Source organism: Pongo pygmaeus, chromosome 9 (genome assembly GCF_028885625.2).
Source record: "Pongo pygmaeus isolate AG05252 chromosome 9, NHGRI_mPonPyg2-v2.0_pri, whole genome shotgun sequence".
Classification (NCBI taxonomy): Eukaryota; Metazoa; Chordata; class Mammalia; order Primates; family Hominidae; genus Pongo; species Pongo pygmaeus.
In genome coordinates, this window is record NC_072382.2 from 61,616,809 (window position 1) to 61,688,897 (window position 72,089).

General features: G+C 38.8%; 2 protein-coding genes, 1 non-coding gene and 1 pseudogene across 6 annotated transcripts in view; 2 read left to right on the top strand and 2 right to left on the bottom strand.

The window, feature by feature from the left end:
* The window catches only part of PSMA1 (proteasome 20S subunit alpha 1), a 15,681-nt gene extending 13,635 nt beyond the window's left edge, over positions 1 to 2,046 (top strand). For both annotated transcript variants that reach the window (XM_054441645.1, XM_063671135.1), the window contains one exon: positions 1,674 to 2,046. In XM_054441645.1, the coding sequence (XP_054297620.1) occupies positions 1,674 to 1,730 (57 nt within the window). In that variant the 3' untranslated portion in view covers positions 1,731 to 2,046. The remainder of the gene's footprint in view (positions 1 to 1,673) is intronic.
* Positions 2,047 to 6,989: 4,943 nt separating this feature from the next.
* Positions 6,990 to 49,366, top strand: COPB1 (COPI coat complex subunit beta 1). Of its 3 annotated transcripts, none has more exons than XM_054438880.2 (22): positions 6,990 to 7,187; positions 7,881 to 8,023; positions 12,461 to 12,690; positions 13,092 to 13,261; positions 16,222 to 16,336; positions 18,319 to 18,411; positions 20,403 to 20,540; positions 23,751 to 23,870; positions 25,794 to 25,901; positions 25,986 to 26,132; positions 27,178 to 27,323; positions 29,889 to 29,985; positions 30,967 to 31,127; positions 32,293 to 32,413; positions 37,330 to 37,557; positions 38,036 to 38,215; positions 40,446 to 40,590; positions 41,841 to 41,960; positions 45,540 to 45,685; positions 46,585 to 46,674; positions 48,192 to 48,347; positions 48,995 to 49,366. In XM_054438880.2, exons 2-22 carry the CDS (start codon positions 7,933 to 7,935, stop codon positions 49,052 to 49,054), a joined length of 2,862 nt encoding a protein of 953 aa, XP_054294855.1. In that variant the 5' UTR covers positions 6,990 to 7,187; positions 7,881 to 7,932; the 3' UTR covers positions 49,055 to 49,366. The 3 variants fall into 3 exon arrangements, with proteins under 3 accessions (XP_054294855.1, XP_063527207.1, XP_063527206.1); XM_063671136.1 differs by lacking the exon at positions 6,990 to 7,187 and adding an exon at positions 7,233 to 7,551; XM_063671137.1 differs by lacking the exon at positions 23,751 to 23,870 and having other exon boundaries at positions 7,035 to 7,187.
* On the bottom strand, positions 27,928 to 27,989 carry LOC129009112 (U7 small nuclear RNA). The gene has a single exon (XR_008492652.1). It is a non-coding gene; the product is annotated as a U7 small nuclear RNA (small nuclear RNA).
* A 15,754-nt stretch (positions 49,367 to 65,120) lies between the features above and the next one.
* The window catches only part of LOC129008637 (large ribosomal subunit protein uL13-like), a 14,921-nt pseudogene continuing 7,952 nt past the window's right edge, over positions 65,121 to 72,089 (bottom strand).

Consider the following 72,089-nt stretch of genomic DNA (forward strand, 5'->3'; position numbering starts at 1 on the left):
TAGGTGTCTTAGAGGAGCATCTAGAAGGCAGAGACCTCTGCTAGGATGACTGAGCCTGTGTCCATGTAGTTTCAGGGCCGCTTCTTCAGCAGGGTCTCTCTAGCATATTGGCAACTCACGGCTTGCAAAAGTCAAAAGTGAAAGCCACCAGGCATTCTTAAGGCTGAGATGCAGGACTGGCACAACATCACTTCTACACATTCTGTTGATTAAAGTGAGTCACTGGCCTGGCCCAGATTCTGTTTGAGCAGAGACGGGGAGAAATGCTCATTGGGCGCCAGCTTTGGACGCTAAGATGGCTCTTCATAAAGAGAAAAGCATCAAGAAGTGAATCTCAGGTTAAATATGGGTCTTTTTGCTAGATGTTTAGAATATACATTTGCTATTTATAGATGCTTATTTGATAGCAGTGTAATTGAAAGTAAAAAAGAATCTAGTATGGAAATTTCTACAGCATGAGTTTTTTGAACTTGGAAAGGATATTGTTGGTACTATTTGGGGGATCAAGATTTGCAATATTTAAACTGTTTTTGGTAAAAACTAGCACTGTTGGGAAGGATGCTGTGGAATACCACAAACTAGTTTGGCAAAGGGGAAAAGAATGTCTAAAAAGTGCTGATTGTATTTTAAGCATAGTAGTGATAATACAAGGAAAGCTTTTACTCCTGAGCAATGCAAAGTATGATAAAATGGTGGAATTGTTCAGTGATATTTAGGTTTTCAGAAATGTGAAATTATATATACAGTTATCCTCGAACAGTGTGGGGTTTAGTAGTGCCAAACCCCAGCACGGTTGAAAATCCACATATAACTTTTGACTCCTAAAAATCTTCTGATAGCCTGCTGTTGACTGGAAGCCTTACCGATAACATAAACTGGCAATTAACACATAAATAGGCTAGTTTCTTTTTTGTTGTTTTCTGAGACAAGGTCTTGCCCTCTTGTCCAGGCTGGAGTGCAGTGGTGCCCTCATAGCTCACTGCAAGGTCGAACTCTTGGGCTCAAGCAATTCTCCTACCTTCCCCCACCCCACCAAGTAGCTGAAACTACAGGTGTGTGCCACCATGCCTAGCATATTTTTTTTCTTTTTAGTAGAGATGGGATCTCACTGTGTTGCCCAGGCCGGTTTCAAACTTCTGGGCTTAAGCAATCCTCCTCCTCAGCCTCCAGCGTATTGGGATTACAGGTGTGAACCGCTGCACCCGACCAAATAGACTAGTTTCTACATATATTTTATGCATTCGGCATACCTAACTTTTTCTTACTCTTTTCTTTAATATTTCTAGGCTACACAGTTGGTCTGCTAGTTTATATTTATTGGAAAAAACAAACAAAAGCTTCACCCTAAACAATGTTAGAGTAAAAGCAAACAAAAAGAAAAAGAAAAAAAAGTCTGCATATAAGTGGACCCTCACTGTTTAAACCTTTGTTGTTCAAGAGCCAACTGTATTTTTTTTAAATAAAAAATCTTTATTCACCTCAAATCATGAGCACTCAAGGAGAAAAAAAATTACTGCTCAGAAATATTAACAGGACAGTGAACTACAATTGAGTATTCAGAATATCTCTTTACCCCTTTTTCTCAATTTTTTATAATGTAATATTTGTGGTTAGATGTGTATATTGATCAACTGTTCATTTTACATATTTTCTTTTTTTCTTTCCCTGTTAAGCCTGCTCAACCTGCTGATGAACCTGCAGAAAAGGCTGATGAACCAATGGAACATTAAGTGATAAGCCAGTCTATATATGTATTATCAAATATGTAAGAATACAGGCACCACATACTGATGACAATAATCTATACTTTGAACCAAAAGTTGCAGAGTGGTGGAATGCTATGTTTTAGGAATCAGTCCAGATGTGAGTTTTTTCCAAGCAACCTCACTGAAACCTATATAATGGAATACATTTTTCTTTGAAAGGGTCTGTATAATCATTTTCTAGAAAGTATGGGTATCTATACTAATGTTTTTATATGAAGAACATAGGTGTCTTTGTGGTTTTAAAGACAACTGTGAAATAAAATTGTTTCACCGCCTGGTATATTGGGTTTTTGTTTTTTTAAGTAGCTACAACTCTATATAGTAGTCTGGGATTACAACTGGTCATTTGCCTAATTAAATTGCCTTATTTTTAGTGATGGAGAAAAATAATACCTCTTATCTGTCATAGCCTTATAACAATTCTCCAGTGTATGGACTAGCTGCATGAGAATCCATGGAGATTTGGTTTAGAATACAAATTTCAGGGTTCAACTGTGGTGATTTTCATTAAAACTTAAGAAACCACCACTTCCTGATATAAGCATCAGTTATCATATGAATGGTTTTCTTTCCAGCCAGCAAATGGCAGTAGTTGTAGCTCTGGTCTTTGAAGGGAACTTCTATAAAAACAACACATGGAAAATTGTAATCCCAAACCTTTTATCCTCTCCAGCCCCACTCCAGCATGATGTTTAGACTGCCTTCTGTTATTCCCATGAGTGGTATACTCAGGCATTGCAGAACCATTTTTATCTTAGACCATGTAAAATGAAATTAGAGGAAATCTGATTTTTTAAAAAAAACCATAATCCTGGCTGGGCGCGGTGGCTCATGCCTGTAATCCCAGTACTTTGGGAGGCTGAGGTGGGCGGGTCACTTGAGGTCAGGAGTTCCAGACCAGCCTGACCAACATGGAAAAACCTCATCTCTACTAAAAATACAAAACAATTAGCTGGGTGTGGTGGCACATGCATGTAATCCTAGCTACTAAGGAGGCTGGGGCAGGAGAATCGCTTGAACCCAGGAGGCAGAGGTTGCAGTGAGCCAAGATCGTGCCATTGCACTCTAGCCTGGGCAACAAGAGTGAAACTCCATCTCAAAAAAATTTTTAATTTAATTTAATTTTTAAAAACCATAATCCGGCCAGGCACGGTGGCTCACGCTTATAATCCCAGCACTTTGGGAGGCCGAGGCGGGCGGATCACGAGATCAGGAGATCGAGACCACAGTGAAACCCCGTCTCTACTGAAAATACAAAAAATTAGCCGGGCATGGTGGAGGGCACCTGTAATCCCAGCTACTCAGAGAGGCTGAGGTAGAATGGCGTGAACGCGGGAGGCGGAGCTTGCAGTGAGCCAAGATCGCGCCACTGCACTCCAGCCTGGGGCGAGACTCTGTCTCAAAAAAAAAAAAAAAACAAGACAAAAACCATAATCCAAAATTTGGCTGCTGCTATCTAGAGGAGTTATTTTATTTTCTGAAATAATACATCTTTCTGAAGAAAAATTCATTTATAGATAGTAACCCATTTTAGACATAATTCTAATTAGCTGCTATTGGCTTTGGGCAAGTTACTTAGCTCTTTTTTAAGGAAACCCTTTGGAGAATTATAGTGAGGATTAAAAGGGAGAATTTATGTGATAACACCTTTTAAACTCTAAAATTCATAGTTTATTTTTTCCCCCCAACTTTCCCAAATCTTCAAAAGCCTTAGTAGGTTTAAATCTCCCTGATTCCTTAGAGAATGGTAGAAGTAGCTCTGGGAGCCTTATTAAGGGAAAGATGTCTAAGTACTGGAATGTGAGAGATGTCAGTTTCTCCAGCAGTAGCCTCAGGAATCTACCATGTAAGCTTGGGAGTTAGACGCAAGTACCATGTGGCTATTTGACCTACAGTGGAGTTGCATCAAGCACATGTAACTTTCCACACACATACACACACACACACACACAAAATAGTGAACTCAGGAACTCCCACCTGCCTCTACACATGATGGGTATTTAGTCTGGGGAGGGAGCATAAGTGGGAAATATAATAATCTGCCCTTTGCTTAGGCAGATCTCTCTTCCACATGCATTCCATTGGGTGAGCCTCTGTCTTTGCTGAATCATTCTGCAGTTTAAAGATATTGTGGCTCATACCTGTAATCCCAGCACTTTGGGAGGCTGAGGTGGGTGGATCACCTGAGGTCAGGAGTTCGAGACCAGCCTGGGCGACATGGCAAAACCCTGTCTCTACTAAAAATACAAAAATTAGCTGGGCATGGTAGCACGCGCCTGTAGTCCCAGCTACTTGGGAGGCTGAGGCAGGAGAATCGCTTGAACCTGGGAGGCAGAGGTTGCAGTGAGCCGAGATCATGCCACTGCACTCCAGCCTGGCCAGGTGACAGAGCGAGACTCTGTCTCAAAAAATAAAAGCAAAGATATTGTATGTTTATCATTGTGGAACATGCACCTGTTCCACAAATGCAAACCACTAGTTGGCTTGTATTCAGCTAAAAAAATAAATATTCTGTATTATAATTTGGGAGCAATTTAAGTAATTTTTTCAATGTGATTTTTAGTCTTATGTACTGACTTTAGAACTTAAAGTCCTCCCCACTCCCAGTAATACTCAGCCCCACTGTATATACAGTTCATTGTGATGCCCTTTCATGTTTAGTCTGTTGTACTCACATATCCCATTTAGTCTGTTGAATAATTACAAACAGTAAAATCCTAATGATGTTTTAGACAGCCTGTCACTTTGATACAAAGATACTCAATTCACTTGGAATTTATTGAGCATGTATGTGTGCAGCTCTGAAGAACTGGCATGGAATAAAAGGCAGTGGCTGGGTGTGTTGGCTCACGCCTGTAATCTCAACACTTTGAGAGGCCGAGGTGGGAGGATTGCTTGAGTTCAGGAGTTCAAGAGCAGCCTGGGCAATATAGTGAGACCCCATCTCTACAAAAATTTTTAAAACTTAGCCTGGTGTGGTGGCACACACCTGTGGTCCCAGCTACTCAGGAGGCTGAGGTGGGAGAATCACTTGAGCCCAGAGTCGGAGGCTGCAATGAGCTATGATCATGCCGCTGTACTCCGGCCTGGGTGACAGAGTGAGACTCTTGTCTCAAAAAAATAAAAATAATAAAGTAGATGACAGGATTCAGGTCCTAGTTCTAACTCAGTGTTTGGCCATTACATGATTTGGGGCAAGTCCCTATTCTCTAGGCCTTGACTTTTTAGATACCACAATTTCTATGGTCCTTGATAAAATGACAAGGTCTTTGCTCTGCATTTATAATTTAAAAGGCATTCAAAATTATATAATTGCATCTTAGAGTAAAACAGCCCAAAACAAAGTATATTTTACAACAGATCGGGAAGAGTTAATGAGGCTAATATTAAGGTCCTTATACCCATTCAAAAAGCTTTGTACTTAAGAATATGGGAAAATATATGCACTGCCAACGACAATTGTAGGTTCAGATCTAACTAAAGTAATATGTAAAACATTACATTTTCTTGCCTTTTCATATTTAGTACTTAATGACTTGGGGTCATGAGAAACCTCAAAGTTATTCTGTAACACAATGAACCTCTGGGGCAAATGAAGTCTGTACGGTTTAAGTCCTACACCATGATGGCCCTAAACTGAGCTTTCTTACTGTAAGTCTAGTTTTTATACCTTTTTTGGCCTCATTTCTTGCTGACAGATTGTCACTTTTTGGTAAGTTAAGTAGGCTTGGAAACCAGATAACTGCATTTGTAAAACTTCCGTGTTAAAAACGAATACACAGAAAAGGAACAAACAGTTGTACACACACCTGGGATTGATCTCAAGGGAATTATGCTGAGTAAAAAAATCCAATCTCAAAAGATTACATTGTATAATTCCATTTATATAACATTGAGATGATAAAAATCATAGAGAATTATTAGTGGTTGCCACAGGTTAGTGTGGGAGGTGGCTATGGCTATCAAAGGACAGCATGAGAATCCTTGTGATAGAACTGTTCTATCTTGACTGTGTTGGTGATTACACACATATAAGCATGATAAAATTGTCTACAAGTAAATATAAAAACGAGTACATGTAAAACTAGCGAAGTCTGGACAAGATTGGGTGAATTATGTCTGTCAATTTCCTGAAATTGATATTGTACTATAACTGCAAGATGTTACCATTGGGAGAAACTGGGTAAAGAGTATATGGGATCTCTGTATTCGTGTCACTCTACCATTAAGATTAAATATTTTTTAAAAAAATGAATGCACAGAATCAGAGGGGCACTCTTAAAGTGCTGTCAACACATGGCCTTTGTAATACATTTTGGGTACTCAAAGAATTTGTAGATTGCTTGATGGTTCTAAAAAGAGAAAGCTCAAAAGAGCTAGATCCTACATAAATGAGGTACTATTGGTGTTCCATCTTCCTGAGATGAACCTGTTAATTAAGGCAGTTGCCGTCAGATCTCTTTTTATTTGCAATATTTTGCTTAAGTTTTAAGATATTTTGTTATTAATAATTGGCCATAAAACCTTTTTGTGGACAGAGGGAGGTGTAGGGGCGGGGCGTGCTATGGAATTTCAAATGGGCAAAACCGAAAGTACTATGGCTGATTGTAGCTGTTAACAATTAGGTCTTTGGAGATACGTAAAATGCTTTAAAACAGTGACTGTCTCCCTTTATGCATAAAATTCTTTTCTAATCTATTGGATGCCCAGAAAGGATCACGGAAAGAGGCCATTATTAAATAAAAAGCAGAAATTATACCAATGTGACTTTAGATTTACAAGTAACTCCAGCCCTACCTGCAGAGGCAGATTCAAACTACTAGCGATGTTAAGAACGGAAATGGATTTTAATCTAGTGATCATTAATAAAATAACTGAATTACCTTCCCAATAGTATTAGTTACTTTCCCAGTTTATTAGGGTGTGGGCAAGAAAAAGGATTCCTGGGTTTCCACTTTCCAGTCCAGAGCTATTTTTCACGGGAACAGAGCCCTGTAAAAGTTTCCCTCTCTCCAAGCACTTCCTCCCCTTGACTGTTCCTGAAGAAGGAACGATTTCCAGTTAGCGTTTAAATGAGCATAGTGCTTAACTCAGAGCTTGGCTTGCAGGGAAAACCAGAAAATACGTGGTTTCATTGCTCTGCGGCCTAATCAAACCCTGGACGAGAGAAGAGGAAGAAAATAGGATATACTTGCAGCGCGCAAGCGCTGCACAAAGAAAGCATGTCCTCTCTGAGTCGCCGTAGGTGCTAGGTGGCTGTGGCTTCGGTCGTTACCCCACCCCCTTCCACGTCAGCCAAGTACTCTGGAGCCGCCGCTGCTGCTGCGGGTCGGAGCCGGAGTAGACGGATCCGCGGCTGCACCAAACCACTGCCCCTCGGAGCCTGGTAGTGGGCCACAAGCCCCCAGTCCCAGAGGCGTGGTGAGTCGGGCAGAGTCGGAAGAACTGGCTCTCTAGCTGGAAGATGCGGAAGGGGAGCGACTAGGCCCTTGCGTCTGGGCCTGGCAGAGGGGACCGGGTGGGGGTGGGGGCGGACGGCTAGGAAGCTCCGGGTCGGACGCTCCATCCCGTCCTTTGTATTGGCCAGGGGTCTTTTCCCTCCCGAGACCGCTAGGCTTACCCTTTCAGGCCCAGGGCTGCTTTGCTGGAGGAAGGGGAGGAGGAAGCGGGTAGGGCGAGGTGGGGGTGCAGCGCGCTGGTTAAGGGACCTGCGGACATAGAGTCGGAACCCACCAAGGACCGCGATAAAGCGCTTTAGGGTTTTGGCAGAGTATTCAGGCACAAGGTCTCTTAATTGAGCATGCCGATTGTGTGTTGTGTACAAACCATACGTTTCATAACATTGTGGGGTGTGGCTGGGGGGACTGTCACTGTTCTGTGGGCCTTCATTCGGCTATACAGCATTCTCAAACACTGGACCGGGATGCGATGAGGGAGTGATAGATAATATACCTTATGCCGGAGCTGACAGTGTGGTTTTTACTAGAATTTATTTTTATGGGAATACGATATAGATTGACCTGCACTTTCTAATACTTTAAAAGGTCACTATAGGTACTGGTTTGTGGGGTATTTTTAAAATTTGTAATTATATATCTGTGTTTATTTTTCTAGATTTTCTGGCATCCTTAAATCTTGTGTCGAGGATTGATTATAACCAGAAACCATGACGGCAGCTGAGAATGTGTGCTACACGTTAATTAACGTGCCAATGGATTCAGAACCACCATCTGAAATTAGCTTAAAAAATGACCTAGGTAACCTTTGATATTATTTTGAGAATGAAATGAAAAAAGAAAAAACGAAAATAAAAAACTCATATTTCGTATTACTTTATAATTAGAAATGCTTAATTTTTGTCTAAAGTTTTTCTAGGATCTCTTCAATAGACCTTTTATTAAAAATGCGAACTTCTTTAAATATTGGTTGTTTGAAATAGAACATCTCAGTTTATCTTAGTAAACCCAAAGAAATTGTAATAGTTAAGATATTCCTCAAAATGTCATAATTTTTGTGGACTTCAATATATTATACTTAATGTAGCTGATTATTTTTTCTAGGTAACAGGTTGAGGATGTGTATTGGAATATATTAATTCCATCGTGCACTTAACTTCATGTTACTTAGCTTGTAAAACCAAAAGAACTTTGTTCTTTGGATTACTCACCCAAACAATTAGGTCAACACTGGAATTAACATATTTTCCAGAAAAGTTTACCTTTTCATTTTTTAAGCATTTTTGCAAACAAGAAAACAACTATATTTCTGAATTTTTTTTAATGTTTACTTTTTGTGGGTATACGGTAGATGTATATATTTATGGGGTACATGAAATGCTTTGATAGAGGCATGCAATACATAATTATCACATCATGGAAAAATGGAGCATCCATCCCTTCAAGCATTTGTCTTCTGTGTGACAAACAATCCAGTTACACTTTTAGTTATTTTTAAATGTCCAATTAAATTATTATTGACTGTAGTTAACCTGTGTGCTATCAAATATCAGGTCTAACTCATTTTTTCTTTTTTTTGTACCTATTAACCATGTCCACTTCCCTCCCACTACCCTTCCCACCTCTGATAACCATCCTTTTACTCAATCGCCATGAGTTTGTTTTGATTTTTAGCTTCCATGAGTTTGTTTTGATTTTTAGCTTATACTTATTTGTATAAGTGAGAACACGTGAAGTTTGTCTTTCTGTGCCTGACTTATTTCACATAACATAATGACCTCCAGTTCCATCCATATTGTTGCAAATGACAGGATCTCATTCTTTTTTTATGGCTGAATAGTACTCTATTGTGTATATGTACCACATTTTCTTTATACATTTATCTGTTGGTGGACACTTAGGTTGCTTTCAAGTTTTGACTGTTGTAAACAGTGCTGCAGCAAACATAGGAGTCCAGATATCTCTTTGATGTACTCATTTCCTTTCTTTTGGATATATACCCAGTAGCCGGATTGCTGAATTGTATGGTACCTCTGTTTTTAGTTTTTTGAGGACCCTCCAAACTGTTCTCCATAGTGGTTGTACTAGTTTACATTCCCACCAACAGTGTACGAGGGTTCCCTTTTCTCCACATCCTCTCCAGCATTTGTTTTTGCTTGTCTTTTGGATAAAAGCCATTTTAACTGTGGTGAGATGATATCTCATTGTAGTTTTGATATGCATTTCTCTGATGATCAGTGATGTTGAGCACCTTTTCATATGCCTGTTTGCCAATTGTATGTCTTTGTGAAATGTCTGTTCAAATCTTTTGCCCATTTTTAAGTCAGATTATGAGATTTTTTTTTTCCTGTAGAGTTGTTTGAGCTCCTTACATATCTGATTATTAATCCCTTGTCAGATAGGTAGTTTGCACATATTTTCCCCCATTCTGTGGGTTGTTTCATCACGTATGTCGATTGTTTCCTTTGCTGTGCGGAAGCTTTTTAACTTGATGTGATCCCATTTGTCCGTTTTTACTTTGGTTGCCTGTGCCTGTGGGGTATTATTCAAGAAATTTTTGGCCAGACTAGTGTCTTGGAGATTTTTCCCAATATTTTCTTGTAGTAGTTTCATAGTTTAAAGTCTTAGATTTAAGCCTTTAATCCATTTTGATTTTATTTTTGTATAAGTTGAGAGATGGGGGACAAATTTCATTCTTCTGCATATAGTTTTCCAAGCACCATTTATTGAAGGGACTGTCTTTTCTGCAATGTATGTTCTTGGTGCCTTTGTCAAAATGAGTTCACTGTAGGTGTATGGATTTGTTTCTGGGTTCTGTTATTTTCCATGAGTCTGTATGTCTGTTTTTATGCCAGTACCATGCTGTTTTGGTTACTGTAGCTATGTAGGATAATTTGATGTCAAGTAATGTGATTCCTTCAGTTTTGTTCTTTTTGCTCAGGAAGCTTTGGTTATTCTGGGTCTTTTGTGGTTCCATATAAATTTTAGGATTGTTTTTTCTGTTTCTGTGAAGAATGTCATTGGTATTTTAATAGGAATTGCATTGAATCCAGATTGCTTTGGGTGGTATGGACATTTTAACAATACTGATTCTTCTAATCCATGATCATGGACTATCTTTCCATTTGTTGATATTCTGTTCAATTTCTTTCATCAGTATTTATAGTTTTCATTGTAGAAATCTTTCATTTCTTTGGTTAAATTAATTCCTAGGTATCTAATTTTATTTGTGGGTATTGTAAATGGGATTAGATTACTTCTTAAATTTCTTTTTCAGATTGTTCACTGTTGGCATATAGAAATGCTACTGATTTTTGTATGTTGATTTTGTGTCCTGGAACTTTACTAAATTTATCTTATTTCTGAATTTTAAAAATGTATACCGTGTCCCCTTTTTGTGAATGATTCTGTCAAGAAAAAAAAATTTATAATTAATATGCTTTCCAAAGTAATGATTCTTGTTTAATTGAACTGCTAAAAATAAATACAACTTAAACTGATAAATATTGTTTAAACAGAGCAGAGTGAAAATTATGCTTCAAATATAGAAAGTATCTTTTAGAAGATAGTTTGCAGTTTGAAAAGAAACTTAATATTTTACTTGGCTATTCCCACTTCTTAATCAGTGGTAATGGAATACCTCCTGATTTTAGGTTACTTAATACTAGGTTTCTATTGAGGTCTATTTTTAGAGAAGGGAAAAGAAACCCAGTTTTATGACATTTAAAATGATACCATTATATACATAAGCCACATATATTTCCCTTTTTTCATATTCATGTAGGATAGTTGAATGCAAAATAGTGAATACATTCATTAGTGTTTTTTTCCTCATAATTTAAAAATTTTCATTATTAGATCCTCAGGATACTTAAAGTTATAGCTAGGAAGTAAAGAACAAAATCTGCCTTTAGTTGGAACAATGCCCTAGTGTTAATTGAAGCTGCCTTAGCTACCATCCTCCAACCAATAAATAAATACATACTCTCCAGTTTAATGTATATTTTTGCCATTAAGAAGAGTTGAGACTGGGCATGGTGGCTCATGCCTGTAATCCCAGCACTTTGGGAAGCTGAGGCAGGTGGATCACTTGACGTCAGGAATTCGAGACCAGCGTGGCCAACATGGTGAAACCCCATCTCTAGTAAAAATACAAAAATTTTAAGTGGCTATTAAATGAAGAGTTCTGTGGGCCAGATGGCCACCACATCTGACCCTCAGAACTCTGTTTAATAGCCGCTTAGCTCTAATCATTAGAAATGTATTTCTCATATTTAGGCCCAAATCTGGTTCCCGGTAACTACTACCCATTAGTTGTAGTTCTTTTCCGCATAATGGCCCTAAGATTATTGAAGACTTGTGATTACTCTTTGTTCTCCCCTTCCCAAGATAATTCATTTATTTTGATGATCTAAACAGTTGCAGTACAGTGTGCTACTACATACTTCTCTGCCTTTGAGTTTTGGATCCAGATGATTTTTAGTACTATAAATTCTTCAGTATGCAATGATAATGGTGTGAAATTATAGATAGTTTTGCATAAAATACTTTATATTGCAGAGTTTTTAGGCTAAATAACAGTAAACTAGCATTTTATCTTAAATGTGTCATCCTTAATTCTAAATAATGACTACTAATCTAGAACATTTGCATTACCTCCCAGTTTTCCAGATGATATCTTAAGAAAGATTCTAAAGTTTTACAGCCTGCCTGCAGAGCTATGATGAGATTTTAGAAATAATCCACTACTTTAGTTTTCAGCCTTTTTGAGTATGACATTTCTCTTTCTAATGTTAAAAAAGTTACATATTTATCCTCCCATAATAGTAGTTTTAACTTTGTTAAAATGCACACAAATAGCTAAAAGCTGTTTTGAATTCAAAAGCAATTAATAGTATGTATTTACATTTTGAAAAATAGCTATATGTGTTTTGAAACACGTTTACTTGGTATGACTGTAGATTCATGCAGTCTGCATTAACTCAATTGGTTAGGAACCAGAAATCTAATCCAGTGCCTTCATATTATATATAAAGAGTCTGATTTCCAGAGATAAATGACTTGAGCAAAGACAGCTTATTTGGTGGAGAACCCTTGTCACTTGGGTTTGTACTTTTATTACCATTGCTGATACTGAAGTAAGAAGGTACATTTTATTTTGTTAATTGCTTTTAAATTTATGTGATGAATTTTCTTTTGAAATAATTGTGCTTTTTTTTTTTTAAATTTTCAATTCAGAAAAAGGAGACGTAAAGTCAAAGACTGAAGCTTTGAAGAAAGTGATCATTATGATTCTGAATGGTGAAAAGCTTCCTGGACTTCTGATGACCATCATTCGTTTTGTGCTACCTCTTCAGGATCACACTATCAAGAAATTACTTCTGGTATTTTGGGAAATTGTTCCTAAAACAACTCCAGATGGGAGACTTTTACATGAGATGATCCTTGTATGTGATGCATACAGAAAGGTAAACCAAATCGTAATTATTTCTGAATATTGCTTTGAATTTAAATGTAAAATTGGTAGGATGGGCTGTGTTTTAATTGTTAAAATTGAGTCTTTGATAAGGTGTAAGTTGTAGAGATTTGGAATTGTAAAGAGTTATTTTTAAAAGTTTTATTGTCACTCTTTTCAGACATTTTCTATGCATTTTATGTGTATATATTAATTAAAAGACAGTGACACACATATAAGACGTTGATGAGATAGGTAAAAATTGCTTCAGTCAACAGGAATATGATGGAAATTGTTGGTAGTCTAGGTCTTTTTTCTCAAACGTATTTTTTTTTCATTGGAAAGTTTTGCATTAAAATTTTCTTTTTGTAAAAAGCTGAAACTCAGCATTTCATATTTTAATTTTTATGTCAGGATCTTCAACATCCTAATGAATTTATTCGAGGATCTACTCTTCGTTTTCTTTGCAAATTGAAAGAAGCAGAATTGCTAGAACCTTTAATGCCAGCTATTCGTGCATGTTTGGAGCATCGACACAGCTATGTTAGAAGAAATGCTGTTTTGGCCATCTATACCATCTATAGGTAAATAAAGATACTGCTTTGGCTTCATTCCGTGAGTACTGTTTAGTCTTTTAGACTAGTGGTTCCAGAGTGGTTGCTTGCACACTGAATATAGCTTGGAGATATGTTTTGTGTGGCCAGCACTGTATTTTTTATTATGAACATTGAAAAGTCAAAAGATCTGGCAGCGCTGGCCCTAGCTTCCACATGACAACATTCTGCTGAACTTGTATAACAGTAACCCCCTTTAAATAAGTTATATACTTTACAGTTTATGACAGTGCCTGTCATTCTCAACCGTATTACTCCAAGCCACTTCATATGTTCACTTGCTTGGCCTCTATAGGCTTTTAACTTTGGACCTTGTTTTAGAATTCGTTTTGTGGAATGTCAGCCTTTTTACCATCAGAAGCTTTTTAAATGAGAAGGGCTACGGTTATAACTGATTCCAATTATTAGAAAGCTGAAGATTTTGAATTTTTATTTGTTTTTGTTTTGTTTTGAGATGGAGTTCCACTCTCGTTGCCCAGGCTGGAACACAGTGGCGCGATCTCGGCTCACAACAACCTCCGCCTCCTGGGTTCAAGCGATTCTGCTGCCTCAGCCTCCCAAGTAGCTGGGATTACAGGCACCCACCACCACGCCCAGCCAGTTTTTGTATTTTTAGTAGAGATGGGGTTTCACCATGTTGGCCAGGCTGGTCTCGAACTCCTGACCTCAAGTGTTCCACTCGCCTTGGCCTCCCAAAGTGCTGGGATTGTAGGCGCGGGCTACCACGCCCGGCTGAGATTTTGGATTTTTAAATCAATTTAAGGAACCAGTTAGATGAAGCTAGAATACTCAGTTTTTACAGTCACAGGTATCAATTTATTAAGGACTACAATGTAATTTTTATAAGCATCTTTGTACTTTAGTAGATCTGTTGGTTAAGATATAACTTCATAGTTATCTTAGTATTAGATTTTATCCATTAAGGAAAGTGGTATTCTGGTTAATAATGTAGGTGAGCCAGGCGTGGTGGCTCATGCCTGTAATCCCAGCACTTTGGGAGGCCGAGGCGGGCCAATCATCTGAGGTCGGGAGTTGGAGACCAGCCTGACCAACATGGAGAAACTGTCTCTACTAAAAATACAAAATTAGCTGAGTGTGGTGGCACATGCCTGTAGTCCTAGCTACTCGGGAGACTGAAGCGGAAGAATTGCTCAAACCTGGGAGGCGGAGGTTGCGATGAGCCGAGATCACGCTATTGCACTCTAGCCTGGGCAACAAAAGTAAAACTCCATCTCAAAAAAAAAAAAAAAATAATAATAATAATAATAATGTAGGATGAGTTCCTTTAATGTTACCAATACAGACTACACAAATTTCAGAATTTAAACTATAGTGCACATAGAAAAATTAGGCCATTTATAGGACAACTGGAAATTTGAACACTGTCTATGTCTTGATATTAGGAAATTATTAATTTTGTGAGGTATGATGATGAATAATTAGTTTTACAAGTAAAGAGTCCTTGATTTTAGAGAAACCTACCAATACATTTACAGTAGAAAGGATACATTGCCTGTGATTTGCTTCAAAATAATATGGCAAGAGGGAAATTTGGCAAGGATATAGATGAAACAAAACTAGCTATGAATTAATAATTGTTGAAGCAAGGTGATGGATTTTATTAAGCTAGTGTTCACTCCTTTCTGTACTAATATTTCTAAATTTCCAAAAGAAGAGGCAAGTCAGTAAGTAAATAGTACACAACTAATAAAATTCAAGGGACTATTTTTTTCATCTTAATGTAATTCTTAATATATTGATATGCTTAAAATGTATGCAGAACAGTTATTAGAGACATTAATTAACAGATGGTGTGTTGAATAAATCAGCTTTTTCTCTATTGAACTAGAAAATGTATAATTTGATAATTTAATAGATGAAGGTATAACTTTGTGTTTCCTTCTACCAGTTCCTTTTTTTTTTTTTTTTTTTTGAGACAGAGTTTCGCTCTTGTTGCCCAGGCTCGAGTGCAATGGCACGATCTCAGCTTACTGCAACCTCCACCTCCCAGGTTCAAGCGATTCTCCTGCCTCAGCCTCCCAAGTAGCTGGGATTACAGGCATACGCCACCACGCCTGGCTAATTTTGTAGTTTTAGTAGAGACGGAGTTTCTCCATGTTGGTCAGGCTGGTCTCAAACTCCCAACCTCAGGTGATCTGCCCACCTGGGCCTCCCAAAGTGCTGGGATTACAGGCATGAGCCACTGCACCCGCCTCCTTCTCCCAGTTCTAATTGATTTGAAGTTTCAAAAAGCAGGCCGGGCGTGGTGGCTCATGTCTGTAATCCCAGCACTTTGGGAAGCCGAGGTGGGTGGATCACTTGAGGTCAGGAGTATGAAACAAGCCTGGCCAACATGGCAAAATGCCGCCTCTACTAAAAAAAATAACAAAAATTAGCCCGGCATGGTGGCACGTGCCTGTAGTCCCAGATACTCAGGAGGCTGAGGCAGGAGAATCACTTGACCTAGGAGGCGGAGGTTGCAGTGAGCCGAGATTACTCCACTGCACTCTAGCCTTGGCTGGGCACGGTGGCTCACACCTGTAATCCCAGCACTTTGGGAGGCCAAGGTGGGCAAATCATGAGGTCAGGAGTTCAAGACCAGCCTGGCCAACATGGTGAAACCCCATCTCTACAAAAATACAAAAAATTAGCTGGGCGTAGTGTTGGGCACCTATAATTGCAGCTACTCGGGAGGCTGAGGCAGGAGAATCGCTTGAACCCTGGAGGTGGAGGCAGCAGTGAGCTGAGATCGCACCACTGCACTCCAGGCCAGGCAACAGAGTGAGACTCTGTCTCCAAAAAAAAAAAAGGCAAAAGAATCATTTATGTTGTAAAGTTTGATTAAATTTAATTTTGGTATTGTCCAGAGAGTTACTAAAATAGTAAAGTAGGCTTTTATTAAATATGGATGTTACCTGTTTTATTTAAAGAAATTTTGAACATCTTATACCTGATGCTCCTGAACTGATACATGATTTTCTGGTGAATGAGAAGGATGCAAGTTGCAAAAGGAATGCATTTATGATGCTAATTCATGCAGATCAGGTGAAGTACTTTTTAAAAAATGCTTTTATTACTGTATTTAAGTGAGAATTAAAAGTATTACATAGACTTAATCATGTTTTTAGTCAGTAATTTTGTTTATAGTTCATGTGGTTTGTGTATTTTGAAATTTTTAGGCTTGTAGAAAAATATATTTTTTTCTTAACCCTTCTCTAAAATATTGCATATGTATACATTCTCTTTTTCAATTAAACATTGAAGAGGCATTTTAGAGCAGCCACCTTACAGTTTTTAAAAATTAAAATTATTATGGCTGTTCTTTCCTATGTTGGTATAGATCCAAAACTGTTTAGTAGAGAAAAATAGTAGCTTTGCATAGGTACATCCTTAGCCATGCCTGTGGAAATAGGGTGGCCTTCAGTGTAGATGTGTATCCTTTTAGGTTCTTCAGCTTTCATACATGGGTGCCAACTCTACATCCTGCTCTGCTGGTGGTTAAAGTACATGGATCTACTTTTGGTTAGCAATTACTCTGTACACCTTGATGCCATCTAATCTTGAAATTTTCTAGCCAGTATTTGTCACCAAAATATGGGAAATAATATGCATGAAGTCTGAAAAATATGGAGGCCTTCCAGTCCTCTGAAATCTAGATACTGTTAGTTTTTCCCCCAGATCTTCCTTTAATGGATTGTCCCCCAGTTATTTAAAATTGTGGTAACATACACATAACAAAAAAACTTACCATCTTAACCATTTTTAAGTGTTCAGTGATTTTAAATACATTTATAATGTAGAACCATCACTATCTTCCACCCTCATAACTTTTTTTGTCTTGCAAAACTGAAACTCTGTACCCATTAAAAAATAGCTCCTTATTACCGCTTCCTCCCAGTCCCTGGCAACCACCATTCTACTTGCTGTCTCTGTGATTTTGACTAAGTATTCTGGATAAGTAGAATCATACAGTATTTGTCCTTTTGTGACTGGCTTATTTTACTTAGCCTAGTGTCTTCAAGGTTAATTTATGTTGCGGCATGTGTTGGAATTTCTTTCCTTTTTAAGGCTAAATAATATCCCATTGTGAATATATGCTACATTGTGTTTACCTGTTCACCCATTGGTGAACACTTGGGTTGCTTCAATCTTTTAGCTATTAGGAATAATGCTATTGTGAATGTAGATGTACACGTATCTGTTTGAGACTTTGCTTTCTGTTATTTTGGGTATATACCCAGAAGTGGATTTACTGAATATGCAGCAATTCTGTTTTTAATTATTTTAGGAACTACTATACTGTTTTCCACAGCAGCTCTACCATTTTACATTCCCACTAGTAGTGCACAAGGGTTCCAATTTCTCCACATCCTTGCCAACACTTGTTACTATTATTTTTTTGATAGTAGCAATGTTAATGGGCATGTGAAGTGGTATTCGATATTGTCATTTTGTCTTCCTAAACAAGATTATGAGAAAGCTGTGTATATGAGCAGTGTTTTGTCCTCTTGTGTAATTGGTTTTACTGACCAATGCTTTTGGCATTATGCTGTTAACCTACATTGAGGGACATAATCAGAAATAGTCCAATAAAATTTATTGATACTTTTACTGGAGAGATGTTTTCAGCATTGTAGTTCTCTATATTACAGTGTCCAATATATGAGGACACATAGGAGATTTTTCTTTTAGGTCTCAGTAATAGGAATAACTATACACCTAAGCAGCTGGTTTTGATTGTATGGATACCCTGAATCCCATAACACATAGTGTTTTCCCTCTTTGGTTTAGCTGCTAGAAAATCAGACCCCAGGTTTGTGGCTCATTTCCAGAAAACATATTTAACTTTATGTCTTATATTTTATGTGTTAATTTTATTCTTGATTTTTTTTCCCAATTAATTTCTCTTTGACCTGATCTTCTCGTTTGTTTTATATTGAGTTGTAATGTGTGTATTTTTTTAAGATGCATTAAGTCCTTCTATTGAATGAGGTGGAGAATGATAAATATATTCTTATTTTTTTTAGGATCGAGCTTTGGATTACTTAAGTACTTGTATTGATCAAGTTCAAACATTTGGAGACATTCTGCAGTTGGTTATTGTTGAACTGATTTATAAGGTAAGAATGATAATCTATGATGAGTAAAATAAACTCAGCAGTTTAAGACAGGGTTAAATAGTTTCTTTCTGGGATAATAATTGCTAGGGTAGTATATTTTAATAGTATAAATATTTTATAGCATAGCCTATTAAAGCCTTTTTTTCTTTTACTTTTGGTTTATTGTATTTTCCAAGTAGAATACTTGCTTATATCCTTTCTAAACCTCCGTAAAGATTTTGATAAAAATTCATGACTTGAGCCAGTGTAGCTGCACATAAATCATTGTGAACTTCCCAGTCACTGAATAGATTATGAATTAGGCTTTCAAATAAAATGCAAGATTTTCTTGAGCATATATCAGACTACTAAAATCAAACAAAAAAGCCTTAAATACTTTTTATGTTCCCTGTTTGTAAAAGAGAATAGAAAAACTTTAAATGCATTAATATGACATTGTAGGCCATTGACAGGAAATCTAAAACCAGCTACGAATTTTGGATTTTTAAATGAAGTACTATATTGGCAACACTTTACTATGATATATCCTTTGAAAGAGTTGATTACATCTTAATGTTCTGATAAAAGGTACAAGAAGATACAACTTTGCTATTGATACCATTAGAGGCCAACAAAACATAGGTCCAGATGGCTTTATTAAATACGATAGTATGGTCAAAACACCGGTAGACATTACTAACTGATTATAGCTGTCTTGCTTCTGTAAGAAAGGGGCTCCTCTTAACACAAGGTACCAGTAGTTTGGAATGGAAATTTAAGATGAAACCAAGACACTGTACGGGTTTTTTTTGTTTTTTGTTTTTTTGTGTTTTTTTTGGCAGAGTCTCACTCTATTGCCCAGGCTGGAGTGCAGTGGTGCGATTGCGGCTCACTGCTGCCTCTATCTCCTGGGCTCAAGCGGTTCTCCTGCCTCAGCCTCCTGAGTAGCTGGGATTACAGGTGCACGCCACTGTACCCAGCTAATTTTTGTATTTTTAGTAAAGATGGGGTTTCACCATGTTGGCCAGGCTGGTCCCAAACTCCTGACCTCGTGATCTACCCACCTTGGCCGCCCAAAGTGCTGAGATTACAGGTGTGAGCCACCATGTCCAGCCTATAGTTCTTTTTAATTCATGTGTATAGTTTAGGATGCCACTGAGGTTCTCAAAATTAGTGGTTCCCTGCTATCTAATGACTTGTTTAGTAGGGTCCATGTTATAGTAAAAGGAAATAACTTTTAAGTGATGTCCCTGTAATAGAGATTTGACTATATATATTTTAGGAAAATCTACTACAAATACTGACTTCAAAAGAGAAAAAATAAGGGATATTTGCTATACAAGTAAAGGTATCAGGATACATTTAGAATGGGATAGAAATTTTTAGTTTTCTCTCCAATGTTGAATATAGTCTCAAATAATAAGCAGTAGTACTTGGGAAAAATGTGTTATCTTTCTTGCTTGAAAAACTGGTATTTTCCTTTTATTAGCTATTGAGATTTATATCATCCGTCATGTTTCCCTTTGGCATCCAGAATAAACATTTAGGACCAAATCTAATATCCTGTGACAGTACCCATATTAGTGTACTGGGTTAACGTGTCCTTATTTTTGTTACTTTACATTTTCTTTTTCTCTTTCACTTGTGTATAGCATACACATATTTTAAGTCATCAGGAAACCTTTTACGAAACAGTAAAAATATAAATTATGATGGGATGAATAAATAAGTGCACAGCTGTAAAAATTATTTTGTTCACACCATCCTATCTAGTAAAGCCATTTCTTATCTATGTTTTTGTTGGCCTGTAACTTACTTCTTTCTGAAATTACCGATGGTGTGTCATAGTATCTCATCCCATTTTGGCTGATATTTTCATATGTCCTCATAAGACTGTTCTTAGCTTTCATATTGAGAAAATTAGCATCCCATAAGCTGACATTCATGAAAAAACTCCGTTTGAAAACAAGCGTTCCTGAAATCGGTTGAAATGTTAATGTTTTCTTCTCCAGGTCTGTCATGCTAATCCATCAGAAAGAGCTCGTTTTATTCGCTGCATCTATAACTTATTACAGTCATCCAGCCCTGCCGTAAAATATGAAGCTGCTGGGACGTTAGTGACACTCTCTAGTGCACCAACTGCAATCAAGGTACTGTGTATTTCTTTTGGGGCCAGATTAGATGATAGATTTTCTGTCTTAGCACTCATGATTTAGTGACATTTCAATTCACTGTGTGGTTACATGGCACAGAGAGAATAACTACAAATTTATAAAATTATTTGATGCTTTACATTTTTCAACCTTCCTTCTTTTCTTCCTTCCTGCTTTCATACACACATATATAGATACAGACAGAGAATGACAGTACAGTTAACCTCTGACAACACAGGTTCGAACTGCGCAGGTCCACTTATACATGGACTTTCTTTCTACCTCTGCTACTCCTGAGACAGCAAGACTAATCCCTCTTCCTCTTCCTCCTCCTCCTCCTCAGCCTACGCAGTGTAAAGAGGTTGGGGATGAAGACCTTTATGATCTACTTCCTCTTAATGAGTAGTAAATATTTTCCTTACACTTTTCTTAACATTTTCTTTTTTCTAGCTTACTTTATTATAAGAATACATTATATAATACATTTAACATACAAAATATGGGTTTTTGTTTTGTTTTGTTTTGTTTTGTTTTGAGTCAAGGTATTGCTTTGTCACCCAGGTTGGAGTGAGGCAATCTTGGCTCACTGCATCCTCCACCTCCTGGGTTCAAGCAATTCTCCCTCCTCAGCTTCCCGAGTAGCTGGGATTACAGGTGCCCACCGCTATGCCCAGCTAATTTTTTGTATTTTTAGTAGAGATGGAGTTTCACCATGTTGGCCAGGCTGGTCTCGAACTCCTAACCTCAAGTGATCCGCTAACCTCGGCTTCCCAAAATGCTGGGATTACAGGCGTGAGCCACCGCGCCTGGCCACAAAACATGTTTTAATCAACTGTGTCATTGGTAAGGCTTCTGGCCAACAGTAGGTTATTAGTAGTAAAGTTTTGGGGGAGTCAAAAGTTACATGTGTGGCTGGGCACGGAGGCTAACACCTAAAATCCCAGCATTTTGGGAGGCCAAGCTGGGAGGATTGCTTAAAACCAGGAGTTTGAGACCAGCCTGGGCAACAAAGAGAGACCCTATCTGTGCAGAACCTTTTTTTTTTAATTAGCTGGTGCTAGGTGTGGTGGTGCATGCCTGGAGTCCCAGTACTTTGGGAGGCCAAGGTGGGATGATCGTTTGAGGCCAGGAGTTCGAGGTTGCAGTGAGCTATCGTGCCACTGTACTCCAGCCTAGGCAACAGAGCAAGACAAAAAATAATATGAATTAGCTGGGCATGGTGGTGTGTGCTTATAGTCCCAGCTATTCTGAAGGCTGAGGCATGAGGATAGCTTGAGCCCAGGAGTTCAAGACTGCAGTGAGCTATCATTACTCCAGCCTAGGTGAAAGAGTGAGACCCTGTCTCTAAGAAAATAAAAATTAAAAGAAAAATGTTACATGTAGATTTTAAGTTTTAGTGAGTGTTTTCAATAATAGAGTATTTACCTTTCTCCCTTTCTCTAATTTATTCTATCAAGACTATATCAGCAACCCCTAATCTATTCAGAGAATGAGCTGTTCTAAAAGCCACATTGTTTAAATTGGAGAATTTACTGCTTTACCCAAAACTTGAACTTTTTTTAATTTTTAATTTTGAAATAATTTTAAACTTACAGAAAAATTGCAAACATAGTACAAAGTTCTTTTTTGTTGTTGTTTTTGTTTTGTTTTTGTTTTTTGAGACGGAGTCTCACTCCGTCGCCCAGGCTGGAGTATAGTGGCGGAATCTTGGCTCACTGCAACCTCCGCCTCCCAGGTTCAAGTGATTCTCCTGCCTCAGCCTCCTGAGTAGCTGGGACTACAGGTGCATGCCACCACACCCAGCTAATTTTTGTATTTTCGGTAGAGACAGGGTTTCACCATGTTGGCCAGAATGGTCTCGATCTCCTGACCTTGTGATCCACCCGCCTCGACCTCCCAAAGTGCTGGGATTATAGGCGTCAGCCCAACCAGGACGACATTCTTGTATATTCTTCACCCAGCCTTTCTCATATGTTCACATCCTCTATAATCATTGTATAATTGTCAAAACTACAAAATTAACATTAGAACAATATTATTAACCAAACTATAGGCTTTATTCATATTTCATCAGTTTTCCCACTGATGTCCTTTTTTTGTTCAGGATCTAATCTAGGATCCCATATTGTATGCAGTGGTCATATCATAGTCTCCTCCGATCTGTGCTAGTTCTTAGTCACTTATTATTTTTCATGACCTTGACGCATTTGAAGAATACTGGCTGGTTTGTTTGTAAAATATCCCTCAACTTGGGTTTGTCTGATGTTTTCTCAGATTGAGGTTGTACATTTTTGGAAAGAATACCACAGAAGTGATGTGTCCTTCTTAATGTATCTTACCAAGGAGTACATGATGTCTGTATGTCTTATTACTGATGATGTTAACCTTGATCAGTGAAGGTGCTGTCTGCTAGATCTTCCAGTTTTATGATTTCTTCTAGTGTAATCAGTAAATGTTGTCGGGGGAGATACTTTGAAACTATGCAAATATACTGTTGTTCCTCAGATTCACACCTATTTATTTTAGCATCCATCAGTGGATTTTCTTCAACAATTATTGCTATGGTATTCTAATGGTGGTTTTCTATTTCTCTCATTCAGTATTTATTTATTGGAATTCTTACGCAAGGAAAAGCTGTTCTTTCTCTTCCCTCCCTCCCTTCTTTTCCTTCCTTCTTTCCTTGTATCAGTATGGACATTTTATTCTATCATTCTAAAATACTTTACACATTTTTTGTCTTATTAATAATTATTATAAATACTAAAATATTTTAACAACTCTGGGTGATCTTTATATTCTTGTTGTTTCTGTACTGCAATGCAGATGAGTTAGACTTTGCCTCTAAACTGAAATATGCTTAATCGATATACTTCTTGGGATTCTTTTCCTGCTTTTTTCTGGCTTGTTCCTTAGTTTCAACCCTTAAATTTTGGCTGTTAGTAAGTATTTCTACCTATAGCAGCTTTTTTTCATCCTTTTAATTTGTAATGCCTCTAATCTTCTGTAAGTTTGAAAAATAACAAGGGACTAGAGGAACCCATTCCTCAGAACAAAATGTATAATATATAAACTCTAGTACAGGGATTGATTAATGAGTGTATTTTGGCTTCATGGGAGTGTGTGTGTGTGTGTGTGTGTGCGCATGCTTATTTTCAGATTTTATGATAGATGAATAACTTCTTAAAATGTATTTCTTTTTTTATGTAGGCCGCTGCTCAGTGTTACATTGATTTAATTATTAAGGAGAGCGACAACAATGTAAAACTCATAGTTTTAGATCGCTTGATAGAATTAAAAGAGCATCCTGCTCATGAACGAGTACTACAGGTAAGTGTTATCTGAAAAAGACAGATCCTAAATAAAATATTTTTCAAATGTAGGTCATTTTCAAGCTTTGCCCATCTTGGTTAACCTAAATGCTTGAAAACTGAGCAATTTATATTTTGATCAGCTAAAGTGTTAACTATTGAGTCATCATAGCCTTTTGGGGTATTATCTTTACCACAAAAAATATTTCTAAAATGGCTGGACGCGGTGGCTCACGCCTGTAATCCCAGCACTTTGGGAGGCAGAGGCGGGCACATCATCTGAGGTCAGGAGTTTGAGACCAGCCTGGCCAACATGGTAAAACCCTGTCTATACTAAAAATAACAAAAATTAGCTGGGCATGGTGAAGTGCGCCTGTAATCCCAACTACTTGGGAGGCTGAGGCAGGAGAATCACTTGAACCCAGGAGGCAGAGGTTGCAGTGAGCTGAGATTGTGCCACTGCACTCCAGCCTGGGCAACAGAGTGAGACTCTGTCTCAAAAAAAAAAATGCTTTTCTGAAGTGAATCAGTATTATCTTTTTTTATCTTTTCGGTTTGTACTGTATTGACTATTCCTAGTGATAGTGACATACTCATTTTAATTTGAATATAATGTACATTTCGTGGAAAATTATTATACCAATTGAGAATAAAAGATGATCTGATTCTAGAAAATTATCACCATATTTGTTTAATCCATGAGAATAATAATGGTTATAAAAATAAAACCCCATGACAGGTAAATGCAGTGCTGATCTTGGATCAGAACAACAGCAACAACAAATTTCTATGAAGGACATTATTGGCACAGATTGAGAAATATGAATATGGTGTGTATATTAGTTAATTGATCAATGTTAAATTCTCTGATAATTATAATGTGGTTATATAAGAAATTATCCTTACCCTTGAGAGAGATACACTAAAATAATCAGCAGTAAAGAGCAAATGTGGGCCAGGTGTGGTGGCTCATGCCTAAAATTGCAGCACTTTGGGAGGCTGAGGCAGGTGGATCACCTGAGGTCAGGAGTTCGAGACCACCCTGACCTATATGGTGAAACCCTGTCTCCATTAAAAATACAAAAATTAGCTGGACATGGTGGCGTGCAACTGTAGTCCCAGCTACTCAGGAGGCTGAGAGAGGAGAATTGCTTGAACCCAGGAGGCAGAGGTTGCAGTGAGCCAAGATCTTGCCACTGCACTCCAGCCTGGGTGACAGAGCAAGACTCCATCTCAAAAAAAAGAAAAGAGCAAATGTGGGAAGATATTAATTGGTGAATGTAGGTGAAGGATATACAGGAGTTCACTCTTAGAACTTTTTTATCAGTTTCAAATTGTTTTTAAGTGTGCATCTTTTAAATGTTACATTTTCCTGTGGAGTCAAATAATATCACATTTAACAAAATTGTTAATAATTTATGAATGTTATCTAATACCAAGTCTATATATAGATTTTCCCAGTTATCCCAAAAGCCCTTTTTGTTTAGTTTGCCCATTTTTGACCATGTATTGTATCTGGTGGTTATGCCCTCTCAGTCTCTTAATTTTGGACAGTATCTTTTTTTAATGACACTGATTCGTTGAAGAGACCAGACCAGTAATACTAGAAAATGCCCCTCTTTCTGGATGTGTATGGCTACTTTCTTATGTTGTTTAGCTTGTTCCTTTGACTTCTGTTACTTTCTATAAACTGTAAGTTGGAGCTTTAGCTTTAGCTTGACAGAGTCAAAGTAAACATTATCAGTTTGAATGTGTCATGTGCTATTATTTCATATTGCAATGTATCAGGAGACCCAAAATATCTAGTTCTTCCACCACTAGTGGTTTTGTTATTGATTAAAGAATTAAAGTGATGATAGATAAACCCCACCATTCTGCAGTGAATTTTTTTCCTGTGACCAGAAAGATTGGTGTTAATTCTTGATTTTTTCTTCTTTTTTAGGATCTGGTTATGGATATCCTAAGAGTATTGAGCACACCAGACTTAGAAGTACGAAAGAAAACTCTACAGTTAGCACTGGATCTTGTCTCTTCTAGGAATGTTGAAGAGGTAAAACGAAACTTTGACAGCACTTTGTAGCTATCAGGCCCAAATATGATGTAACTCTCACTTATTTTTACTTCATTCTATAAGCTGGTTATTGTCCTGAAGAAGGAAGTAATAAAAACAAATAATGTGTCTGAGCATGAAGATACTGACAAATACAGACAACTCCTAGTGCGAACATTACATTCCTGTTCTGTCCGATTTCCAGATATGGCTGCAAATGTTATTCCTGTGGTATGTAATTCTGATGACTTTAATTTTGAAATTCTCTAAAAGAATTTTTTTAAAAATCTAGTTATTTGACAAACTCCAGAAATCTCAGCTGCCTGGAACCATTAAATTTCATGGTGAGAAGTGATCTTTATGTCTGCCTCTACATTTAAACTCAGAAGGGTGAGGACTGACTTCTTTCACTTTCATATTCATCAAAAAAACAAAAACAGTGACCAGAAAAAAGCTTTGCATATTCTTTTAATTGATGATACAGTTACCTAAAGTAAAATTATGCTGTGTATATATATTATTCAGTAAGGCAAATAGGTATTTATTTTAAATAGCTTTAGCTCTTAAAGGAATCAGTTATAGGAAAAATTCACATACCTAGAATATTTTGCTGTCACTATCAGATAAGTGAGATATGTTATTATAATTTGATTTTTGCCTTTGAGCTCTTGAGTTCTCTCTGAAATGATTTTAGTTACAATTTAGGAGGATCGAATTCATTTATTTATTTTGAGTTTTGGATCTCTAGCTCATCTTTTATAGTGAATTTTAAAATAAATTTTGCTGCACATAAAATGGAAAAGCCATTGTGACTTTGTTTACATAATAGTACTTGTCTCTCAATTTACATTTTGTTGTGTATTTGAAAATTGTGAAGAATTACAAGGGTCAGGCATGGCGCTTCATGTCTGTAATTCGAGCACTTTGGGAGGGCTAGGCAAGAGGATTACTTGAGGCCAGGGGTTCAAGACCAGCCAGGGCAATATAGGGAGACCCTGTCTCTGCAAAAAAATTAATATGAGCTAGGCATAGTGTCATGCCTGAAGTCCTAGCTCCTGGGGAGGCTGAGGCTGCCAGAGGATCACTTGAGCCCAAGAGTTCAAGGCTGCAGTGAGCTATGATTGTGCCACTGTACTCTAGCCTGGGCAGCAGAGCAAGACCCTGTCTCTTAGAAAACAAAAAAAGAATTACATTCTTTTAATTTATTTCTTGTCCTAGATAATTTTCTTTTCGAAAATTGTTAGTTCCATTTTCCCTTTTTTTTTTTTTCTTTTAGTTAATGGAATTTCTCAGTGACAACAATGAAGCAGCAGCTGCTGATGTCTTGGAGTTTGTTCGTGAAGCCATTCAGCGCTTTGATAACCTGAGAATGCTTATTGTTGAGAAGATGCTTGAAGTCTTTCATGCTATTAAATCTGTCAAGTAGGTTTAAAATACACTTAAATGTAAGGTCAAGTAAGCATTTTATCAGTTTTTATCTTTAAAGGGTCAGTTGATAGAAAATAGAATGGAGAGGACAGTCAAGCCAAAATAAGACAAGTTTGTACAACAAGCATCACGCTACCTCCACTCTCATTTAATCTATAATAAATGGCCCAAAATAATTTTTTTAGTAGTGATTTAGCTCAGGGTCTCTATTCTGATTTTCTCTAAAACATTGTGAATCTTAAAGTAACTAAAGAGCATATTTTTAAATGGCATCACTTTTTGGCTATTACTATTATTTATATCTTCCTTTCACATTTAATGAAGAGAAAGATTGAAAATGCAACCTAAATCTGTCTTTCCCTTCAGAGAGCCTTTGCTAATGAGAAAGGACTGTTGCATCTAAATTTTGCTTCATTTAAAGCATCTGATGGATAGTCTGTAACAGACTTGAAATATGTCTGCTTAGGAAGGGACAAGTACAAAATTGTTTTTATGATATGAAAATATATTAATATTTATGGAAGTGAGCAGAGCAGGATTTGCTTCCTTTGTGAGAAAAAAATCATATTAAGGATTTGCTTTTTTTGTGTGTGTGTGAGAGGGCTTTCCGGCAAAAACCAGAAAGCCTGCTAAACAAATTTTAAAAGACCTATGACACTAAGAATTTGTTTTTGACAGCCATAATCTCTTAGCGCTTTGGTTTCTATAATTAATTTTTTCTGAATAAATTTAATTAAAATCTTAGGGGAAAGATGACTAAGGACTTTATTCAGTTTAACGTTTTAAACTAAAGAATTGTTGGCTGGGTATGGTGGCTCACACCTGTATTCCCAGCACTTTGGGAGGCCAAGGCAGGAGAATTGCTGGATGTCAGGAGTTGGAGACCAGCCTGGGCAACATGGTGAGACTTTGTCTCTATTTATTTTTTTAATCTAAATGAGTGAATGAATGGTTGCTTTCTTTACTATTATTTTTTTACTGATCCCTTGTACTTCTTCTATATCCATTGTTCAGTTCGACACCTTGCCTCTTCAGTGACTGAAAATAAAAAGTGAATTACTTTTTACATTAAAATACTACATTCCTGATTTTTTGTTTTTGTTTTTGTTTTGTTTTTACTTTATTTTATTTATTTATTTTTTTAAGAGAGATGAGGGCCTTGCTTTGTTGCCCAGGCTGGTCTCGAACTCCTGGACTAAAGCAATCCTCCCACCTCATCATCCCCAAATGCTGAGATTACAGGTGTGAGCCACTGTGTCTGGCCATAAAATAATACATTTCTTATAGTAGTAAGAGATAAAGCCAAATTTGCCTTCACTGTGTCCTAAATGGACACTTTACTGGGAAACATTTTGGTATTTTATTTTTACTGCTAGGTTTACCAGTTTTAGAATGTTCCTAATAATAATTAATAAGAACAGTTATTTTACTTTTAATCTTTGTGATTTCTGGAGAGAACTGAAACCTAGGTTTTGTTAGATTCTTTCTGAAATATTTATCTAAAATACTTTAGAACTGCAGAATCTTGTTGGTTTTTGTTTTTTGTTTTTTTGTTATTGAGACAGAAGCTCACTCTGTCACCCAGGCTGGAGTGCAGTGGCGCTATCTCAGGGCATTGCAACCTCCGCCTCCTGGATTCAGGCAGTTCTTTTTTTTTTTTTTTTTTTTTTTGAGATGGAGTCTTGCTCTGTCTCACAGGCTAGAGTGCAGTGGCGTGATCTCTGTTCACTGCAGCTTCCGCCTCTCGTGTTCAAGCGATTCTCCAGCCTCAGCCTCCCAAGTAGCTGGACTACAGGCACGTGCCACTGCATCCTGCTAATTTTTTTTGTATTTTCTTGTATTTTCAGTAGAGACGTGGTTTCACCATGTTGGTGAGGCTGGTCTTGAACTCCCGACCTCAGGTGATCCGCCCACCTCAGCCTCTCAAAGTGCTGGGATTACAGGCGTGAGCCACCCTGCCCAGCCTCAAGCAGCTCTTATGCCTCAGTTTCCTCAGTAGCTGGGATTATAGATGTGCACCACCATGCCCGGCTGATTTTTGTATTTTTAGTAGAGATGGGGTTTCACCGTGTTGCCCAGGCTGGTTTCGAGCTCCTAGGTCAAGTGATCCGCTGGCCTCAGCCTCCCAATGTGCTGGCATTACAGGCGTAAGCCACCGTGCCTGGCCCTTGTTTTTTTTTCTTTTTTTCTTTTTGAGACGGAGTCTCGCTCTATCACCCAGCCTGGAGTGCAGTGGTGCGATTTTGGCTTACTGCAAGCTCCGCCTCCCGGGTTGCCGCCATTCTCCTGCCTCAGCCTCCCGAGTAGCTGGGACTACAGGCGCCCGCCACCATGCCTGGCTAATTTTTTTGTATTTTTAGTAGAGACGGGGTTTCACCATGTTAGCCAGGATGGTCTCGATCTGACCTTGTGATCCGCCTGCCTCGGCCTCCCAAAGTGCTGGGATTACAGGCGTGAGCGCCTGGCCCTTGTTTTTATTTGAGCTTAAATTAACAAAGAAAGATCTCTGCTTCAAGATTTGTCTGCCAAGTTCATGTTTCAGATCTTGTATTGTGCTAGGATTTACCGAGGAGCATTATGGATCCTGGGAGAATACTGTAGTACTAAGGAAGACATTCAGAGTGTGATGACTGAGATCCGCAGGTCCCTTGGAGAGGTATGTTTTACTTTAATAAATGTTACTTTATATGGTAATTTTTCCTTTAGGAAAATCTGACTTTTTGTAGTGATTTGCTTACATTATTTACACTTCTGGGTTAGATTTTGTTTGAACAAAATGTTCTGTGTCTATTAAAAAAAAAAAAAAAAGCAGCAGCTTGTAAAATTCTGCTTTAGCCTGTATTCTGAAGGAAGAATGCCTTAGAGTAAGTCTGACTTTAGAATATTTATGCACTGAAACTGACAGTATTCTTCATCCTAACAACCTTATGGTAGAATAGAAAGAACAGTGGACTAATTATCAGGAGACCTGACAATTAGTTCTAGTCATTGTTCTGTCAACAGTTAGCTGGAGGACCTTGAATATAAGTTCCTCAACCTAACTTGACATCAGTTTTTTTTCACCTATAAAATAAATTAAAATAGGTAATGATTAAATACTCTTAGTGCTCTTACATTAGGTAATGGACTGGTATTGAGTAACAAATACATAATAGCCATTCAGTTAATTTAAAAGTTGATGAAGTTATTATGTACAAATAAGTCGGATTTATTTCATTTTAGAAGGATGAGTACTGTTTTGGTTAAAATTTCAAGGAAAGGAATGAAGAAGAGGAATACGGCTTAATGACCATCTACTTTGTGTTAGACACTGTCCAATGCATTTTTCTATTAGGTAAAATGTGTGGAAAGAGTTAAGATTTCCACTTAACAGATTAAGAAACTGAGGTCCAAAGTAGTAAGTGTCAGAGTGAGAATTCAAACCCTGGAATATCCGTCTCTGAAGCCCCTATTCTACCTACTACATTATCCTGGGAAGGAAATAAATTGAAAGCAGAGTTCCCAGTTCCAAAAATCCCATTAGGGTAATGCCTTTTTTAGAGAAACGATCAAATATTTAAATATAATTTTGCTTGCTGTTGATACTATTACTAAAATGATGTTTCCAACTAAAATGATGTTTCCAATTGACTTTTAGATCCCAATTGTAGAGTCAGAAATAAAGAAAGAAGCTGGTGAATTAAAACCTGAAGAAGAAATAACTGTAGGGCCAGTTCAGAAATTGGTTACTGAAATGGGTACCTATGCAACTCAGAGTGCCCTTAGCAGTTCTAGACCCACCAAGAAAGAGGAAGACAGGTAATTTATACCCTGCCAGCTGTACTACTTTTATTATTACTCTTGTATGTAAAACAGTCAAATGATTTCTTTTCTCTTGCTTTTGCAACCAAAATGAAAATCTTTGCCATTTAAGGTACTTAAATGCCATTTAAGGTACTTGAGAAGCGGAAGATGTTTAAGTTCTTCCCCCTAGGAATTGTATTGATGGTTTTAATCCTCTGTCCCTTCCAGTGTTTTTATGGAAATAACTGTTCTGTTTAAACTCAAATTATTTTTACTCAGAAAATGCTAAGTGGTGGTAACTGAAGATGTTTGAGTTTTGTTGTTTGTTAGAATCTGAAAACATTTTGAAGATTTTTCAATTTCTAAATGATGGAATAAAATTGTGCATTTTTCTATTAAGTAAATTTTAATGGTGAAGATGGTGAAATCTATGCCTAAAATTTTATTGAATACCCACTAAGTGCTAGGCATTGTGCTAAGTAGTTTGTCTCATATAGTCTTGACAATAAGCCTTTGAGATAGAATATATTATCTCCATTTTATGGAAGAAGAATTTGAGGCTTATCCAATAAATAAATAGGTAAGCTGGAATTTGGATGTACTTCATTAGCTGCAATTACGTATGCCCCTAATTAAATATTTTATCTTTCCATATTCTGTTGGCTTTTGTGTCATTCAAAGATAAGTTTTCTTTTTTTTTTTGAGACAGAATCTTGCTCTGTCGGCCAGGCTGGAGTGCAATGGCGCGATCATGGCTCACTGCAACCTGTCTCCTGGGCTCAAGCAGTTCTCCTGCCTCAGTCTCCTGAGTAGCTGGGATTACAGGTGTGTGCCACCATGCCCAGCTAATTTTTGTATTTTTAGTAGAGACGGGGTTTCACCATGTTGGCCAGGCTGTCCTCGAACTCCTGACCTCAGGTAATCCGCCTGCCTTGGCCTCCCAAAGTGCTGGGATTACAGGCGTGAGCCACTGCACCTGGCCAACGATAAGTTTTAAAGTCATGTATTATTTTTCTTTTTCCTTCTTTCTTCTAGAAGCTAAGGAGTTAGTTAGCTGAGGTATCCTTATCACTGAAGGATGGTAATAAGAATGTTTAATAGGCCTATATCAATCATTTATACAGAAGCTGCATGCTGCTTAACAAGTTGGTAGGTTTGATTTTCCTTGGTTGCTTTGCAGACCTCCCTTGAGAGGATTCCTTCTAGATGGAGATTTCTTTGTTGCTGCCTCCCTTGCCACAACTCTGACCAAGATTGCATTGCGCTATGTAGCTTTGGTTCAGGAGAAGAAAAAGCAAAATGTAAGTTCATTTATTTTACATTTACCCAACAATTAAACATTGAGTGCGTACTATATGCATTGAACAGTGAGGGACTCAAAAATTAATGCTAAGTTTCTATCATGAAAGAGTTTATGATTTAATAGCAGAAGTGGACACAGTAATATATTACTCTAAAATTGATAAAGTATCTTCCTCTTCTGTTTGGGCTTTAAAAAAATTAAAATTGACAAAGTAATACAATAACAATGTCATGTGATTATTCCAGTGGAAGAGAAAGGATTTATGAAGTCACCTCAGTTTGCTGGGATTAGTTCAGGACCAGTGAAGGAAATGTCCTTCTCTCCAGCATCTGTATCCATTCGGTCATTGTCTGTTTTATCCCAGAATGTCTCTTAAGTTATTCTCATCTGTAGTTCATACCTGCATTGTAGCTTCTGACCGTTCTAACCAAACACCCATTTACAATGGTATGCAGTTGGGCCTCCATATTCACAGCTTCTGCACCTGCAGATTCAACCAACTATGGATTGAAAATATCTTTTTTTAAAAACGATAAACAGTAAAAAATAATAGAAATTTGAAAACAATACAGTGTAACAATTATTTACATAGCATTTACAGGCATACTTCATTTTATTGTACTTTGCACATACTGTTTTTTTTTTTTTTTTTAAACAAATGAAGGTTTGTGGGAACCCTGAGTTGAGCAAGTCTGTTAGCACCATTTTTCCAAATAAGCATATGCTCATTTCATATCTCTGTGTTACATTTTGGTAATTCTCACAATATTTCAAACTTTTTCATTATTATTATTACATCCATTATGGTGATCTGTGATCAGTGATCTTTAATGTTACTATCATAGTTGTTTTGGGATGCCAGGAATCATTCCTGTATAAAATAGTAAATGTAATCAATAATTGTTGCGTGTGTTCCGACTGCTTCACCAACTGGCTGTTACCCCGTCTCTTTCCTCTTTGGGCCTCCCTATTCTATGCCCTGAGATACCACAATATTGAAATTAGGCCGGTTAATAATCCTACAATGGCTGCTAAGTGAAAGGAAGAGTCACATGTCTTTCACTTTAAATCAAAAGTGAGAAATAATTAAACTTAGTAAGGAAGGCATGTCAAAAGCTGAGCTAAGCCAAAAGCTAGGCTGCTTTTGCCAAGTAGGTAGCCAAGTTATGCATGCAAAGGAGACGCTCTCAAAGGAAATTAAAAGTGCTACTCCAGTAAACACATGAATGATAAGAAAGTGAAACAGCTGCCAGGCGTGGTGACTCATACCTGTAATCCCAGCACTTTGGGAGGCCAGAGGCAGGCAGATCACGAGGTCAGGAGTTCGAGACCAGCCTGGCCAACATGGTGAAACCTGTCTCTACTAAAAATAAAAAAATTAGCCAGGTGTGGTGGCAGGCGCCTGTACTCCCAGCTGTTTGGGAGGCTGAGGCTGGAGAATTGCTTGAACATGGGAGGCAGAGGTTGCAGTGAGCTGACATCACGCCACTGCACTCCAGCCTGGGAGACAAAACAAGACTCCATCTCGAGGAAAAAAAAGAAGAAGAAGAAAGAAAGTGAAATAGCTTTATTGCTGATAGAAAGTTTGAGTGGTCTGGATAGAAGATAAAACCAGCCACAAGATTCCCTTAAGCCAAAAGCCTAATCCAGACTAAGACCTTAACTCCCTTCAATTCCATGAAGGCCGAGAGAGGTGAGGAAGCTTCAGAAGAAGAGTTTGAAGCTAGCAGAGGTTGGTTCATGAGGTTTAAGGAAATAAGCCCGTCTTCATAATGTAAAAGTTTGACATGAAGTAGCAAGTCCTAATGGAGAAGGTGTAGCAAGTTATCTGGAAGATCTAGCCAAGATCATTGGTGAAGGTGACCACACTAAACAACAGATTTTCAGTGTAGACTGAACAACCTTATATTGAAAGAAGATGCCATTTAGGACTTTGGTAGCTAGAGAGGAGAAGTCAGTGCCTGGCTTCAAAGCTTCAAAGGATAGGCTGACTCTTTTGGTAAGGGCTAATACAACCAGTAAGTTGAAGCCATTGCTCATTTCCCATTTTGAAAATCCTAGGGCTCTTAAGAGTTATGCTTAATCAACTCTGTCTGTGCTCTGTCAGTGGAACAACAAAGCCTGGATGTCAGCACATCCTCTTTATGGGATGGTTTACTAAGTATTTTAAACTCACCATTGAGACCTACTGCTCAGAAATAAAAGACTCCTTTTAAAATATTACTGTTCACTGACAATTTAGCTGGTCATCCAAGAGCTCTGATGGAGGTGTAGAAAGAAATGAATGTTTTCATGCCTGCTAAGACAACATCCATTCTGCAGCCACTGATCAAGTAGTTTCAACTCTTATTATTTAAGAAACAGAATCCATAGAACATTTGTGGTAGTAGGGCAGAGTTGGTTACAATGTCCTACCACAGCAATTTCTAACATTCAAATTGGGCCTGTAGAAATGGGACTCCTTTTGATTCCTTCAGCTTTGTATTATGTTGGTTGTCTATACAGCAGGTTTCTAAATTGAAACAGTTTCACTCACATCACTCATATTTCCTTCGTTTTTGGAGACTAACAGCTTGATCTAAAAAAAAATTTTTTTTAGACGGAGTCTCGCTCTTGTTGCCCAGGCTGGAGTGCAGTGGCATGATCTCAGCTCACTGCAACCTCCGCCTCCTGGGTTCAAGCGATTCTCCTGGCTCAGCCTCCCGTGTAGCTGGGACTACAGGTGCCTGCCACCATGCCTGTCTAATTTTTTTTGTAATTTTAGTAGAGACTGGGGTTTCACCATGTTGACCAGGCTGGTCTCGAACTGCTGACCTCAGGTGATCTGCCCACCTCGGCCTCCCAAAATGCTGGGATTACAGGCATGAGCCACCGTGCCTGGCCAGGTTTGTTTTGTTTCTGTTTTAGTTCCATTATAAGAAAAGCCATAAATGAGAGCCAGATAATTTACAAGGTATATTATCCCTTAATTGATTTAATTTATGAGCAATAATTTATTTTTTAACTCTTTTGTGGGCATTTATTTATTCAGGTCTGGTCACAGTATAATCTTGAAAGTATGTTTTTTAAAAGCCTCCAACATTTTTTTATCTCAGTGTTGAATTTGCTTTCCTCTCCTGGTTGCATCACTTCTGGAAGTTGGGAGTGTTTACTGATACCTGCTTAAAAGAGCCAGTTTCTTGTAACATACCGAGTTAATAATGTTTGCACTGTTTGGTACAAGAAGGAAGTTTAGTTGCTTATGATCTCACCAGCACTCCTTCATTTATGCCATTTCCAACACTCTTCATTTCTTTGTGTAGGACTAAGTTTCTGGTATCATACGTCTTTTGCCTAAAGAATTTGCTTTAACTTTTCTTATAGTGCAGATTTGTTGGCAACAGATTGTTCCAGTTTTTGTCTGGAAAAAGCCTATTTTTTATACACTTTAGAAAGTTACCTTTGTGGGTATAGGATTCTAAGTCTTCTGTTTTTTTTTTTTTCCAGTAGTGTAAAGGTAAAGCTCCATTGTCTTCTGGCTTTTTGGTGAGAAGTCTACTGTCATTCTTATCTCCCTGGGTGGAGTGTGTGTGTGTGTATTTCTTCCACTGGTTTTAGATTTTCTCCTTTTCACTGGGTTTCAGTAATTTGATTAGGATATGCCTTAGTGTGGTTTTCTTCATGTTTGCTATACTTGTGGTTCATTGAGCTTGTTGGGTTTGCAGGTTTATATCTCCATCAGTTTGGGAAATTTTCAGTCATTTCCTCAGATTTTTTTTTCTGTCCCCTCCTCTGTTTCCTCTCCTTTTGGAGACAGTATCCAAGCTTGGGGGATATATACTTACTCTTCTGCTGGTTTTTCCCAGGCCTCCAGTAGTTTTTCATGCATGTGTGCATATCAGTACTCAGCCAAAGGCAATTTGGCAAGGACTTAGAGCATATGTGTCAGGATAATGCTACATGAGACTAAAAAAGTAAGTTGCAATCACTTGTGGAAGACTTTGAATAGCGGGTTAAGTAATACGGACTTCAGTATGAAGGCTGACATTCATTAAAGGTATTTACATAGGGAGTGAAATGATTGGCGCAGTATAAAAATTAAGATAGCAGAATCAGGTGATCACGCTTAGCAACACAATAATTGGACAGCCTAACTTTAGGTACCTTGTGATGCAATACAGTGTGACATACAAAACATCACCTATCTGGTATTCTAATCAAAAGTGTGGGATATTCTATAAAACAACTGGCCTCAGTTCTCTAAAAAAGTTAGTGTGATTAAAAACAAAAAGGCAGAGAACTGGTCTAGATTAAGAGGGATAAAATGCATGAAGCTGATCCTGGATTTAAAAAATAAAAACAAAAACATTTTAAGACAATTTAGGGAGATTTATTTGAATTCAGAGTATAGAAGCTGTATATTGGGATTGTTGAATTTTTCAGGTGAGAAAATGAAATTGTGGTTTGTAGGAAACTGTTCTGACTCTTAGGAGATGAATGCTGACGCATTTATGAGGTGAAGACTTTTTCATATGTTAGCCAAAAAAAATAAGTGTACATATATAGAATAGGTAAGCAAATGTGGCAAAATGTTAACAGTTGGTAAAGTGTATCATTCTTTTAACTTTTCTGTAGTTGGGATTAAAAAGGACAGTATCAGCACGTGAAGTGGTTACAGGGAAGGACTGGAGCAAGGGAAAACAGTTAAAAAGCCTCTGCTGTCTCTAATTGAGGATTAATGCAGGTCTTAGAGAGTGGCAGTTAAGAGTAGAAAGGAAGGAGAAGAATGCAAAAACAGATGTGGACATAAAATCCAAAGAATTTGAAATCTTATTCAGGTGAAGTGAAAATTTAGATTGTGAGTTATAATGAAGTGACATGATTGCAATCTGAGAATCATGACAATATCAATAAACCATTTCTCTATTTTTTTAGTCTTTTGTTGCTGAGGCTATGTTGCTCATGGCTACTATCCTGCATTTGGGAAAATCCTCTCTTCCTAAGAAGCCAATTACTGATGATGACGTGGATAGAATTTCCCTGTGCCTCAAGGTCTTGTCTGAATGTTCACCTTTAATGAATGACATTTTCAATAAGGAATGCAGACAGTCCCTTTCTCACATGTTATCTGCTAAACTAGAAGAAGAGAAATTATCCCAAAAGGTAAGGTATATATGATGAAGCAACAAAAGTGTTTTGTGTCTCTTTGTGCAGTGGCTCACACCTGTAATCCCAGCACTTTGGGAGGCTGAGGCAGGAGGACTCCTTGGGGCCAGGTGTTTGAGACCAGTGTGGGCAACATAGCAAGCCCCTGTCTCAACAAAAAAAATGAGAAAATTAGCCAGGCATGGTGGTATGTGCCTGTCATTCCAGCTACTTGGGAGGCTGAGGAGGAAGGATCATTTGAATCTAAGAGTTCGAGGTTGCAGTGAGCTGTGATCATACCACTGCACTCTGCCTGGGCAACAGAGTAAGAGCCTATCTCAGGAAAAAAAAAAAAGAAAGAAAAGAAAAGTGCTTTGTGGGTTTTCTTGTTGTTTTGTTGATTTTTCAGTCTTCATATGTGAGGGCTGTCTCTGTCAAAGGCCTCTAAAAAACTCTTTTCATATTAAAGAGAGACTTTGTTATATTCTCAACACAGAAAGAATCTGAAAAGAGGAATGTGACAGTACAGCCTGATGACCCCATTTCCTTCATGCAACTAACTGCTAAGAATGAAATGAACTGCAAGGAAGATCAGTTTCAGCTGAGTTTGCTGGCAGCAATGGGTAACACACAGAGGAAAGAGGCAGCAGATCCCCTAGCATCTAAACTTAACAAGGTAACAAAATGTCTGATAGACTCTAAATTATTTAAATTGACTCCTTAAGGAAGTTGTTAGTGCTGCTGTTTTTAAAAGAAAGATAACTGTTTTGTCAAGTCACTGTGATAGGTCCATTAAACCTCAGTTGAAACTCAGAAGCTGATGAAGTACCTTACTACTATATGTGATAGTACTGTAAGTCCATCAGATGGTTTAACTCAATCCAGTTGTGTCTGGAATCGTAGACCAATAAATAGAAGGTGAGGGAAGGGGATCCTTAAGCTTAGCTGAGGTTTTTAAAGGGAAGCTGAACAGGCAACAGCCCTGGCCTCTTCCCACACCTTGACCTCACCTTCTCTTATTCTCTGCTACTTTAAACAGAGCAGTTCTACTTTTATATTCTTAATATATTGAGTTCCATATAGAATTTTATTAGGAAAATGATTCTACTCTCTTAAATATATAAATTAAAGAATCAGTGATCCCTCATCTATTAGACTGAGTGAACAGTCTTACATTGCTTTTGTTTAAGATAAGGTCAATAGCAGAATTGGAATTACTAAAGCAATTTCTCTCCCTTAAAATTGGGAATTGATATCAATAATACTACATTTATAATAGTTTTTAAGTTTTTTTGAATTGTAGTTAAAGTTGCAAAAGATTTGCCATTTTAACCCATTTGTAAGTGTACAGTTCTGTGGCATTAATTAAATTCACATTGTTATGCAGCCATCTCCAGGACTGTTTTCATCTTGCAAAGCTGAAACTATGTCCATTAAACAGTAACTCCTCATTCCTACTTCCCCTCAACCCCTGCTTACCCCAGCCACCATTCTACTTTGTGTCTCTGTGATTTTGACTATTAAGTACCTCATAGAAGTAAAACAATACAGTATTTTTCCTTTTGTGACTGGCATATTTCACTCAGTATAATGTCTTCAAGATTCATTCATGTTATAGCATGTATCAGAATTTCCTTCCTTATTAAGACTGAATAATATTACATTGTAAGTATATGCCACATTCTGTTTATACATATATCCATCCCTGGATATGTGGATTGCTTCTGCCTTCTGGTTACTGTGAAGAATGCTGCTATTAACACAGATGTGCAAATATCTGTTCAAGTCCCTGCTTTTAGTTCTTTTGGGTAAATATCTAGAAGCAGAATTGCTGGCTAATATGATAATTGTACTTTTAATTTTTTGAGGAACCTCCATTGTGTTTTTCATGGTAGCTACACTATTTTACATTCTTACCAGCAGCGCACGAGAGTTCCAATTTCTCCATATCCTTGCCAATACTTGTTTTGTTTTTTTGATGATAGCCATCTTAATGGGTATGTGAAGTGGTATCTCATTGTGGTTTTGATTTGCATTTTCCTAATGATTAGTGATGTTGAGTGTCTTTTCACGTGCTTATTGGCCATTTGTATATTTTCTTTGGAGAAATGTTTGTTCAAGTCCTGTGCCTATTTTTAAATTGGGTTGTTTGGTTTTTTTGTTTGAATTTTAGGAGTTCTTAATATTCTGGATACTAACCCCCTTATCGGATACATGATTTGCAAATATTTTCTTCCATTCTGTGGGTTGCCTTTTCATTCTGTTGATAATATTTGATGCACAAAAGTGTTTAATTTTGATGTTTAATCTATTTTTTCTTTTATTGCCTATGCTTTTGGTGACAATATTACTTTTTTAAAGTGCTATGCTTTGGGTGTGTTTAAATTTGGAGTGGGAGGGCATTTGTAATTTTATCTTTGTGCCATTACAATCATTTCTTACTATATAATCTGTTTAGTTCCTCAGTTTGTGGAGCAAGGGCTACCACATGATTTGGATTTTATTTGGATCCTGAGTTTCATAGATCAAGTAGTGAGGGATTTAAATGAAAGTGTATCCAAATTTATTTAATTGGCTAAATTGGGATTATGTTTAATGTATTTGCTAAATATATTTAACATTTTTCTACTACTGAACTTATAAGCTCAAAAATCAACATATATAATACTTTATACTGAGTTATTGAGCTTAAAAACAAATAGATGTCTTAAACTCTAGGACCTGTTATTTCTAATATTCTGGTTTCGATTTCCATTTCTGCATTACAAAACAATTTTATTTTACCTATCTCAAAATGACTTCTAAGCAACTCTGTTAACAACCTACCAGACTTAATCATTTGGCTAGGGTATGTTTGGTGAAATTGCATCTGTCATTTGATTATGTCTTTGTTTTTGTTTTGACAGGTCACCCAATTGACAGGTTTCTCAGATCCTGTTTATGCAGAAGCTTACGTTCATGTCAACCAATATGATATTGTCTTGGATGTACTTGTTGTGAACCAAACCAGTGATACTTTGCAGAATTGCACATTAGAATTAGCTACACTAGGTGAGGAAACTTACCATTCAGGAAAGAGATTGTCACATAGTAGATCTTTATGACGGATTAAGGGAGGTGTACAGGTTTCAGTATAAAAATTCTCTCTTGAACCTTTTCTGACATTTTGAATCAAGGCTTAGTTTTTCATTTATCATTTAGTTTCCTTAAACTCCAGTTTTCTGAACCTCTGTCATACTGACTTTTTATGCTCTTGGCACATTCAGATGGATTCATTTAATAAGCTTAATCTAGCAAATGTCAGTATTTCTAGGTATAATACGAGCTGTTTAAGTCACAGATTGACCAGGTAGCTCACTTAGTTAATTTCTAATTGCCTCATTACAGAACTAAGTATTTTCTGAATGCATAACTGTTAGATGCCACATGTGACCAAAGTAATAAATCATATTACATTTAGCAATATGAGATGCATTTTTTTTTCTTAGTAAAGACACATGAGTCAGACTGCTTACTTCCACATCTGGTTTTGAAGTTGGAAAATATAAATTGTATATGGGAACAATGCAGTACCCCCATCAAATTTCATATGGCTTATGCAAGAGTTAAGGAACTTCAAGATATCAAGGGGAAAACATACTTTTGCCCTGTTGTCCTCAGCATAGCTCGATGGCTGTATAAAAAACCATGTTTCTTAAGCATTTACAAATCTTTTTGCAGATTGTTTTATCTTTCTTCATAATGAAGTATATAGTTTAAGACTTAAGCTTTTTGAGAAGTTTGCATTAATTCATTGAAATAAAATGACCCCAATCTCTACAAAAAATCAAGAAAATTAGCCAGGTGTGGTGGGCCACTCCTGTAATCCCAGCGACTCAGGAGGCTGAGGTAGGAGGATCGCTTGAGCCTGGAAGATCAGGGCTGTAGTGAGCTATGATCAGGCAGTTGCACTCCAGCCTAGGTAACAAAGCAAGACCCTATCTCAAAATAAATAAATAAATGGTAGGCTCAAAGTATCCTCCCTTCCCACAAATTAAATATGGAATTATTCCGAGATCCTATTAGCTTTTAAAAGAAAATATGCCTATTGATGGTGAATAATAAGGATGGTTAAGTGGTTTCTTTATTTTGTCCTCATTATATTTGATTCATACTCTTCTCATATTCGTCATATTCCTTATTTTCCTAGAAACTATTAAGCTGCATACATTTAAGGTTTTATGGTTAGTGTGTGTGTGTGTGTGTGTGTGTGTGTGTATATATATATATATTTTTAGCCATATCCAAACTCTTTCTTTCAGGGGATCTGAAACTTGTGGAAAAGCCGTCTCCTTTGACTCTTGCTCCTCATGACTTCGCAAATATTAAAGCTAACGTCAAAGTAGCATCAACAGAAAATGGAATAATTTTTGGTAATATAGGTAAGGTGCTGTTTTATGGCATGTAATGTTTGAATACTTTTACTGAAGAATTTCTATAGTGAGTAGCTGGGACATTGTATGAGGAGAGGATCTAAATCCATTTATTCATAATTTATGAGATACTCTGGTACCAGGCATTGAACTATGTTCTGGATGTACAGAAATGAACCAGATAGGGTCACTGTCCTCTAGAAAGTGTCAGGCAAAAGGAGGAGCTAGCTAAGGCAATATATAATTGTAGTCCAGTGTGTTACAGGATGGTTTATATACCATATGCTTTGAGGTTAGGGGAAAAAAAAAATGCTAACAGTGTGGAAGGCTTTATAAGGGAAGACGGTGTGTTATCAAAGGATAATATTTTACCTGAGTCATTTGTTGCTAGGTGCACAAGGGTATCTCAGACCTAGGGATTAGCTTGTATAGAGTCATTCAGTCAGTAAGCTTATTTTGTTGCAATTTCTGTCATAAGGATAGGGCTACCATGGTGAGGAACAAATGATAGATTATGGTTGAGTAAGGGAAAACAGATATATAAAATAAATATGTGCTGTATGTAATGGTAAGTGCTGTGAAAAAAAAAATAAGTAAACCTGTACTAAGTAAGGTAGGAATTCATAAAGGGATTTGGTCAGTTCTCGGAGTGGTGGGGGATTGGGAGAAAAGGTTAGAAAAGGCTTCATGGAGGAGCAAGTGCTCAGTAGAAGACTACAGATAGACAAGGATGTAGTTAGAACAAACGCAAATGATTTGATACACTTGGAGTTCAGAATGGGTTGGAGGATGATGGCAGGAAAAAAATGAAGTTAGGAAGGTTAGTGGAAGCCATATTTTACTTGTCATGCTAAGAATTTCAGACTTTATCTGTGGAGAGAGGAAACATTGAGGAATTACAAATGAATGACTTATAGCATTATATCTTTTTGCGACAGTACTATAGAAGGTTGATTGGAAGAGGCAGGAAGATTAACTAGTAGACTATTATAGAAGCCCAAGTGAGAGATGACAGAGGACTTGAGCCAACACAGTAGTGGAATGGAGAGAAGGATGAATATAATGTTAAGAATATGGTTAATAATTGAAAAGGAAGTGGCTAGAGTAACCCTCAGATTTCCAGATTAGGTTTATTGGGTTGTTTATGTCATCACCATAACAGGAAATACAGGAGAGAAGAACAAACTTTAGAGAGACATAATAGGTTAAATCTTGAGCAGGTTCGGTATTAAAGTGTCTAAAGATATTCAAGGACAGTTTGATGTGAGTCTGGGACACAAACAAGAGGTCTAAACTAGAGATAGGCCGGGTGCAGTGGCTCACACCTGTAATCCCAGCACTTTGGGAGACCGAGGCGGGCAGATTACCTGAGATCAGGAGTTCTCAAGACCAGCCTGGCCAGCATAGCGAAACCCTGTCTCTACTAAAAATACAAAATTAATTGGGCATAATGGCGCACGCCTGTAGTCCCAGCTAACTCGGGAGGCTGAGGCAGGAGAATAGCTTGAACCCGTGAGACAGAGGTTACAGTGAGCCGAGATCACACCACTGCGCTCCAGCCTAGACAACAGAGTGAGACTCTGTCTCAAAAATAAATAAATAAGTAAAAATAAACTAGAGATAAGTATTTGTTTAAAAGCCATAGGAATAGAAGAAATCACCTAGAGAGGGCATACAGAATAAAAAGAGGGGAGATTTGAAAACAGAATCCAAGCGAACAGCAACACTGAAAGCTTGGTCAAAGGAGAAAGAGCCTACAAGGGTATCTGAAGTGTGGTTAGAAAAGTAAGGAAAAACCTTCAGAAAGTATTTGAAGCTCCACAAGATAAAATAACTTTAGTTATTAAAGTCTGAAAGAGAGGTCTTTTGGATTTGGCTATTAGTGATTTTAAAACATTTCTTGTGGGACATCTTGGGCGTTAGTGGTAGGTTGAAGACTAAGTACGATATGAAGAAATACAGGTAGTGTAGACTATTCTGAGTGTAGGATCTTAGCTTTGATAGGAATAAGAAAGGACAGTACCAAGAAGAGAAGGCAAGAATGAGTGAGGATTTATTTTTTGAAAATAAGAGAACCTCGAGTATATTTATAGACTATAAGGGAAGAAAGTTGGTAGAGAATGGGAAAGTAAAGACATAAGGATGAAAGAGATAATGATTGGAGTGGGGTCCTGGACCAAAGCAGGAATCACAGATGGCAGGAAGTATTAATCTTGAAGAAATGAAGTAGTACTTCTCTGATACGTATGAGAGGGAAGGATGTGAGAGTGAATTCCGAGAGAGAGAGTTGTTTTTAGATGTGGAGCTGAAAATTAAAGAAGCTTATTCTTGGTAGCCTCAGTTTTCTCTGAAAGTTGAAAGAGTGGAAGAATGTCAAGAAAAGAGCCTAGAGGCCGGGCATGGTGGCTCACGCCTGTAATCCCAGCACTTTGGGAGGCCAAGGCAGGTGGATCACCCGAGGTCAGGAGTTCAAGACCAGCCTGGCCAAGATGGTGAAACCCCATCTCTACTAAAAATACAAAAAATTAGCCAGGCGCGGTGGCAGGTGCCTGTGGTCCCAGCTACTTAGGAGGCTGAGGAAGGAGAATCATTTGAACCCGGAGGGGGGAGGTTGCAGTGAGCTGAGATCGTGCCACTGCACTCCAGCCTGGGTGACAGAGTGAAACTCCGTCTCAAAAAAAAAAGAAAAGAGCCTAGAAAGAGGAATGTGGGCGCCAATCAGATTATAACTCTCTACTGTGGAAGAGATGGTCATAGAAGCAAATATAGTCAGCTTTCTGTATCCATGGGTTCCACATCCATGGATTCAACCAGCCACAAACTGAAAATATTTTAGAAAAAAAAAAATGAATGGTTGTGTCTATACTGAAGATATATAGATTTTTTCCTTGTCATTATATCCTGAACAATACAGTATAACTATTTACATAGCATTTATGTTGTATTAGGTACTGTAAGTAAGCTAGAGATGATTTAAAATATATGAGAAGATGTGTATAGGTTATGCAAATACTATGCCATTTAATATCAGGGACTTGAGCATCTATAGATTTTGGTATCCATAGAGGGTCCTGGAAGCAATTTCCCGTTAATACTGAGGGATGACTAATCTTGTATCATTAAGTAGTGTGCGTCAGCAATATTTATTCAAAAGTATTAGTTAAGCACCTCCTATGGGAACATCGTCTACTTGTATATCATCTGCTGCAGTGCCTAGTATGCTGCAACTGCTATGTAAGTACTCACTGAATTGAATTATTTGTTTAACCACAAAAAACAAAGTGTGCCTGAGTTCGAATCCTATCCCCACCACTTATCAGTTGTGTGATCTGGAACAACTTACTTAACTTCTCTGCTTTCAAATCCTCATATGTAAGATGGAAAATAATAATACTGTCAGATAGGATTGATGGGAGTATTAAACCAGTAATATTTGTAAAGCATGTAGAATAGAGCTCTGTACATAGTAAGTATTATGTAAACAATCTTATTGTTAATAGTGTAGTTCTTTGGATATTTGGATATTAAGATTTTTTAAATTCAAGTTTGCCCCAGTGATTGCGAATCTTTTTGCATATGTAATTGCAGTTTATGATGTCTCTGGAGCAGCAAGTGACAGAAATTGTGTGGTTCTCAGTGATATTCACATCGACATCATGGACTATATCCAGCCTGCAACTTGCACTGATGCAGAATTCCGTCAGATGTGGGCCGAATTTGAATGGGAAAACAAAGTTAGTCCTTGGGAGATTTTCTCGTACTCCTTTGTCTTTCTTCCTTTTGCCTGCTGTTGAGGAGTCTGCTAATAAAATTAATCTCGCTAAAAAGTGGTTAACATGAAAAGCAAATAGTCTTTCAGTATCTATTCTTGCAAATTAGTCTTAACTAAAAATCATGTAAGTAGTTTGGTAATTTGCTGTTATAAATTGATTAGAGTAGCAGTTCTATAGCCAATCTGATACGTTTAGACATTATAGGTAATATTCCATCCCTTCTATGTATGACCAAGAGCTTACCATTTAATCTAGTGCCCGAAAAAGGCTTTACAAAGTTCATGGTCTGTTGAGGAACTTTGTCCCTTTGAGTCTTGACTTTTATTAGAAATATTCTATATGAGGCTGGGCATGGTAGCTCGTGCCTGTAATCCCAGCACTTTGGGAGGCTGAGGCAGGCAGATTGCTCGTGCTCAGGAGTTCTAGACCAGCCTGAGCAAAATGGTGAAACTCCATCTCTACAAAAAATACAAAAATTAGCCCGGTGTGGTGGCACATGCCTGTAGTCCCACCTACTCCGGAGACTGAGGTGGGAGGATCACTTGAACATGGGAGGTTGAGGCTGCAGTGAGCTGAAATCATGCTACTGCACTCTAGCCTGGGTGACAGAGTGAGACCCTGTCTCAAAAAAAAAGAAATATTCTGTATGCTTCATATTGAATCTCTGTGAAGTTATCTTTATTGGGAAGTACTGATACCACCCTATAGCTTGTTGGATTTTATAGATGTTATTTAGTTTCTTGGTGTCTACTCTTTCCAACCTAAACAGTTGGAACAAGTTTTTAATATGACATGCCAGTGATTCACAGCTTTCTCATAGTAAGATTTATGATCTCCTTGACTTTTTTTCCTCTCTACAGGTGACAGTTAACACCAATATGATTGATTTAAATGACTACTTACAGCACATATTAAAGTCAACCAATATGAAATGCCTGACTCCAGAAAAGGTAAAATTTGACTGGGAAATTCTGAAATCTGATGGAATGGTAGAGTAGGTTCCTGGCCTTCCTGTATTTCCTCTAGCACATTTTCGTTATTCAATATGCAGTGCCATTCTCGGCTATCTAAAAGACGTTATCCCATAGAATGTTGGAATCTGCTTACCTCTTTCTATTGGAATATACCATCCTACTTTTTCCTTGTGCAGTGACCCAATTGAATAGTCAGATTAATTTTTTTTGGTTTTCTTTTCAATCTTCTCCCCCATTCAGCTAGAGGCACATTCTAAAGTAGTTTATGCTGCACGTGGTGGCTCATTCCTCTGATCCCAGCACTTTGGGAGGCCGAGGTGGGCGGATCACTTGAGGTCAGGAGTTTGAGACCAGCCTGGCCAATATGGCAAAACCCCATCTCTACTAAAAATACAAAAATTACCCAGGTGTGGTGGCATGTGCCTGTAATCCCAGCTACTTGGGAGGTTGAGGCAGGAGAATCACCTGAACCCCAGGGGGTGGAGGTTATAGTGAGCCCAGATCGCACCACTGCATTCCAGCATGGGTGACAGAGTGAAACTCTGTCTCAAAAAGATAAATAAATTAAATAAAATCGTTTATTTGTAATACTGCATTAGAAAATGTTCACAAGCTCTTCCGTGGGCTCTGATTGTTGGTTAAAATACATGTGCTCGAATACAGAATCGTTGTTATACTATGACTTTTTGGTATGTTTGTGTATGTATGAAAAAAACTAGAAAGAAAGAAAAATGAAACTGGAGCTCTAAGGAACTTTTTTCTTTATGTAAAATTTGTATAATGTTATAATATTCATTTTATAAATAAAATAATGTCTGCTACCAAACAAGTAGGTTTTAATTTGTATATTAGTTTATTCAGCATATACTGAGTCCAACAAAAGTAGTCTCTTCCTTCATGGCGCTTAAGGTCTGATATGGGAGGCAGTCAAGCAAGTTAAGTAAACAGAATATATAAATACAAATCGGATTAAGAACTATTTATTTAACATCAGATTTATTGAGGTATAATACACAGTAAAATTCACACTTTTTACATGTATAGTTGAGTTTTGACAAACTCATAAGATTATGTAACCACCACATATAAGTACTGTTTTAAGTGATAAATAACCTATGGGGCCGGGCGTGGTGGCTCACACCTGCAGTCCCAGCATTTTGGGAGGCCGAGGCGGGTGGATCACTTGAGGTCAGGAGTTCAAGACCAGCCTGGCCAACATGGTGAAACCCTGTCTCTACTAAAATTACAAAAATTAGCCAGGTGTGGTGGCGAACACCTGTAATCCCAGCTGCTTGGGAGGCTGAGGCAGGAGAATCGCTTGAACCTGGGAGAGAGGTTGCAGTGAGCCAAGATTGTGCCACTGCACTCCAGCTCCAGCGTGGACAACAGAGTGAGACTCTGTCTCAAAAAAAAAAAAGTCACCTATGCTGTTTGGTTTTTGCCTCTATGTAGGTATCTGGTAAAGTAATGAATTTATCACAAATTTTTTCCAGGCCCTTTCTGGTTACTGTGGCTTTATGGCAGCCAACCTTTATGCTCGTTCCATATTTGGTGAAGATGCACTTGCAAATGTCAGCATTGAGAAGCCAATTCACCAGGGACCAGATGCTGCTGTTACCGGCCATATAAGAATTCGTGCAAAGAGTCAGGTAACAATTCCTTTTTTTTTGAGAGTATCTCTGGACTGACAAAGGGGGGAGGAATTTATGACTTTATTATTTCTATATGTAATATCTTTTTAGCATTAGATGCATATACACATACAGTAATATTCTCTGAATAGAAGTATAACTTTTCTCATTAAAATTTCTCACCTTTTGGGCCCCTCATTCTGGGATATTTGCCTAAAATCAGATTGATTCCTATGGGGTGTTTGTGAAATGGGTTCTCTAGAATTTTTTGAAAGCCAAGGTGTAAATCTAGTGACTAATAGCTGGGCGTGGTAGCACACACCCGGTAATCCCAGCTACTCGGGAGGCTGAGGCAGGAGAATCGCTTGAACCTGGGAGGTGGAGGTTGCAGTGAGCTGAGATCGTGCCATTTCACTCCAACCTGGGTGACAGAGTGAGACTTCATCTCAAAAAAAAAAAAAAAAAAAAAAAAAATCTGGTGATGGCTTGAAAAATCTAGCACTAAAAGGTGATTACCAGTAAAGTTTGGTAAGTCTGTTTGGTATGTCCTTGATTTTATTGTTGATAATGGTGTCATTGAATTGAATTGGGGCTTAATAATATGGAATAACCTACTGATTGTACATAGTTTAAATAATTATAAATATCTTAATTTTTCTTTACAGGGAATGGCCTTAAGTCTTGGAGATAAAATCAACTTGTCACAGAAGAAAACTAGTATATAAAAATAAACAAAAAGTCCTTGAAGCTTTGCAGTTAATTTAGGTATGGGCTTACTGGACTCCAACATCTTTTGTACTCTTTCATGCTTATATAGAATCTGAGTTCATGCTGAATACTTTTCAGCCAATAATTTATAGCCTTTCCCTTAAATCAAGATTGAGTTTAAAATTATAGTTTGTCTTTTGTCTTAACAGTTCTGAATGCTGTCCTCAAAGTATATAATGTCTCATTTACCAAGACCCTTTTCACAGTACAATAAACAGATCTATTCGTAAATTTTTGTTATTTTATAAATAAATGATTACGTAATTTTAGTTATATGGCAATGGATTTCTTTTAGTTGGGTTATAAATTTCTATTATAAATTTAAATTACTGAGTTGTGAATATATGCAGCTTTATTAAGATAATTTACAGATTCAGTGATACAAAATAAGGTAGGCATTGATTCACTTGGTTGTTTTTTACTTATTTGATATTCCAACATTGCTGTCTCTAAAAATGCATTATCATGTTTTGAAGGGATTGCTCTCGAATTTAGCTCCAGGGAGAAAGTATCAAAATAACCTTTTTTTTTTTTTTTGAGATGGAGTCTGGCTCTGTCACCCAGGCTGGAGTGCAGTGGCGTGATCTCGGCTCACTGCAAGCTCCACCTCCCGGGTTTACACCATTCTCCTGTCTCAGCCTCCCAACTAGCTGGGACTACAGGTGCCCGCCACCACGCCCGGCTAATTTTTTGTATTTTTAGTAGAGACGGGCTTTCACCATGTTGGCCAGGATGGTCTCAATCTCCTGACCTCGTGATCCGCCCACCTCGGCCTCCCAAAGTGCTGGGATTACAGGCGTGAGCCACCACGCCTGGCCCAAAATAACTTGAGAAAACAGATTGCTCTGCAGTTTAAAGAAGTATTATGTACCCTAACTGAAATAGACATACTGTTCTTAATTATCCTGAATCATAATGAAGAGTAGATAATCCAAAATAGATTTTTTAATCATTCACATTTAGTTTGGGGTGTTTTATGTTTGTTAGGAATAAAACTGGTTCTAACCAATTACTGAAGCTGGTACTAGGAGGATTCAACTAGAGAGGATTCAAAAAGCTGCCTTTTTCTCTGTTGCCTCTGTGCCTTACTCGTCTCCTTTTCCTCACTTCACACTAGGGCTGGGTACCATCACATTGCAGTATAATTCCAAATGCATTTCCAAGCTAAGTTTCCCAGCGTCTGATTGTGCTTTCCTTTTGGCCTTTACCTTCATTGGGTGTGATTGAGGTAGTCTGATTTTTTAGCTAACTCTAAACTTAAGACTTATTTGTCTACCAGCTAGGCTTCAGGCTGCATTCCCTGTGAGTCCTTAGATAAGGTCTGTGAAAGACTGAAAGCATCTCCTGTTTCATTAAGAATGAAATGATTTGTCTGGAGTATAAGGAGATTGATACCTTGTATGATGTCATAAACTGTGAAGCCACTTGCTTTTAAAAAAAAGAAAAAGAAAAAAAGCCTAAATTACAGGGCATTTGAGATTCCAGAACACTGAGATCTTAGAACAAAGCCAGGGCTTATCAAATGGGAAAGATATACTGGAAATGCAGAGAAGGGATGTTGATTCAAGGGTAGAGATTTTCAATGACAGCGAAGAAGCCGGTGCAACTTTGGATTAGATCATCATTTCCCAAACTCTGTTCTACTGAACATTAGCTTCCTTAGATGTCATTAGATATTCTGAGTGAAAAAGTAATTCCATAGTCAAGTAAGTTGGGGAAAAGCTTCAAACTGTCCTACACTGGAGATTCACAATGTACATTAGCGTACCAGAGATTCTGAGAGGAAAGCAGATTAGTTTGGTTTAACCCAGTATATCCTAACCTTACTTTACCAGGGAATCCTTTTTCCATGACCTATTGACAGTATATGGGACAGGAAAAGTGACTTAGCCTGTTAATGATATTAGTGTTGTAATCACGGTCAACCAGTATCACATTTCACATCTGAAGGAATTATGCCTGTATACATCCTAGAATATATCTCGGTTGATACTCTTAGAAAGTTGCTTGCCTGACATATTCAGGCCATTTTTGTTGGAATCAGATTGCCTCACATTGCCATTTTCTTAAATTCATAAATAAGGAGAACAAAGAAGTTAACACAATTGTCAGATACATTGAACTGTTTACTTCATTAGCATTTCATTAGCTTTGTGCATGTAATAAATGTGAACTGAATTGGATAGCACATTGTTGAAAGAAGCTGTTTACACTATGCCTTGTTATTTGGGATATAATATACATTCAAAGATAGTAGCTGTTCAAATGATAAGATACCATATAATTAGGACCATGATGTCTGGTAGAGAATAAACATTAAATACCAAATGAAAGCTTAATATATTGTATTGAATGTGGATAAACCTGTAAAGCTTACAAGAGCATTAAATGGCTTACATTGCAGTAATGTCACAACACTAGAGGGAGCTCTATGCAGTGATTTTTTTTTTTTTTTTTTTTTTTTTCATTTTGCAATTAGAAGAGATTGGCACTCAGTTGTTTTATAAGAAGAAAAAGGGCCAAGTGTGGTGGCTCGCACCTATAATCTCAACACTTTGGGAGGTCAAGGCTGGAGGGTGGATTGAGGCCAGAAATTCAAAACCAACCTGGGCAACATAGTGAGACCCTGTCTCTACAAAAAAATTTTACAAATTATCCTGGTATGGTGGCATGTGTCCGGGAGGCTGAATCGGGAGAAATTCTCAGGACCAGGAGTTCAAGGCTGCAGCGAGCTATGATTGTGCCGCTGCAGTCCATCCTGGGTGACAGGGTGAGACACCCTCTCTTTAAAAAAAAATTTTTTTTTTTAAAGGAGCCTGGGCATGGTGGTTTATGCCTGTAATCCCAACACTTTCAGAGGCCAAGGTGGGAGTATCACTTGAGCCCAGGAGTTCAAGACCAGCCTGGGCAACAAAGAGATCCCCCATCAAAAAAAAAAAAAAAAAAAAAAAATTTAAGAAAAAGCAAGATTATTTTTCCTTTTTTAAAAACTTTTTTTTTTTTTTTGAGACGGAGTCTGGCTCTGTCACTAGGCTGGAGTGCAGTGGCACAATTGGCTCACTGCAACCTCCACCTCCCCGGTTCAAGCAATTCTTCTGCCTCAGCCTCCTGAGTAGCAGGGACTACAGGCGTGGGCCACCATGCCCAGCTAATTTTTGTCTATTTTTAGTAGAGATGGGATTTCACCATATTGGCCAGGATGGTCTCAATCTCAACCTTGTGATCTGCCTACCTCAGCCTCCCAAAGTGCTGGGATTACAGGCATGAGCCACGGTACCCGGCTGTTTTTTTTTTTTTTTTTTTGAGATGGGGTCTGGCAGTGGTGCGATCTCGGCTCACTGCAACCTCCACCTCTCTCACCTCATCGCCTGAGTAGCTGGGACCACAGGCACATGCCACCATGCCCAGCTAATTTTTGTATTTTTTGTAGAGACAGTTTTGCCATGTTGCCCAGGCTGGTCTCAAACTCCTGAGCTCAAGCAATCCATCCACATTGGCCTCTCAAAGTTTTGGGATTACAGGCGTGAGCCACTGCACCTGGCTATTTTTCTATTAGCAAGGTAATTCATAAATGAGAACAAAGAGAAGGAAGTTAATATAGTTGGCAGATACATCAAGCTGTTTGCTTACCTCACTAATAGAAAACTTGCTTTTTCTTCTTTTAAAAATAACTTCGGCCGGGCACGATGGCTTACACCTGTAATCCCAACACTTTGGGAGGCTGAGGCAGGCAGATGGCATGAGCCTGGGGTTTAAGACCAGCCTGGGCAACATGGCAAAACCCTGTCTCTACAAAAAATAAAAAAATTAGCCAGGTGTGGTAGCATGCACCTGTAGTCCTAGCTATTCAGGAGGCTGAGGTAGGAGGACTGATACGGCCCAGGAGGTTGAGGCTGTAGTGAGCTGTGATCATGCCACTGCATTCCAGCCTGGGCAACAGAGTGAGACCCTGTCTCAGAAAAAAAAAAAAATGCCAAGGTTGATAGTGATATTTTGCTACCTCTCAGAAACTTTTCTCCTTAAGTGAGAAATAATGTGGGAGACAAAAACTCATTTTAGGGATATCAGAAAGGTAAGAGAACCAAAATATAAATATCTTTAGAAACTCAAATAATATCAGAGGTGAAATATTTGTGCTATGTATTGGGTAAAGTAAGTAGTTTTATTTGTGACTTGTTCCTTCCAGATTGATGAATGTTCCAGTCAGCTAATGTATAGCCTTTCTCTTAAATCAAGATTGAGTTTAAATTATAGTTTGTCTTTTAATAGTTTTGAATGCTGTCCTCAAAACGGTTAGGGATACCAGCCCCCTACCTTACTTTCCTCTCCCAGATTCTCAGTACAGCATCACTGTTACTGTCCCCAGCTCCATTCTCTACCTCCAGGATCTCAGGAGCCTACAGAAGTAACCAGGTATGATGCAGAAGTTCAGTTTAGAATTAGGAAAGTATGGAATCCTATCTGCTAGTTATGTGCTATGTAGTCTCAGGCAATAGTAAATAGCTAACTTAGTCAGTGCTAACTTGTGCCAGGGTATAACTGCTTTTTCCATGACATTTACAGTGTTCACAATGACCCTCTAAGGCAAATACTGTTAATATCATCATTTAAGGATGACAATTACAGTCTTACAAGAGGTTAAGTCACTTTTTCGAGGCTTAATAGTAAGAGACAAACTCAGATATAAAGCGAGGGCATCTGACACTAAAGCCCTTGTAACTAGTCACTCATTGCCACCACAGCCTAATAAATTGTACCTCAGTTTCCTCATTTGTAAGGTGCTTTTAACGTGTATTTCAGAGGTGATATGAGAATGAAATGATATAATTATTTATTATGAATATTTAGCACACAGTAGATGCTCATCAGTATGTATTCATTCCATTTCTTCCCACATTGACCTTCCTTACCTTACAGAGAAGACTGAACCCTGTTCTCATTATCTTTATACTTCCCTCAGAATTTAGGTCTTCATTTGACACTGTAAAATGTACGTTTTACACAGTAACTTACTTAAAAGAATCTTCATGTCTTGAGAATTATTTAATTGAGGTATCATTGGCCCTTGACTGTGTAACTATTTGTTGTGTAGTTTTTTTTGTTTTTGTTTTTGTTTTGTTTTGTTTTGTTTTGTTTTGTTTTTTGAGACGGAGTTTCACTCTGTTGCCCAGGCTGGAGTGCAGTGGCACGATCGCAGCTCACCACAACCTCCGCCTCGTGGGTTCAAGCAATTCTCCTGCTTCAGCCTCCTGAGTAGCTGGAAGAACAGATGCTTGCCACCATACCTAGCTAATTTTTGCATTTTTAGTAGAGATAGGGTTTCTCCACATTGGTCAGGCTGGTCTGGAACTCCTGATCCCCACCTCAGCCTCCCAAAGTGCTGGGATTACAGGTGTGAGCTACCGCACCCAGCCTGTTGTGTAGTTTTTTAAATAAGCTCTTGGCACTTTTGCCTATCAACTATTGTTAGCTCAACGTAATTGTCATAACCCATGTTCCTCATGTGATAGGTCATCTATGATGAACATACTGGCTTTGTTTGCTTTCAGAATGACAATCAGATGACTGGTTCTTTAAAATTGAGCCCAGAGATATGTGCAGCCAGGTTACAATAACAGTGTGATGTTTAGGGGTTGCTCACTGTGATCAAAAGTCACTTCTAATAATCTGACCACTTCCTCTTTTATTTTCTCCATCTAGCAATGGCAGAATCTCTGAGAAGTCAGTCATGCAGTGACAAAAGAATGCAAGTGGGATTTGTGTCTTTTATCTGGGCTCTATATATAATTATAGGATTCTGAGAAAACTTTGCATTGTATGTATTTTGGAATAATTGTATGTGGAATAATTGTATTAGTTAGGGTCCTCTAGAGGGACAGACTAATAGAATATATATATAAAGGGGAGTTTATTAAGTATTAACTCACACAATTACAAGGTCCAACAATAGGCTGTCTGCAAGCTGAGGAGCAAGGAAAGCCAGTCTGAGTCCCAAAACTGAAGAACTTGGAGTCTGATGTTCGAAGGCAGGAAGAGTCCAGCACTGGAGAAAGATGTAGGCTGGGAGGCTAGACCAGTCTAGTCCAGTCTATTCTTTTCTTTTTTTGAGATGGAGTTTCACTCTTGTTGCCCAGGCTGGCGTGCCATTGCATGATCTCGGCTCACTGCAACCTTTGCCTCCTGGGTTCAAGTGATTCTCTTGCCTCAGCCTCTGGAGTAGCTGAGATTACAGGCACCTGCCACCATGCCCAGCTAATTTTTTGTATTTCCAGTAGGGATGGGGTTTCACCATGTTGGCCAGGCTGGTCTCGAACTCCTGACATCAGGTGATCACCTGCCTCAGCCTCCCAAAGTGCTGAGATTACAGGCGTGAGCCACCGTGCCTGGCCTCAGTCTAGTCTTTTCACGTTCTTCTGACTGCTTTGTATTCTAGCCACACTGGCATCTGATTAGATGGTGCCCACCCAGATTAAGAGTGGGTCTGCCTTGCCCATCCCACAGACTCAAATGTTAATCTCCTTTGGCAACACCCTCACAGACACACCGAGGATCAATACTTTGCATCCTTCAATCAAGTTGACACTCAGTATTAACCATCACAATTGTAAAACCAACAAAATACACAAATGAAATGAAGCATGTTGGACTAAAAGAGTCCTGAATGAATTTTTCTAAATCTATTCTCAATTCACTAAGTAGCTTTGTGAAAACAGACAGATGTCACTGGGCCTATGTCCTTATCTGTAAAATGAAACAATTCAGCTAGCTGACTTTCTGGGTTTCTGGCTTAAAAATCTATACTAAAAAGCCTTATGTTTTATTTTTGTTTTCTATATTTTTAAAAATATCCTTATTGCCATAAACAAGGAGCAGGAAAGCCTTGTGTTTTTATAGCTACCTCTTCAACAAGCTCTGTAAATCAACTGGGATATCTCTACCTGGATGTTACCAATGGGCACATCAAAATGAAATGGAATTTATCTTGTTCCCCTAACTTGTTCCTCTATCGTGTTCTCTGGTAATTTATGCTAGAAACCCAGTAGTCATCCTTAACTCTACCCTCACACCTATATCTCATCAGACACCAAGACACATTTTTTTCCCTTCCTCAATATTTTTCTAATCTTTCCCCACTCCACTGCCATTGTCCTGGTTTAGACTCTCGTCATCCTTAACGTGGTCTACTACAGTAGCCTAACCATAAATTTCACATATAATTTTAAAATTAAAGCCTATGCCTTAATTTTAATCACATACAACAGTTTCTGTACAATTTTTGGACCTGGTCAGACTCTTCCCTGCTAATACTATTTTTGAGAGGCATACTGAAAAAAAGAAAAAGTCCAAAGATTTAATAACATTTTTAATAATAGAAATGAAAAATGATCAAGATGCTCCAAAATGAGTATTGACAAGCAATGGTGGTATGTCTATAGTCTGTACCAGAGTACTCAGTAGATAGTAGATGCTTAATAAATATTTGTTGAGTGACCAAATGAATAATGCATATAGTCATAAAGATAACTAGGGTGTGGACTAAATTGCACTGTGGGGATGTGCCTAGGAAAAAATGTTAGGTGAGAAAAAGACAGCACTCTCCTACATTATGATAATGTCTCCTACATAAGATGAATCAGGGCTGGGCGCAGTGGCTCACGCCTGTAATCCCAGCACTTTGGGAGGCCGAGGCAGGTGGGTCACCTTAGGTCAGGAGTTCATGACCAGCCTGGCCAACATGGTGAAACCCTGTCTCTACTAAAAATACAAAAAAAAAATTAGCCGGGCATGGTGGTGGGCACCTGTAATCCCAGCTACTCAGGAGGCTGAGGCAGCAGAATAGCTTGAACCTGGGAGGCAGGGGTTGCAGTGAGCCCAGATCGTGCCATTGCACTCCAGCCTGGGCAACAGGGCGAGACTCTGTCTCAAAAGAAAAAAAAAGATGAGTCAGGATATGTTGCAGATACACAGCCTATCTCTCCAAGTGAATAGGAAATTGAAATATCACATCAGTCTTATCTCCAGTACATCTTGAAAATAAATGCAATCTACCCCACCCACCCTGTTACTGGGTGTAGCTAAGATATTTTATTGGCTACAGTCCCTGATTCCAGCTTTTGTGATTTTTATATCTGTGATCTTGATCTCTTGGGCTTCAAAGTGACTGAAACCTCAGCCTTTTCTGGGCATCCTCTTGTGAGTTAACACTGTATTCCCTTATAAGAGGGTGGGAACAGACTCCTACCACACAAGACTTCACCAGCCAGGGTGTAGGGAAAATGCCCATCTGGCTCAAGGAGTCTGGGAAAATTACTGACCTCTACTGAGCTATGCAAACCATTTCTGAAAGCCCAACATCATTTAAAAAGTGAATTTAATGAATTATAATCAAAATTTTCTCTTTCTACAAAGTAAGTCACACTTTTTTTTTAAGTGATCCCTTGCTTTGAGTAAAAGTATGACTGCTTTCTGTTAGGCTAAGAGCATATTTTTCAAACTTTCCCTGCTAGAACACTAGTATTCCACAAACTGGACAAATGTGTTCCCACAGCTAAAATCAGAAAGTGATGATCTTTTTCCCAAGTTGGTAGAACACATTTTGTCAATTTTATGTTTATTCTCTATAAAGATTTTTAACACTTTAATGCCTGCTACCAAACTTTAAAAGTACTGAGGAAGCATTATGGAAATATTAATATTTGGTGGGATGAATGTTCTTGATCTAAAGCTTGTCTTTGTGGCCATGTGTGCTCCTGGTGGTTTTATATTGCATACATATATTTTCAGCTAGCAAATTGTTTCTTGTTTATCAAATTGAATTTGTATTTCATGGTTGTAGCAAAGGACAATTTGGTTTCTAGGTGCCCCACTACCATCCTAGATGTTTGTATAAAACATAAAACTCAAATGCTCTTATGTAATCCATATATAGTCCTCATAAACACCGTTTAACCTAATGAAATAAGCCTCAGTAATGGAAATGTAAATCCAAGTTCAGGTAGTCCCCAGCTTATGCCTTCAATGTAAAAGAACTCTGGAAACGCCCTGGAAGAGTGCACGCTTGTTTTTGGCACTCAACCTGTATGCTTTTTCCCTCATTCCCCAAACTAAGATACAACACAGGGACTCAGTGCTAAGGACCCTTGGGTTCTTACTGGTAATACCTGCTGTACATCTAGTGTTATGCAACATCCTGATGTTATTAAGAGTAAGATAAAGTCTAGTGAATATTTTAAGGGCACAGAAACACCTAATCAGAGCACTACTTGAAAGTCTTAAAATAGAAAAATGTATCAATTGCTGTGAGAGCACAGAAAACTGGTGGCTATCAGAGGAGAGTCAGGCATAGTTTCATGAAGAGGTGACATTTGAATTAAGCCTTGAAAAGCATAAATTTGGCTGCTTAATGTCAAATAAGGGATGGGGAAAAGGGGTGAAAAAAACCATTCCAGCCACAAAACAGGTGGGAGAAAGTCACAGAGGTGCATGACACAGAGAATTGGGTTCTATTCAACATAGCATTTTTGGGAGGCAATACGAGTAGGCTGGAGATGGCAAATTGTAAGCAGATAGTGACAAATTTGCTTTTTGTTTGTGTTTTAAGAGACAGGGTCTTGCTCTGTCACCTAGGCTGGAGTGCAGTGAGTGGTGTAACCATAGTTCACCGTAACCTTGAACTCCTGGGCTCAAGCAATCCTCCCATCTCAGCCCCGCAAGTAGTTAGGACTAAAGCGTATGCCACCACACCCAGCTAATTTTTAAAATTCTTTCTTTTTTGAGAGATAGGGTCTTGCTGTGTTGTCCAGGCTGGTCTTAAACATCTGACCTCAACTGATTCTCCTGCTGCAGACTCCCAGAGTGCTGGGATTACAGGTGTGAGCCACTGAGCCCAGCCCAGATTTGCATTTAGGAAAAAACCTTTGGAGAATAGATTGGAAGTGTGGGAGACCAGTTAGAAGCCAATTGTAGAAGCAAAATTCAAGAGTAATTTTAGGCTGGTGCAGTGGCTCACACCTGTAATTCCAGCACTTTAGGAGGCCAAGGTAGGAGGATTGCTTGAGCCCAGGAGTTTGAGACTGGCCTGGGCAACATAATGAGACCCCTGTCTCTACAAAAACTAAAATAGCCCAGCATGGTGACCCAGCTACTTGGGAGGCTAAAGTGGGAGGATTGCTTGAGCCTAGGAGTTCAAGGCTGCATTGACCTATGATTATGCCACTGCACTCCAACCTGGGTAACAGGGCGAGACCCTGTCTCTTTTTAGAAAAAAAAAAAAGTTATTTTGACAGAACATGATGTGGAAAGTGGGACATGGAAGGGGTAGGGAGTAAGGGACAGGTGGGAGCCTTTAAAACAACTTACATGTTTTCCTAAGGGCAAATGCTACTCTGAAAAATGGGTAGGGTTATCAAATCTGCTCTTCCTCATATGTAAAACCCTTCCTGTCTTAAGCCGTTACTGAAATGACATGAAATTTAATCAGTAAATGTGTGTACAGATGAGTAATGGAGTAGTTATTAATAGGGTTGTCATGGTGATCTTTATCCACAGAAATAATACCATACCATGAGGTTGAAGGATATGAAACTGCTTCTTTTATGGGTTAAAAAAAGTCAAGTATCAGCAATTTTATGTGATTCAACCTAATAGTTTGTGAATTACTTAGTTTTTTCTATTACTTCCTTCTTCCTTTTAAGCCATATTATTGCCTTTTTTTTTTTTTTTTAAGATGAGCAATATATTTCATCAAGGGGATTTCCAGGAATGCTGGAGAGGCAAGTGTGGTAAATAAAAAGTATGCAGGCTCTAGAATCAAATAAACCTGGAATTTAGATTTTCCTCTGTAATTTATTAACTGTGATCTTGGGCAAGTCAATCTGTTTCAGCCTTATTTTTTTGTTGTGGAAAATGGAAATAAATAGTGCCTGCCTTGTAGGGTTATTAAATGAGAAAATTCATGGCTTGTTAGTGTGTGGCATATAAAAGATGAATGAAAGTCTCAGCTGTCCCCTCTCGCTTTCATTTTTCCTACTTGCTCGTTCACAAAAGGTTTGACATAAAACTCAGAATTCTCTGCTTCCTTGTGTCCCATAAAAACTGAGTTATGCCAGGGATTTTGATGTGTATAAGAAATATTCATTTAACTTCAAGCCAAAATCTTTTAGACTAAGTAGCCATTTAAACTTTTAAATATCATTCCATGGAATTACTTTAGTATACAATTTGTATCAAGTTTTTCCAGAATGCCAGGGCCTCATCACTTTCCATGTCATTCAGGAAGTTACTCATTTAGCCCAGACTTCCAATAAGTTCATACATAAAGACTGTGTCATATTCTTCTGGAAGTGTCATCAGTGTCATCACCATTTTTTTTAAATGTGATAACTGCTTTTTGAAAAGAAAAAAGACCATTGAAATTGTATTTATTTGCTTATATTTCTTACTTTGAATCCAACCCCAAAAGGTGAACTCATAATTGCTGAACCCTCACACTTGTAGATCCCAAAGGCACAGCTGGATTTCTGCCTCAGTTTCCCTTATTTTTATTCCCTGGTGGGTTTTGATTTTGCATTAATTCTCTTTTTAATTGAGCTCCTATTTTGTGCAGGCGCTCTTCATGTCACAGCATGTATATGATGAATAAGATGGACAAAATCTTTGCACACATGAGCTTACATTCCTGTGACAACAACCAAATAAGGTGTTTTCGGAGTAAGTCCTGGGAAGGAAATAAATTAGGTGAATGGAGTAGACAGTGGCTGGTAGATGGGGAGGGTAACTAAGAAAGGTTTTCAGGGAATTAAAATAGTTACAAGGACCTGAGTTGCTCTGGCCCCCAGCTCCCCTGGAGGGTTGGATTGTGTATCTAGCCACTGCCTAGGACTGCCCTTTAAACCGGAAGTATGCCATCCACATGTCTGATGTGACTGCTATTCTGACTTCATCCCTATTTTGTGGAACCTGGCTGCCTTGTACTATCTGCTTGAATTTGCCCCTGGATGAAATCAAGCCTTGATTCTCCACTAAGTGATGGCCTTTTTAAACTTAAAAATTAGTAACTATTAACTAATGTCTGTTCACTGAAAATAGAAAATGAAGAAAGGCAAAAATAAAACATCAGAGGTAAATACTGATTAACATTTTGGGATGTACTATTTCAGGTATTTTTATTTTATTTATCTATTATATTTTTTTTTTGAGACGGAATCTCGCAGTGTTGCTAAGGCTGGAATGCAGTGACGTGATCTCAGCTCACTGCAACCTCCACCTCCCAGGTTTGAGTGATTCTCCTGCCTTGGCTTCCCGAGTAGCTGGGATTATAGGCATATGCCACCACATCCAGCGAATTTTTGTATTTTTAGTAGAGATGAGGTTTCACCATGTTGGCCGGCTGGTCTTGAACTCCTGGCCTCAACTGATCCACCCACCTCGGCCTCTCAGAGTGCTGGCATTAAAGGCAGAGCCACCACGCCTGGCGTATATGCATATTTTAATCAAAGTATGATCATAATTTGATCTTTTTATTCAACCATATAAATCAGTTTCTGTTTCAATAAGTCAATATCTGCTTCCACATTACTTTAAATAGTTTCTGTCATGCTGATGATATATACCACAATTGATTCAACCCATTCACTGGGGACAAAAGAATAATTATGACGATCAGAGCAGTAACTAACCACTGAGCACTTAACACACGTTAGGAATGATGGTGATGTTACCTACAACATTTTTTTTTTTTTCTGAGATGGAGTCTCGCTCTCTCACCCAGGCTGCCCAGATCTTGGCTCACTGCAACCTCTGCCTTCCTGGTTCAAGTGATTCTCCTGCCTTAGCCTCCCAAGTAGCTAGGATTACAGGTGCACACCACCACACCTGGCTAATTTTTGTATTTTAGTAGAGACAGGGTTTCACCATGTTGGTCAGGCTGATCTCAAACTCCTGACCTCAAGTGATCCACCCAGGCATGAGCCACCACACCCAACCTACACACATCATTTCTGAGGCAAAGAATGTTAAGTGACTTGCCTAACACCACTCAGATTGTAAGAAAAGAGTGCTGAGCAGAAATGACCTTTGCTAAACATGGAGTGTGGGCTAGGCTGCATACAACTACTCTCAGCAGGGAGGTAACTTTTGCTATTTCCCTTAAATCTCAAAGGTTAGAATTCTGTAGCCCTTCCCTAACTGTAGTGGGAGACAGGCCTCTCTGAATGTCTGCTCCCACCAAGACTGCACATAATGTGTACAGAAATCAGGGTACTATCAGGAAGCGGGGAAATGGATGCTGGGCAGCCAAACATTGACAGATAGTCATTATTGCCTTGCCTTAGGCTGTATTCCCGTCTCATGTTCTGGTTTTTCCCCACCCTGAGCCTCTCACCTCTTACCCTCTCTGAGGTTTAGCTTTTTCATCTGTAAGATGGATATACCATGGTTATTAAATAGAAGTTATTTATTTAATGGTTATTAAACAGGCTATTAAATAGAAATATTTAATGGTTATTAAACAGGCTATTAAATAGAAATATGGCCCACCACTGGGTAACCAAGTTTTTACGAATGAGGTGGGTTACTGAGTCCCCACCAATGCCCTTTGAAAAAGTATGAAGGGAACAGTCAGACTTTGGGAACCTAAGAGATTGAGAAAGAAGGAAACCAAATAGGATCTGTTTTTTCTCCAAAGTCACTGAAGGAGATAGGGGAGGAGGGGATAGGACGGAGGGACCTCTAGCAACCTCATTCAGGTATAGAACAATCACAGTGTGTGTGACAAGTCACAATTCCTTTAAAATTAACCCTGCTGGTTTCCTGGGAGAGCTGCTCACAGTTGACCTACGGGTCTCATTGATTCCCAGATAAGGCATGGCAGTCAGCCAACAGCAGGCATCATCAGACAACTTGGAAGAGGCTTGGAGGCAGAAACTGAAGTGTGATGCTGCATATCTGGGGGATGTGAACTGTACATTTGCACACTGACAGTAAGTTGTTGACAGCAAATTGCAAAGAGACTAAGCAAGAATGGTGGTGCTCCCATGGCAGCTAGGCTCTTAGCAGAAGCAAAGAGAATATGCTCTGGAAGGTGTTGGGGGGTGGTCAAAGAGCACTGGGAAGCAGTACCTAACTGCATGTTTGTGGCCCTGGCATCTACTTAGATCTCTACCACTAACTAAGGAGAGTGGAATAGCTTTCCCTTTCTCAGACTTAATCTTCAATGGCCAGTTCACATGGCATTTCCACTATAAAGTTCACTTAAGCTCTGAATTGTTCCTTTTTCTGTGCTCACACAGCATTCTCTATTCCACCATTATACCACATAGCACAATTTAGCATGGTACTTTGCCCCACCTCTGAAATGGAGTTAGTATTTGGCCTGCGTTCCTCCCAGTACTGTTCCAAACTGAGTCAGGAATAAGAATATTGGTCCAAATGCTTGCATGAACTCACCGCACATTAATGATAACAATATGTGGGGACCACACTTTACAGTTTATAATGCAAATTGCACCCATTATCTCATTTGATCCTCAAAGTAACCAAATTATTAGGTTACTGTTTCACAAGTGGGAAAACTGAGCTAAGGCAAAGTAATTGGCTAAAGTTGCTTGGCTAGTAAGTGATCGATCCAGGAATGGAATCCTGACCTCTGACCAGGGCCTGTTCTCTCTCTATTACATGTTGTTACTTTTACTGCTGGAATAATCCTTCATCCATTGAAAAATAGGCAAATAAGCAAAAACACCTCCTACAAACTTTAATTTCTTGGCAGTTTACTTTCTCTGCCTCCTGCTTAATGGAAACCTGGCTCTTTCTCAATGCCACACCTCCTTTATATCTTCTTCCAGCTTCTTTTTTTTGAGACGAAGTCTTGTTCTTGTCCCCCAGGCTGGAGTACAATGGCGTGATCTCGGTTCACTGCAAACTTCACCTCCCGGGTTCAAGTGATTCTCCTGCTTCAGCCTCCTGAGTAGCTGGGATTACAGGCGCATGCCACCATGCCCGGCTAATTTTTGTATTTTTAGTAGAGATGGGGTTTCACCATGTTGGCCAGGCTGGTCTCGAACTCCTGACCTCAGGTGATCCACCCACCTCGGCCTCCCAAAGTGCTGAGATTACAGGCATGAGCCACCGCGCCTGGGCCTTCCAGCTTCTTGATTAGACACTGCCTTTTCTCACATCTTCCATATACTACTGGGGACTTCACTGGCAGTCTTATCATTCCCCATTGACACTAACCTACCACGTTACTTCTATCACTTGCAAAATTTACTTGTCCTTTGAGGCTTATACCATCCAGCTCAGCCTATCAGACCCTCTCTCCTGGAACTTTGACTGTTGAATGACTGATCCAAGAATGGAAGGAACAAGGGGAAGGCCTGTGTTTGGGGCTCATGCCATCTTATATGCTATCTTTATAGGAGTCATCCTCTGATCACTTCAGTCCTTAAAGATTTTGGTACCTGGCACAAAGTCTTCTTCACTTTAAGTCTCGCTGTCACCTAGGTAACTTCACTATATGGAACCACTTAACATCCTAGCCTCCGTATTCCTTATTTTTGGCAACAGTAACCAGCACCTTACAGCCATTCCACTCATTCATTTCCATGATTATGTCCTGGACTTTTTGAAGACCTGGCACTGCTCTACTTTTGAGATCTTAAGGTCTGGAGTACTAAATCTCTGACTGTCACCTCCTGGCTCCCTAGCTCTCTCACTCTTACTCCCACCATACATTCTCCTTCATATCCTGGACTCCACCAGGTCTTTGGCCTTACCATTTTCTACCAAGTTCATCACTCCTCTTGATATTTCCCTTCCCTATTCTGCCTAGACCTTATAGTGCCACACGAAGACCAACATTATCCTCTTTCTTCCACACCCACCTTGCATCAGTTTAACTATGTGCTTTCTCCACCCCCATAATGAAGCTGTTGAACATAACCCTGCAGACTGACTCTGCAGCAGTGCTGTGGTTTTTTTTGTTTTGTTTTGTTTTGTTTTTGGAATTAACAGTCTTTATTGGGCTCAAACCAGGAGTCCTTGGGTCTGGAGGACCTCTGTGTATTTGTCAATTTTCTTCTCCACGTTTTTCTTGGCGAGTTTCCGTAGCCTCATGAGCTGTTTCTTCTTCCAGTAGTGGATCTTGGCTTTCTCCTTCCTCTTCTCCTCCAGGGTAGCTGTCACTGCCTGGTACTTCCAGCCAACCTCATGAGCCAGGCACCCCAGATAGGCAAACTTTTTTGTAGGCTTCAGACGCACGACCTTGAGGGCAGCAGGAACCACCATCCGCTTTTTCTTTCCTTAGGGTGGTGGGATGCTGTCAAACACCTTGAGGCAGTCCAGGGCGGCATGGCCTCACTTGGTCTTGTGGGGCAGCATGCCTCACAGGGTCCGCCAGAAAATGCTGCTGGGTGCCTGGAAGTGGTAAGGGGGCCTCGGGAAGGGTTGGCATTCATTCACTTGTGGAGGAAAACCAGGTACTTCAACTTATTTCTGTGGAAATTGCCAGAAATGGCCGGGCATGGTGCTCATGCCTGTAATCCCAGCACTTTAAGAGGCCAAGCTGGGTGGATCACCTGAGGTCAGGAGTTCAAGACCAGCCTTGCCAACGTGGTGAAACCCTGTCTCTACTAAAAATACAAAAAATTAGCTGGGCGTGGTGGTGGGCGCCTGTAATCCCGGCTACTCAGGAGGCTGAGTCAGGAGAATCGCTTGAACCCGGGAGATGGAGGTTGCTTTGAGCCAAGATTGCATCATTGCACTCCAGCCTGGGCAACAAGAGCGAAGCTCTCTCAAAAAAGAAAAAACGAAATTGCCAGAAATGTTGATGCCATCGCAGTGTACAGCCTCCACTTTCCGGCCCAGCAGTACCTGCTTAGCCACAATGGCCACCAGGAGGCCCAGAAGATGGCCTCGACCTGCACCTCTGCCATCTTCGGCAGCCACCTGGGAAAAGTGGTCTCCATTCTTGATTGGGCTCTCATAGGTAGTGTGACCTTGATTATCTCTTCACAATAGATATGGGTTAATTAACAAAATTGATTAACCTATTCATTTGACAACTATTTGTCATCTGTTACATGCCAGGCAATGTGCTACATGTTAAACATGTAGCAGTAGACCAAACAGACACAGTGCCTACCTTCATGGAATTATGGTCTAGTGGAGGACAGATCCCTTGTTCACTATATACAAACATATTCAGTTGACCCTTGAACAACATGGGGGTTAAGGGGCTGACACCCTGCACAGTTGAAAATCCATGTATAGCTTTTGACTCCCCAAAAATATAACTATTAATAGCCTACTGTTGATCTTATTGATAACATAAACAGTTGATGAACACATATTTTGCATGTTATATGTATTATATACTATGTTCTTACACTAAAGTCAGCTAGAGAAAAGAAAATGTTATTAAGAAAATCACAGGGAGCTGGGTGCAGTGACTCACGCCTGTAATCCCAGCATTTTGGGAGGCCGAGGTGGGCAGATCATTTGAGGTCAGGAGTTTGAGACCATCCTGACCAACATGGTGAAATCCCGTCTCTACTAAAAATACAAAAAAATTAGCCAGGTATGGTGATGCATGCCTGTAGTCCCAGCTACTCAGGAGGCTGAGGCAGGAGGATCGCTTGAACCGGAGAGGCAGAGGTTGCAGTGAGCCAGGATCACACCACTTCACTCCAGGCTGGGCGACAGAGTGAGACTTTGTCTCAAAAAAAAAAAAAAAAGGAAAATCACAGGGAAGAGAAGAGAAAATCTATTTACTATTTATTAAGCGGAAATGATCATCATAAAGGTCTTTATCCTCATCATCTTCCTGTTGAATAGCCCGAGCAGCAGGAAGAAGAGGAGGGATTGGTCTTGCTGTCTCAGGGGTGGCAGAGGCAGAAGGAAATTCCTGTAAACGTGGACCCATGCAGTTCAATCCCATGTTGTTCAAGGGCCAACTATAATTACAATTGTGAAGAGTACTACCAAGGAAAAAACTCCAAGTATCATAAGAGCATATAATAGGAAGACCTAGCCTAGACCGAAGAATCAGGGAAGGCCTCTCTGAGAAAGTGACATTTAATTCGAGACCTAAAGAAAGGGTTAAAATTAGCCAAGTGAAAGGAGTGGGAGTGAAATGGAAGTGCTCTCCTGGTGCAGGGAAGAGTATCTGTGAAGGCCTCAAGGAGGAAAGGAGGAAGGAAATGAAAAGGGTTCCTGTTAGAGTGTATGGAAGGTTGAGGGTAAGGCTGAGAAGACAATGTGAACCAAATATTTGGGTCATTTCAAGGATTTTGAGCAAGTGTACAGTTTCACGCAGAGGGTGGCATGGTCTGACACGTCCTTTTAAAAAAGGTCAGCCTGTTTGTAGTATGTTGAAAGGGCTTAATGGAGGTAAGTAAATCAGATGGGAAGCTATTGTATTAATAGTTGTCCATCTGAAGGCAGATGGCTTAGTGGAGATAGATTCAAGAAACTTCTCCAAGCTCCTGAATGCCCATAACCTACTTCTGGTCCCTTCTCCACCACACCACCACTACTACCAATTTTGGCAATTGACTTCCTTCCTACTTCTTAGGAAATTTAAAATATCAGGTGTGAACTTCAGTTTCCTGCTTCTACACCTACACATTTAGCTAACTATACTTCCTTCACTTCCTTCCTGCCAATCTCAGAGAAAGAGGGTCAGATCTCCTTTCTAAGGCACATCATTCTTCTTCCACCTTCTCCAAGACCAATACCATGCCCCTTGATGAACCACTCCCTCTCCTCTAAACATATGCAATTCCCTTCTAATTAGGAAAACAAAAAACAGGCCTGGCATAGTGGCTCACACCTGTATTCCCAACACTTCGGGAGGCCAAGGCAGGTGGATCACCTAAGGTCAGGAGTTTGTGACCAGCCTGACCAATATGGTGAAATCCGTCTCTACTGAAAATACAAAAATTAGCTGGGCGTGGTGGCACGGGCCTGTAATCCCAGCTACTTGGGAGGCAGAGGCAGGAGAATTGCTTGAACCTGGGAGGTGGAGGTTGTAGTGAGCCGAGATCACACCACTGCACTCCAGCCTGGGCGACAGAGTGAGACTCCGTCTCAAAAAAAAAAAAGAAAAACAAAAAATCCACTCACCTCCTGTCACCCTAGCTACTACCTTATCTCCCCTTCCCTTTATAACAAAATTTCTATAGTCCACTCTTCCTATGTCAGAGATAGTGGTGTTTACCAAATATTCTATTCTGCTCCTCACATTTCCCAGGAACTTTGCAGTTAGACAGGCTGAGGTGATTAGTATCTCACTCTGGACCAAAGTGTAAAATAGCTGGCATGTGACCTCCCAAGATCTCTTCACTTGCTGAGCCAATTGTGGAGAGAATTTTGTCTTCCAGAAGTTGCCCAGCACAGTGAATGAAAATATATTCATATCTTAGTACTTAGTGAAATTCAGAACACTGTTGTATAATTTCAGAACACCAAAGACAAAGAGAAGATTCTAGCAGGGTGTAGTGGAATCCTGTAATCCTGTAATGCCTGTAATCCTAACACTTTGGGAGGATTACTTTAGGCCAGGAGTTAGAGATCAGTTTGGGCAACCTAGCAAGACCTCATGTCTACAACAAATTAAAAAATTAGCCAGGTGTGGTGGTGCATGCCTGAGTAGTCCAAGCTACTCAGGAGGCTGAGGCAGGAGGATTGCTTAAGCTCAGTAGGTCCGGGCTGCAGTGAGCTATGATCCTGCCACTGCACTTCAGCCTGGGTGACAGAGCAAGACCCTGTCTCTAAAATAAAAATAAATAAATAAATAAGAGAAGATTCTGAAAACTTCCAGAAAGAAACAATGGGTTGTATACAATCAGGAATCAAAATGTCTTCAGGATCCTTTACAACATTGGAATCAAGAAGAGAATGGAGCAATGGCTTAAAAATTCTGCAAGCAGATACTTCCTAAGAATTCTATACTTTGCAGACTATAATCAAGTGTGAAGATAGGATGAAAAAATTTTCTCTGAAATATACACTTTCTCACCAAAATATAGGAGTAAACAAACAAACAAACAAACAAGATCCAACAAGGAAAGAGATGAAGAGCACCTGAAGAGTGACTATCAGTAGAGATTCTAGGATCACAGCATTGCACCAGGTGTCGAGCATAACCAGGCCAAAGAGTAAGGTGATTCAAGAGAGGTTCACTGAGGAGTATCATCAGGTTAAAGCTGATGAAGCTACTGGAATAGATATGTCTCAAACAAGGGTGCAAACTGAGAAAGAGAAAGATACAAATTCTAGGCAACAGGGATCCCAACTCAGAAAAAGGCAAAAAAGAATTATCGGGATGACAGGGAAGAAAAGTGCTGGGAAGACAGCTAAGCAGAAGGGCTAGGGTGCAATCAGATAAGAAAATGAGTCTCCGGGAGTCTCCAGGAGACTCATTTTCAATTTTTCAAGGGAAAAATTGGAACAGACAGATTACTTGATGTAATTGACTACAAGGGAAACTGCAGTGAAAGATTATTGTAAAGTGTCAGAAGAATTAACTATAGGTAATAATTACAAAGAAAATTAAGCAGGTGAAAAACCAAGGCAATTATTAGATTTAGGAAAAGCAAAAGTTGGAAAAGAAATATAATTTTGAGCAAGGCATGGTGGCTCACATCTGTAATCCTTGCACTTTGGGAGACCAAGGCAGGAGAGTGGATTGAGGCCAGTTCAAGACCAACCTGGGCAACATAGTGAGACCCTGTCTCTACAAAAAATACAAAAATTAGCCGCACATGGTGGCACACACCTGTAGTCCCAGCTACTCGGGAGGCTGAGGTGGAAGAATTGCTTGAGCTGGGGGCGCGGAGGCTGCAGTGAGCCAAATTATGCAACTGCACTTCAGCCTGGGTGACAGAGTGAGACCCTGTCTCAAAAAAACAAAAAAAATATATAATTTTGGTGTACTTGTAATAACATAACAAGTAAATAGTTGTAAGGCATAATAATGTAAATACTAAATACTGATATAGCAAAAAAATTGTAGTACAATTCTATTGGGAGTATAGGGGAGAAGAAGCAGATGGGACAGTGGTGTAAGAGAGCTAAATCCTGAATCCACTATACAAGAAGTCATTACATTATGTCTAAAATTGATTAATCAAAAATTAGCATTAGCAGCGTATTATTTAGGAAAAGCAGAGATATATAAATGCCAGAAGAAGCCTCTAAAATGTCACTTCCAAGATTAGGCTATTAAAAAAAATGTCTAAAATGGTTACTTTGGAGAAAAGGGACTTGGGGAAATTGGGAGGGAGAGGCAGAACAGGGATTATTGGTTTTTGTTACAAGCTTTGTGTTTATGTGACTTTCTTTTTAAAAGCATTGTGCATTTATTACTTTGAGAAACATTAAATAAAAGTGAAAGTGTATAGAAGCATGCACAAGAAACTGCTGACATTAGGTATCCCTAAGGAGTGAAGTTGGCCGGGAGAGGGTTTTTATTTACCCCTTTATATCCTCTGTACTGTTTGAATTTTTACAATAAGCATGCATTACTTTTATAATTATAATGAAAAACAATAAAACCAATGTGCCACCACTATTTTCTGCCTTCTTGGGAATTTCATCTCCAGGCTGTTGAGACATCCAAGAAAGTTCTCACCATTACTAGGCTCAAACCCTGTCTGTAGATATGTCTCCTTTAAGCTTGAATGACAGTAGGGCAATAGGGTGGCTCTGTGTGTCCCATGTTGTGGTTTCTGCTCAATCAAGAGCCCATCTTAGTTGTTTGGCAAACTCTTATCTTCATGCCATCTGCAAAGGGCAGGAAGCTCTGGTTCGTCTGCTGAGTTAGCCACTGTCCTGCAAACCAAAGAGCTTCTATTGAACCATATGTTGCTGTGCGTTACATTTTTCTTTTGTGAAGTTCTCTCTTCCAACTCTCACTCTATTCCCACTATACAATCTTTTTCATGTTTCTTCTCCTCTCACCTCCCCATCCCTCCTTTCCCCAACCACCTCCTGGTATAGGCATTTCCTGGAGCATATCATAGCTGTAAATATTTATAGCTGTAAATGTTTAAGTGTGTGTTTGGACCATACAAGAGAAAACACTCTGAAGTCAATTTCTGCATTCATAGTGTATGGTTAAAAGCTAAAGGCTGCAAGCAAACCTGCCCAACCTTCACCCCAGACAAAGACATTATCTTCATTGGATGAATCAGGAAACAAATCAGCCCTCTGCCGTGGAGAGAGACATTTTCTCCATCTTCCAAGGTTGTTTGCTAAATGAACATCCTTTATTTATTTATCTATTTATTTATTTATTTATTTTTCAGATTTAATCAACAAATTTTTTACTGTTTCCATTACATGTAAGATTATTATACACTAGATACCAGGGGTCACAAAGGTTGACTAAATGGTTTCTGACTTTGGGGTGTAATAGTTGTTCACCAATAACTCTGTAGTACCAGACATACGAAAAATCCTATATCAGTTGGGAGCAGTGGTGAATACCTGTAATGCCAGCTACTCTGGAAGCTGAGGCGGGAGGATTGTTTTTGTTTTGTTTTGTTTTTTGTTTTGTTTTTTTTTCTGATTTCTTGAAATTCTTTTTTTTGTTGTTGTATTATACTTTAAGTTCTAGGATACATGTGCACAACATGCAGGTTTGTTACATATGTATACATGTGCCATGTTGGTGTACTGCACCCATTAACTTGTCATTTACATTAGGTATATCTCCTAATGCTATCCCCTCCCCCCTTCCCCCACCTCATGGCAGGCCTTGGTGTGTGATGTTCCCCACCCTGTGTCCAAGTGTTCTCATTGTTCAGTTCCCACCTGTGAGTGAGAACATGTGGTGTTTGATTTTCTGTCCTTGCGATAGTTTGCTCAGAATGATGGTTTCCAGCTTCATCCATTTTTTATGGCTGCATAGTATTCCACGGTGTATATGTGCCACATTTTCTTAATCCAGTCTATCACTGATGGCATTAGGGTTGGTTCCAAGTCTTTGCT

Excerpts from the sequence above, each read along its gene's own strand:
- COPB1 (XM_054438880.2), top strand. The coding sequence starts at position 7,933 with ATGACGGCAGCTGAGAATGTGTGCTACACGTTAATTAACGTGCCAATG. Across the intron at positions 32,414-37,329 it reads AGGAGAAGAAAAAGCAAAAT|TCTTTTGTTGCTGAGGCTAT; the intron begins GTAAGTTCATTT and ends CTATTTTTTTAG. Across the intron at positions 48,348-48,994 it reads GAATTCGTGCAAAGAGTCAG|GGAATGGCCTTAAGTCTTGG; the intron begins GTAACAATTCCT and ends TTTTCTTTACAG.